Source organism: Nicotiana tabacum, chromosome 3 (assembly GCF_000715075.1).
Source record: "Nicotiana tabacum cultivar K326 chromosome 3, ASM71507v2, whole genome shotgun sequence".
Classification (NCBI taxonomy): Eukaryota; Viridiplantae; Streptophyta; class Magnoliopsida; order Solanales; family Solanaceae; genus Nicotiana; species Nicotiana tabacum.
In genome coordinates, this window is record NC_134082.1 from 64,492,791 (window position 1) to 64,564,879 (window position 72,089).

At 39.5% G+C, this 72,089-nt stretch overlaps 1 protein-coding gene across 1 annotated transcript; it reads left to right on the top strand.

The window, feature by feature from the left end:
• The first annotated feature begins 28,267 nt into the window (after positions 1-28,267).
• LOC107766265 (protein EXPRESSION OF TERPENOIDS 1-like) lies at positions 28,268-31,501 on the top strand. The gene is made up of 3 exons (XM_075249505.1): positions 28,268-28,992; positions 29,556-29,900; positions 31,011-31,501. The coding sequence occupies exons 1-3, from the start codon at positions 28,671-28,673 to the stop codon at positions 31,406-31,408; spliced, it is 1,065 nt and encodes a 354-aa protein (XP_075105606.1). The 5' UTR covers positions 28,268-28,670; the 3' UTR covers positions 31,409-31,501.
• The last annotated feature ends 40,588 nt before the right edge of the window (positions 31,502-72,089 follow it).

Below are 72,089 nucleotides of genomic sequence, written 5' to 3' on the forward strand. Positions count from 1 at the left end.
GGATGAGAAGTTCCCGTACCGTGTTCGGTCTTAGACCACCTGGCAAAGGAGCGTTGGGTGACCAAGAATCACGATGAGGTTCCTTTACCGCCTGTGCTTCGCATTTTGTGTTTCCTTCCATGCCCTTAGTGAAAATATATTGCAGTTATTGTGCTGGTGCAGGTCTTGGCGAGAATATGTAGATGAGGCCGCCCCTTGACGGTGAATCAGAGGCCTTGGAGCTTGATATGAATAAGAAAAGGAAGAGCAAGGCAGCCGTTGCCCGACCCGATAGGACTGTTGCTCTAACCTCCGGGTCGAATCCTATAATCGAAGGGGAGGACAATGATGGAAGTCCGTTGAGGAGGAGAACAAGGTCCAGTGCGAGAGATTTGCAGGCGCCCCGATCGGAGGCTGCTGAATCTGGAATGGCTAGCTCCGGTCGGGCTGGTGAGCAGAGGGTCCTTGAAGAGGACGCTGATTTAGCTTCGAATCGTATGGCTGGATTCGGTGTAGCTTCTGCTAGGAGGACCGTTGGCATTGATACTGAGGAACTGGAGCTCGGGTCCTTCCAGGAGCCTGGGTAGCTATTTTGAGAGATCGGTGAACCGAACGACCTCATTTTGAGCTTTCCGGTTTCATCAGGGGAGCTAAGGGATGCGAAAAGGTTGGTCGGTGTCATAGCCGGGACTCCTCCCAAAGGAGGAGATTTTATTGCCAACATTTTTGATGGCGTAATTGACAGGGCTGATGTCGATATTTCTGGCGCCTTTACAGCGGCGGAGAAGTCTATGCAATAGGTGATAGTTTTCCCTTGCATATCTCTTTTTGCTCTCGGGCATTATTCACCATCTTTCTTAACTTTCCCATTGTTCTGTGGTGTAAGGAGATGCATGACCATGCCTTTCTTCGGCTCCGCGGGGAACTTTTTTGCCACGAGAAGGAGCGTAATAACGTTGCTTCGAAGCTGCAGGACTCAGAGGCTCGTTGTGCCTAGGGAGACAAAGAGTTGGGAGAACTTCAGACCACTTTGGAGGCAGCGCTCCAGGAGAAGACCGCTCTTGCTGCTCAGGTACTCTACCTCGCTCATAATCGCCCTTTCACCCCGTATCCACACATATTCTGGATTCATGTATTCATCGACCTGCCCTTCTTCGTAGGTCGAGCAGAGTAACTCACGGATTAGTCAGTTGAAAGTGGAGATCTCCGGGCGAAAGAGCGAAATGAGATTGTGGCCGGGGAATTGATTACATCCCACGATCTTCTCACGGACGCTTGCAGGGAGATTGTTACTTTGGCTGCGGCCAAGTCTGAGTCCGAACAAGATGCTGCCACTTATAAGGAGGATGCGATCACAACACATACAATAGTTTGTGACATATCCATGGAAGCCGAGCAGAGACTAATTCGAGCTGTCGAGTACACCAAAGCAAAGGCGAAGATGGAGACCCTGGAAAAACTAGAGAACAGAGGCTTCGAGCTGTCTGCCGATCTGAAGGAGGCTCGTGCGGTGGAAGGAAGACTGGCGCTCTTGATTGCCCTTGATAGGGGTGAATATGATAGTGGTGAGGAGTAGTCTTTGATCCTTTTTTGTATGCCTTTCTTTTTGCTTCATGTGTCCCCCCTTAGGAAACAAATAGTGTAAAGATATTTTTTCTCTTAATGTATAAAATGAGCTTTTATCCTGTCAGCCCTTTTCCTTGCTTCTTTGTTTTTGTCTTCCGGCATTGGCCCTTCGGGGCCTTTTTGTGGGACAGACCGGGGGCCCCGAGACTAGCCACGTCCCAAGATTGAATCAATAGTTCCTCCCGAACCGATATTTATAACGTCGGGGATCTCCCGAGGTCCCTCGATTTTATGAGTTATGTGGGATCGTGGAATGATTCTTCCAGTGCACTCCCCAAGGAGAAGGTGACGTTAACACAACCAAAATTAATTGGCCCTTTTGGGCAAACGAGCAGTTGTCGCTTAGCCTCTATATATTTGCTTATCCGCCCTTCAAGCGACAATTTTGTAGTTTTTGATAAGCCTATCTCCTCTGCAGAGCCTAGCGCTTTGTGTGAGTCCTTCCGTTCTCCTGCTTCAGTAGGTTTTTGCCTGGATCCTCATCTTCTTCCCTTTATTCTATTGTAATCATGGCCGCTGCTTCGACGACTGATCCTCAGATGGAGGGGAGTCCATGTTGTGCTCCGTCTTTGGTTGGTACCAGCGGCTCGCCCCCGATATCGGGAGAGCGAGATTCGGGTCGCACTGCCTCGAAGAAGGATGTCACACCGGGGAGACCTCCCAATACTCCAGGCTATCGAGAGAATGTGTCGAGGATTATTTCATCGGTGAGGGAGGAAAACCTCGAGATGATCAGGAAGGAATGCGGATGAGGGGAAGGCATGATTTTGCGAGCACCTTCCCCCGAGGAGAGTATCATGACATACGTTGAGGGGTTCTTGAGCGGTATATTCACGTTCTCGCGCCGGGTTCCCCAAACCGGGTCGTGCTTGATTTCTGTAGAAGATATCAAGTAACGTTGGCGTAGGTTCATCCCTTTCTTTGGAGAATAGTGCAGTCGATGAGATATTTTGCTGACAAGGCCGGGATAGAATTCACCCTCAGCCACCTATCGGGGCCTGATTGCTCTTCAGCGTAGATCCACCCAAGCTCCTATGATCGGCGGTGAGGAGGATGAGGATCACAGATGGATGAATCGGTTCATTCGAATCCGGACGACCGATGTTATCCCTGGAGAATTTTTGTCGTTCCCTGAGAGATGGAACCTCACACGTAAGTTCTTCGTTTGAGTTGTATTTTAACTCAGCATGGGGTTGGCCCCGTAACGGTATCTTTCTATTCTTTGTTTATAGCAACTCATTGGTTTCCCGACAAAATCCCTAATTTAGCCGAATGGTCCCATGAGCTAGCAGCTTGCTCGGCCTACGATAGGCTCTAGTGGCGAGATCTATCAAAAGAGAGATGGGAGGCAAAACATCACGGTAGGTGTCTGGCGTTCTGCCCTCCTAAGAGGTGGCTTCCTTCTTGCTGGCTCATCTGATTTATCTACTGTAGGTGCTAAGAGTCCTTTTAAAGTGAGGTCGAATCCCCCGAAGGAGGAGGAGAGATTTATGGCCCTAGGGTCAAGGAACACCGGAAAAAGGAAAGATGCCCCGGGGTACGAGAAAGCCTGTAGTGAGGCACCTTCTTCGCAGCGGTTAAGGGGAAGCGATTCGGCCAACCGGCAACCTCTCGGGGTTGGTGCATCATCGAACGTAGCTTCGGCCTTTGGCGAGGCTCAGCGCTTTGGCCTTATGGTGAGTTTCATCCGCTGTAAGGATGTTCTGACCCTACGCTCCTGTCTTTTCTTTTTGTTTACCTGGATTTCTTTCTCAGGCTTTCAACAGGCTTAAGGCCGAACTACTTCATTATGAGGCCCCTTTGCGGGATGCTCGAGATAGAGAGAAATCCCTCCGACTTCTTTGTGCGGCAAAGGAAAACAAGCTCGTCTTTTTACAGCGTGAGGTGGACCAGAGTTGGGCCCGGGAGGCCCTCTTTGAGTAAATAGGTATCTTTCATCTCGTGCTGGCCTGTACTCCTTTTTTGTTTCGCCGTCTTGACGTGTTGCTGTTTCAGTTCAAAGATAAGGTGGATAAGCTGGAACAACTCTGGGGCAAGGTTGGCAAAGCCAAACGTGAATTCATCGAGCCACATGCACATGTGAATGCCCATTCTGCGGCTAAAGAGAGGGCTCAGGCCAGGGCTTCCGTTCTTGAGGCGCAAATTCAGGCCGCCCGTACGAATGATTCTGCTCGGGCGAAGATGATCGTGAGACTCTCATCCAAGCTATCAAGGGCGAAAACTGAGGAGGTGAAGGTCCGGGCCGAGGTTGTGATGGATAATACCAGGGCGGGACAGAAAATGGTGGCATATTCGAGAAGCGCTACTGCTGCTAAAGCTAAGATAAAGAAGACCCTCGATCGTGTAAACAACAGCAAGGAGTACGTGAGGTGTAGATCCCGAAGGGAAATCCTTGAGGAGATTCACGCCAGGGGTTTGATCTCTCGGGGGAGATCGAGCAAGCCAAAGGAGAGGAGTACGATGCCAAGTTGCTACTGTCCAATGCTGAGGACGATGAGGAGGAGATCGCCGGGCTATAACTACTGGAGAAAAAATGGAATGACCATTTCCTGCCTTCTTTGTTGTCTATATATAGCTTTCATTATATGACATAGGCTGAGATTGTGCTTCATTATCAATATATAGCAATAAGAGGGGGAACCTCGCAACTTATATCTTCTGTATTTCTGCTCGTTGGCATTTCAATTGGGTCGATTCGATCCCGGATTTACCCTTAGGCTTGCGTGATTTAACCGTCTTCCGGTTCAGTCTCTGATTCGGGATCCAACTCAAGCTTAATTTACCCTCGAGTTTTGCATTTGCTTGGGCTGGTGATGATGGTTTTTATTTCTTGCCCTTGGGCGTTTGGTTGTTTCAACTATTTTGGGTCCAATCTCAGAGTCGTTTTCGACTCGAGCTTTAATTGACCCAAAAGTTCTTTTTTGCCTGCATGGGCGGGCAACGATGGCCTTTTGTGCTTTGGGTGGAAGTGACCTTATAGGTGCGTGGCCCAGAGGCTCACTCGGCTGGTTGACAATGGCAGTTATGCCGTGCCCTTAGGCATGTTGCAGTTTAACTATTTTGGGTCCAGTCTCCGAGTCGCGTTGCGATTCGAGCTTTAATTGACCCTCAAGTATTTTCAGACCGGCGATAGTGCCTCTTACGCTGTTTTGGTCATTAAGACCTTTCAATATGTGGCCCGAAGGTTTGCATAGTTAACTATTTTGGATCCGATCTCTGAATCGGGTTACGATTCGAGCTCATTTTAATCCTCAAGTTGTCAATTTTTTAGATGGCGACAGTGGCTCTTACACTATTTGGTCGTAGAGACCTTTTAATATGTGGCTCGGAGGCTTGCATAGCTGGAGACAATGGCTCTTACGCTTTTTTTGCCTGTAGGCTTTTTGTAGGTTTGTTTTCTGCTCGTTAAGGTCTTTTGAAAGATTTTTGCCTGACCCGTCGTCAGTTCCGGAAGAACCTCGATTTCAAGTCATTATCGGCGATGTTTCGAGCACCTCGGAAGGTTCATAGCTCGTAGGCTGAGTAGGTCGAAGCCTTGTGATTTAGAGCTGACATGGTCGAAGCTCCTTTTTGCCTGTTGAGGGAAGCCTTCTTTCCAAAGTATATTCAAAGTAGTGGCCTGCGATTTTTTTTAGCAATGGCCGGGCATCCCCGAGTCGCATTAGTTTGGCTGTATCAGCCATTTTGACTGTAGTCATATGTGTTTGGACATAGCCATTTTTGATCCCGAGTGACAGTTTAGGCATCTACACCGAGGGTATGCCCTTTCGGGATTCTTATAAATGCGACGTATAGCCTAAACTTTAGGATTTTCATGCCTGTTAAGGTCTTACAGTTTGTCATGCCTGTTGAGGTCTTACAGTTTTTGTTGTAATGTAGAATGGATGTGGTTATGCTGAGTCTGCCCGCTCGCGGTCTTACAGTTTTGGGTTTCTCAGCGCATGGCGATTGGCGATGAATGATAGTCTCTGAGTCATTGAATTTGTTTAAGCTTGAAGACCGCTTTTCGTGAGCTCAGAGTTGCTTTATAGGGGCTTTATGAACCCGGAGTTCCTACCCTGGGGTCGTGCGGGTGCTGAATTGCTGATGCTATGTCTACGAGTATCTCAGGTGCTTGGCATAGACATATACTATAAATACATGTTGTTTTGTTATTGCGAGCTCGGCCCGCGCGGGCGAGGCTCCTTGGACTGTTCGATCTGTTGCATTATTCCCTATTGGGACTTCATTCATCATTTTCCGGAGTGGGGCCGGTTGTAATGAAAGTCCCTTAGGCTTGCTAGATCCTTCATGGGAAGTGTGTCGCCATTGCCTCGTTAAAAACCCCTGCCAGTAGAAAACCCATTTCGGGATAAAAAATCCGATCAAAGGAAAAGAGTGCAACAAACATTCTGAAGCCTTGGAATCTTCGAGCTGGGGTATCGTCCTGATTATCTTGGTTATTATCCTGTACAAGGGTAGCCATGAAGTAGAAGATGGGAAGGGGGTTGGGCGCTTATACCTCGGTGGTGATGGTGCTTCTCGAGTTCTGGCGCCGTTGCTAATTGGTCGTTTATTTGTAAGCGTTCGGTGCGATCATCAGAAGATCGTGTGGACAACGTGTTGAGGCTCGTCTATTTTGTTTCCTTTTGCCATTTCTCCTTCTTGCGATTGATTTTTAGTTCGGCTGTTGAGAAGTTCCTGAAGGTGCCCGTTGTCGAGCAATCGGGCCACTTCCTCTTGGAGCTGCCTGCAATCTTCGGTTCAGTTCCCGCGCGAGTTGTGAAACTCACAAATCAAATTGTAGTTTATATGGGAAGGATACAAATGTAACAGTCTGGGGGCGTCTCCGATCTTGCTATTGGCAAACACAATGTTTGGCACATCGACGCTGAAGTTGTATTCCGATAAGTGGGGCACGTTTGTTGGCGCTATACTTCAATCGAACCTGGTTCTGTTGACGAACCCTCGAGGGTCCTATCCTCGATCTATCCTCCGATCGTTGCGAGGTAGGTTGTGCCTTGGGGCATTCCTTCTGTCTTCGAGGCACGGCTGGTATCTTTGTTTATTTGGTTTCGATTATTTTACCAGGAGTCTGTTTGGGTACACTAAGCCCGAAAGGGCTCCCAGCTGGTCGTCCTCGGCTATGATCTTTGACTGGTACCGGTTGTGGACGTCCGACTAGATCACGACTGGATATTCGATCAGGTTCTGCTTCCGCTGTTTCGAGGCCACCGAGCTTCGTTTGTTTAGGCCTTGGGTGAAGGCCTGTACTTCCCAGTCATCGAAGACAGGAGGCAGCTCCATCCATTCCATCTGGAAGCGGGACATGAATTCCCGCAGCATCTCGTTCTCTCTTTGCTGGATTTTGAAAACATCAGACTTCCTCGTTGCTACCTTGATGGTTCCTGCGTGTGCTTTTATGAAGGAGTCTGCTAACATAGCGAATGAATCTTTGGAGTTGGGAGCCAAGTTGTGATACCACTTCATGGCCCCCTTCGAAAGCATTTCTCCGAATTTTTTCAGCAATATTGACTCGATCTCGTCATTCTTTATATCTTTGCCTTTTACTGTGTAGGTATAGGTAGTAACGTGTTTGTTGAGGTCGGTAGTACCATTGTACTTAGGGAGTTCCGATATTCTAAACTTTTTAGGAATGGACTTTGGGGCCGCTTCCTCGGGGAATGGCCTCTGTATGAACTTCTTCGAATCCAAACCATTTAGCACTGGGGTACTCCCAGGATCTGATCTACCCTAGAGTTGTAGGTCTCTATCTTTTTATCGTGGTTGCAATCATTTTCTCACCTGATTCGATCCTTTTGGTGAGTTCCTCGAGCATCTTCACTATGGAGGGGCCAACCAATGACCCGTTGTTTCTTGATCTTTCGGGTACTTGCTCCGCGGGGGGAGCTATCTCTGGTGCTGCTGTGCTGGGGGTTCTCGGATGGCTTTGTAACTGAGTAATGGCCAGTTGTGTGCCTGCAACATTTCAAAAATAACATGAAGACTAACTTCCTGTTCTTCCCGGGCCGGGGTTTTTTGAGCTTCCTGTTGGTCGCTGTGCAGTATGCTCCTGTTGGTGTGAGAAGTTTCGTCTACTTGCTATGCGCCTTGTGAGTCTGTGTCCGCTAGAATCGGTCCGAGCACGTTATCGGGATTCTATAGTGGTGCTCCGGTGGCTGGGACAGCCACGCCATTTTCCCCGTGATTTTCGAGGTTGTTGTTCTCGACTCCGTTTACCGAGCCAGACATTTTGACCTGAAATCAAAGGATCTTGGACAATAAAAAGTGTGAAAGATAATGTGTGTTTGTGCAATGAGACTAGCATGAAAATAATCTTTATTAATTTTAGGCCCACGGTGGGCACCAAACTGTTTACCATAAAAATGGTAAGAACAATTAAATTTGTAGATGGGATTCTAAAAATACGTGATCTATTCCTGAGCTAGTTGTTAGAGAAGTTGATGCTGATAATAAGGAGTTTAATGATTAAATGCAAGCTAAAACGAGATAGTAATCGAACGAAGGGGCCTGCTGCCCGGGTATAGGTCTGATTAATGGGGGACCTCGAGGTCGACGTCAGGGTCGAGCTCAAGCTATCGGGGATAGTCGGGAATGGGATAATAGTTGAGGATATAATTAAACAAGGCTCTTTTTGGCTAATACTAAATAATACGATGAAGAACTAGTAAGAAAGTAATGAATATCAAGGTGACTTCGGGACAGTGAGAACGAAGGAGTTAGAAAGAAAAGAGAGAGAGAGAGAGAGAGACAGAGAAAGAGAGAGAGAGAGAGAGAGATTATTGCACTTGTGGAGAAATGGAGCAACATCACTCCTTTACAAAGTGACATGGATTCCCCTTATATAAGAGAGGGAATACCATATAGTACAAATTGTATTGAATATAAAGACATGGGGATGGGACAGCTAGGCATGGTACTAGTGCCTATTGACTCTAGCCTCTTGCCTCGGGCGTCCCCCATCTTCGTAACCTTCGTTGGGTCGCGGACAGATTCCTTATCTTAGAAGTCTCTGCAGGGTCGCAGACGCTCCTCGAGGGAGGGAGCTCGATCGTGATCCTACAGCCTCGAGATGTTGGCATGACTTTCCGAATGTACTTTAATGGCGGGAAATAGATGCCCCTAATTTCACCGCATACATCTCCTCCTTTGAACTCTAGTGGATGCCTGTTTCGATCAACATATTTTTTCATTTGTTTTTGTGCCTTGTTCAAACTATTTGTTGCTTCTTCCATCATGACTTATCGATCCCAACCATAGCGATATGCAGTTGGACATTTACCTCCATTTTTTTGTTGCGCAATCGCCATTGGTACTTCAAGCTGCTTCCCCAAAACAATCTCAAATGGACTGTTCTCTATTGCTGAAGACTATGCAAATTATAAGAGAATTGTGCACCTTAGGAAATCTTTTGATAAAAGTCATAGAATCAGATTGCCACGTTTCTTCCGGAATAGGCAGAGGTTTTAGCAAACACGCATCCCTCTTCCGCTAGGTTTTGTCAAGTTGACACACAAGGCAACTCTTCACATAAGCTTCCACATCATGCTCCATCTTTGGCAAAAAATAATATCGAGATAGTAGAGCCATCATCCTTCCAATTCCTAGATGACCAACCCAAAGTGTATTATGCATCTCCTTCAGCAATTAACGACGCATCCCATCATTAAGTGGTACCACGATTCTCCCCCTTTGAAATAGAGAAGATCGTCCTCGGTTCAGTACCTCCTCACTGTCCCTTCTCGCACATGATTCATTGTTTTTATGTACAATGGATCATTTGCAGCAGCCAACTTGATTTTATCAAAGAAATTAGACTTAAGTCGTGTTATGGAATAAATAGCAGCAAACACTTCATTCCGACTCAATGCATCCGCAACTTGGCTATGTCTTCCCGGCTTGTGCTCCCACACAAAATCATATTCTGCTAAAAATTCCTGCCAACGTGCTTGCTTTGGACTCACATTTTTTGTGTTTTGAAAAATGTATCAGCCATATTATCCGCCTCACGACAAATTTTGTTCCCAGCAAATAAACACGCCAAATTTGCAAGAAATGAATAACAACCACCATTTCTTTTTCATGAGCCAAAAACCTCTGCTCCGTTTCATTCAATTTTCTGCTTTCAAAGGCCACACGATGTCCTTCTTGAACTAGCACACCTCTAACATCCTTGTCGGAAGCATCAGTATGGACTGCAAAGGGTAGTTCAAAATGGAAGCCGCAAGATAGGTTCTGAGGAAATAGCTTCTTTCAGCACATCAAGCGAAGCACTGCATTTTTCAGATCATGCCTAACTAACAATCTTCTTTAACAAATCTGTCAAAGGAGCAGCCTTCTTAGAATAGCCAGTAATGAACTTCTGATAATAATTAGCTAACCCAAGAAAATACCTCAACTCTTTCACTAAATTGGGCGCCTGCCATTTCACAATGACCTGCACTTTATTCGAGTCCATTCGGACCATATTTTGGCTCACCAAGTGCCCAAGAAACTTTATCTCCTATCTTGCAAACTCACATTTCTCCATCATCACATAAACTTGGTACTCCCTAAAATGATATAACACCTTAATCAAATGCTACATATGTTCATCCAAGTTCCTACTATAGATGACTATGTCGTCTAAATAGACAACGACAAAATCATCTAGGTACTTATGTAGAACATCATTCATCAGGTTGCAGAACGTAGCAGGGGCATTCGCCAACCCAAAAGACATAACAAGGAATTCACATGAGCCATACCTTGTGACACAAGTTCTTTTAGACTCATCACCTTCAGCTCTTCCAATAACCAAACCGTAAATCAAGCTTCGTGAACCAGCAAGCCTTGCTCAATCTGTACATCAAGTCTTGCACCAATGGAACTGGGTACTTGTTCTTTACCGTCACCTTGTTCAATGCGCGATAATCAACACACATCATAAGCGTCCCGTCTTGATTCTTTTGAAATAAAATAGGTGCACCAAATAGAGTTTTTGAAGGCTGAATCAGTCCCGCATCAATCAAATCATTCAATTATTTCCTCAATTCAGCCAAATCGTTTGGCACCATCTGATAAAGAGGTTGAGTAGGAGGCATTGAACCTAGAAGCAACTCTATTTTGTGATCAATAGTCCTCCGTGGCGGCAAGTTTTTAGGAAATTCCAGCGGCATCACATCAGCAAACTCACTCAATATTTGAGAGATGCAGTCAGTACTTCAACCTGCCCATCGGGCTTCACCTCAACTATATCAGCAAGGAAAGTATCATCTCCCCTTTTCAAACCTTTTTCAACTATCATGACAGAAATTAATGAAGCCCTCCATTGAGTCTCTTCTTTTCCAGAAGGATGAACAACCTTTACAAAACCAGGAGCCGTTTGATTCATGATCATTACTCCGTCCAAGTGGGGCATTGGAACGAAGCATTTTTTCCACATGAAGTCAATTCCAAGGATCACTTTGAAATTTTCTAGGGGAATCACCATTTGTATATGGTAAAAATAAGTGGTCCGATTTTACGATCATCAAGGTGCCTCGTAAAGACCTCCCCCAGAAGGCTTGAAGCTCAGCTCAGGATCTCAACCCCATGTGTCCTCAGTGACCGACCTCGCATCAGCGTAAATAATGATCGGCTTCAAGGCAATGTAAAATCAGCGGCTATAGTGGATCGATGTGAGTTTCCCAAGGCACGTGACTAGAGCTGACAAAGCCCAAAAGGCTAGTTCAAACCCGTATCATGGCATTAAATGGCTGTACCAGCCCCACATCTTTGTAATAAATGCATTTGTACTATTTTGGGATTCCCCCTGATATATAAAGGGGATCGTTGTCATTTTGTAGAGACATCTGATACTCAATATTGAATATACAAGAACATTCTCCATGCTTTCTAACTTAACATATTCTCTTGATCTTATTACTTACATTTATTGCTTATATACATTGTGTTCTATTTATTGTTCTTCATTTATTGCTCAATCTTGATCATAAAGAGCCACCATCGCAGCTCTCATAACTGTGAATCCTCCCTCGATTTTCCTTAGCGGATCATCCGGCTCGACCTCGAGGCCCATATACGCCAGCTCGAGGCCCCGATTTCCAGCCATTCGGTTTGGTTGTTATACTATCTACAAGCTCTTATCTCATTTTTCAATCTCTTACTTAGTATCTATTGCCTAAACAACTAGCATAAAAATAGATCACGTATTTTTAGAACCACAAAATCAAATCTAATAGTAATTACAATTTTCAAGGTAAAAAATTTGGCGCCCACCGTGGGGCTAAAATAATAGTGATTATTTTCTTGCTATTTCACTCCATAACACTAGTTACCTTTCACACTTTTTCTTGTCCAAGATCTTTGATTTCAGGTCAAAATGTCTAACTTAGTAAATGCACGTGAAAACAACAATATTTAGGACCATGGAGAGAATGGTGTGGATGTTCCAAGTGTTGATATACCACCACGAAACCTTGAGAATGCACCAAAACCAATCCTCGTGGACACGGTCTCGTGGGACACTCAACAAGTCGAAATAAGCTCCCACACCAAGAGGAGCATACACCAAGGAGATTAAGAAGAAGCTCAAAAAACCCGGCTCAGGAAGAACAAGGGGTTAGCCTTCACGTCATCTTTGAAATATTACAGGTACAACAGCTGGCAATTGCTCAGCTACAAAGTGACCAGATAACTCTCAGCATGGTAGCACCGGGAATGGCTCCCCTAGCCGAGCAGGTACTAGAAAGATCAAGTAACAACGTGTCGGTAGCCGAACCGCCCTCATAAAGATGCTCGACGACCTCACAAAGAGGATCGAGTTGGGCGAGAAAAAGATAGAAGCCAATGATAAGATGGTAGGGACCTACTATTATAGGGTCGATCAAATTCCGGCGCACCCCCGGTCCTGAAGGATGTATATTCGAAGAAGTTTGTGCAAAAGCCATTCCTGCAGGAAACCGCTCCAAAACCTATTCCAAAGAAGTTCAGAATGACTGGCCTTTCGAAGTACAACAGAACCTCGGACCCTATGAGCACGTCACCGCTTACACTTGTGCGGTGAAGGGCAACGACCAGAGGGACGATGAGATCGAATGTGTCCTACTAAAGAATTTCGGGGAGACACTCTCGAAAGGGGCCATGATGTGGTATCACAACCTAGCTCCTAACTATATAGATTCATTTGCCATGCTGGCGGATTATTTCATAAAGGCACATGATGATGCCATCAAGGTAGCTACAAGGAAATCCGACGTCTTCAAAATCAAGCAAAGGGAGAACAAGATGCTGCGAGAGTTTCGTATCTCGCTTTAAATTAGAACAAATGTAACTACCACCGGTCTCTGACAATTGGGCGGTGCAGGCCTTCACTCAAGGTTTGAACGAGCGAAGCTCGGTAGCTTTGAAGCAACTGAAGCAAAACTTAGTCGAGTATCCCGATGTGACTCGGTCGGACGTCCACAACCGATACCAGTCAAAGATCAGGGTTGAAGAAGACCAACTAGAATCCCCTTCGGGCTCGGTATATCCTAGCAGTCTTCAGGAAAAGAAGCCAAAGCAAACAAGGAAAGATACCAACCATACACTGAAGATAGAAGAAACGCCCCGAAGCGTAACATACACCGCAATGACCGATGCAGGCCTTCACTCAAGGTTTGAACGAGCGAAGCTCGGTAGCTTTGAAGCAACTGAAGCAAAACTTAGTCGAGTATCCCGATGTGACTCAGTCGGACGTCCACAACCGATACCAGTCAAAGATCAGGGTTGAAGAAGACCAACTAGAATCCCCTTCGGGCTCGGTATATCCTAGCAGTCTTCAGGAAAAGAAGCCAAAGCAAACAAGGAAAGATACCAACCATACACTGAAGATAGATGAAACGCCCCGAAGCGTAACATACACCGCAATGACCGAAGGACGGATCGAGGTCGGAATCCTTGGGGACTTGTTAGCAGAGCTAGATTCGATAGGCACACAGGGCCGACGAAGGCACCCCGCTTGTCAGAATACAACTTCAATGTTGATGTTTCAGACATCGTATTCGCCATCAGTAAAATCAGAGACACCAGATGGCCAAAGCCTTTACAATCAGATCCTTCACAAAGGAACCATAACTTAGTGTGTGAATTTCACAACACGCACAATCACAGGAGCGAAGATTGCCAACAACTCCTGAAAGAAGTAGCTCGACTACTTAGCAAAGGTCACCTCCGATAATTCCTCAGCGACCGAGCCAGAAATCAGTTCTAGGAAAGAGAGGCGACCAAAAAGAGTGAAACAGATGAGCCAAAACATTTCATCCACATGATCTTAGGAGGCACCAATGCTCCACAAGAACCCATGATTAGAAGAACAAAAATATCCATCACCAGAGAAAAGCGAACTCGAGGTTACATACCCAAGGATGCTCTCTGATGGGTTTTCAATGTCTTTGCCTTATGCTTCTTATGTTTTGATGATCTAACAAACTTATTATTAAGAACTAGATAGAAAACCTGACTCACTTGTTACACATCTCAAATGAACAGAGTCTAGTCTAATCTCCAGCAAATGAACTACTACAAAGAGGAACACAACAAGGACCTGATCCCTTGGTGTTCTCTGAGAGAAGTACAAGTCAACAACAACTGGAACACAAATGCAAGAAGTGACTATCTGCATACTGTACACGCGACAGTGCAGTAGGCAGTGCGATAATCACTTCTCATTGGGAAGAAGTGTGTATCAAGAATTAACATTACCATTGTGATGTCTTTTGTAGTAGAACAACCTGGTGCAAGGCACAAGATATTCATTTGAGAATTTAGTGATATTCTCTCAAGCAGCAAAGTGTTCGTTTAGCATTAAAGTCACAAGTGTGTCAAGAACAATAAGACAACTCCACTAAAGGATCTGTTTCTCATTGAGTCTATGTATATCCGTAGTTGAGTTGTAATCTTGTTATTTGTTCTTTATTGTAACTCCTATCTTGCTTTCTTAGAAGCTGTGTTTTAGGAAACCCAAAAACCACAAACCCTCTAAGTTTGTGTTATGACTAGAGTTAGTCATAAGTTAAAGTTTTTGTAACTAGAAAGTAACAATGTGGCGTGTGGTAAGAGTATCACAAGTTAGTTAAGTTGAAGTCTTTGTAATAGAGTCATTACAAAGTGTCTTGTAATAGTGAGATTATAAGTAAGTGAAGTTGAAAGCCTACAAGTGTAGGCCGTGGTTTTTGTCCCCTTGAGTGTGATTTTTCCATGTAAAAATCCCGTATCTCTTTTACTTACTGCTTCATAAGTATTCTCAACAGAAACTCATAGAGGATCAGGTGCTCTATAGTTTGGTGGACTCATATAAGCTATCAATTGGTATTAGAGTGGGTTCTAAAAGGTTAACACCTAGAAAGGATCTCAATGGCTGCTCCACCCAACTTTGAGGAAGGACAATCAACCTACAGACCTCCTAGATTCAATGGTCAGTACTACGGATGGTGGAAGACTCATATGCAAGATTTTATAATGGCTGAAGATTCAGAACTATGGGACATCATCTGTGATGGCCCACATGTTCCTATGAAGAAGCTTGGAGAAACTGGACAAATGGTGCCGAAATACAGAAATGAGTACAATGATATTGACAGAAAAGCTGTAGAAAAGAATTATCGCGCCAAGAAAATCTTGGTATGTGGTATAGTACCGATGAGTACAATAGAGTCTCAGCTTGTGATTCTTCCAAAGAAATATAGGAAGCATTGCAAACTGCACACGAAGGAACTACTCAGGTTAAACAGTCCAAGATTGACATGCTCACCACTGCGTATGAGCTCTTCAGGATGAAGGATGATGTGTCTATACAGGATATGCACACTAGATTCACATCCATCATAAATGAGCTTCATTCACTTGGAGATGTTATTCCCAGAAACAAGCTTGTAAAGAAAATTCTCAGTGTTCTACCTGGTTCTTGGGAAAGTAAGGTAAATGCCATCACTGAAGCTAAAGATCTACACACTCTAACCATGGATGAGCTGATTGATAATCTGAAGATATACGAGATAAAAAGAAAGAAAGACAGTGAAAGGAGAGAGCTAAAGAAGGAAAAAAAATCTGGTACTCAAGGCTAAAAGTGTAGATTAAAGAACTTGGAAATAAAAGCTTCAAAGAAAACGTTGGAACAAGTGTATATTAAATTCATTTCTATTTCTTAGTACACCAAAAATGTTAAAGAGCAGGATAAAAAAAAAAGTTTCGTCCAAATTTCGTTTCAATATTTCAAGCAGCAATTTCGCCCATATTTCGCAGAAGCAGAGTCGATCAAATAATTCTAGGAACATGTATGTTAATTCCGTCCCTTATTTCTTTTGGCATGGTCTAAATTATATTGAAGAAATGAGCAAATACAAAGTTTTTATAAATTACTCTATTCGTAGAGTTATTAGTAGTGTCTATATTCTTGATTCCCCATGAGAATTATTATTATCTTCTGTTCATGGGTCTCAGAATAATACGCAGTTGGAAAAGTTTATCAGGAAGGAATATCGAGATTATTATGTATTTTTCATGCATTTTACTCATTTATACATGTGCATTGACCCATGACCAGATGGCGTTATATACGTGTATATATGTAAATATATGTATATGGGATATGAGAAAAGGTTACGGCGTTATATACGCATCACCACCTGATCAGCTGGTATATGATGATGATGTTGCCAACAGTGGCTGAAATATGATTCAAACGGCATTATATACGCATATATATGTATGTACTCAAATGGCGTTATATACACGTATACATGTAAATATACGCACCACCACCTGATCAGCTGGTATATGTTGATGATATCGCCCACAGTGGCCGAGATGATATGATGGGATGCCCTCAGTGGCTTGATGATATTATGTATGCCCATACCTATGCATGGCATGACATTTACACAAACGTGCATGATGTTATAAACGTTTCAGAATTTACAAAGTTATTCAGATTTAAAAGAGATGATGAGAAATGGAGAAGTTTATAGGCGGTAGAATTGGTGGTCATCATTACCTAGGAAACATGCGAAGTTATTTACCGAATCACGGGATAACACGTGTTCGGCTCATTAAATGCAAGGAGACGTACGTCCTTCCAAGTATTTGAAACCGTTAAGGAATTTTTTCGCTAAGAAAATAAGTCTTATCTACTTCCCTATAACATAAAATTTTGTCATCAAAAAGTAGGGGGACTATTTGTATGAGGTATAATTAATGAACGACAGGTGGATGCTCGACGAGTTGACACGTAGAAGTAAAGACAAGCAAGATATGAGTCATCAAATAGCTAGCACCAGTTACGAACATGTGACCAGTGCTGAATAATTTTAGAAGGCACTGGATCCGAAGATAAAGATCTGAAAGAAAGATATCTGTTGGAAAAAACAACATTCAATGAGCAATCGTTACGAAGAAACTTTGCATTAATACTCAACCGTTATATAACCATCAAGAGGGGTTTTATTCGTATTAAAGAAGAGCTTGATTTGGGGATCTTGTCTCCCTGAATTGAACTATAAAGAACAGAAATTGTATTCATTGTTGGACACGAAAACATCTGTACACAAAAATGCTAATAATTTTATTTAACTACATTCTTTCTTTCTATTCGACACATTATTCTTATTCTTGCTTTCGGAGAAGCTCATCACACGGTTAGACTTGTATTTTCTTCAAGTTTATTTAATCAACTTATTTCTATTCTTAGTTATTTTATATTTTTAGATCAAATTAATTCATGCATCTATAAACCAAATTACAAATTCAACTATACCGTTTTACGGGTAAACATATATATAGCGCTTTAAATGAGAAGTGGGGGATAATAACATTTTTGGTCCCTCAATTATTAATAAATTTTGATTTTAGTCAATTTAGTATGATAATTAAGCATATTTAACCTTCAATTAGTTGAAAAATATTTGGGTCACTTTACGTAGAAAGTACATTATATTTGTGTCACGACCCGGATTTTCCACCCTCAGGAGTCGTGATGCCGCCTACTCGTAGAAGCTAGGCAAGCCATGAACATAGAAATTATTAACTCCTTTATTTTAAAACTTCCTACCAATTAGATTAACAAGGAACTAAACAGTTAAATAACAGCAGAATATGAAATTTAGCGGAAATCTTAAATAAATATATTTTCAACTACTAAGAGGTTTGAAACCAAAATGTTTCGAAAGTCAATACATGCCTCTACCCAGAACCTGGTGTCACAACATTCACGGACTACTAAGAGTACTAAATACAACCGTTTTAAAGAAATATAACACTGTTTGTCCCGAATACTTGAGATAACAGAATATAAATAAGAAAGAGGAGACGCCGGGCCTACGGAATTGCAAGGCTACCTCGGTGTCTCGGTGGACTGAAGGCTAGATCCCCTACTGATACTGATCAAGTGCAGCTCTGGTATCTGCACAGAGTGCAAAGTGTAGTATCAGTACAACCGACCCCATGTGCTGGTAAGTGTCTGGCCTAACCCCGACGAGGAAGTGACGAGGCTAGGACCAGACTCAAGATAAACCTGTGCAGTTACATAATATACAACAGAAATATAAACAGGTAATAACAGTTTTAAAGGGGAGGGGGAAACATGCTTCGGGGAAACATATCAATTCTATCAGAAATTTAATAAAGTATGAAAGAAAACTCGATGTCTACAATCAATACAATGACAATACGGCGTGCAACCCGATCCACATATATAATTATTGCGGCGTGCAACCCGATCCAATATAATATCTGTTGCGGCGCGCAACCCGACCCCCTTATCATTTAACATTGTTGCGGCGTGCAACCCGATCCACATATATAATTGTTGCGGCGTGCAACCCGATCCAATATAATATCTGTTGCGGCGTGCAATCCGATCCACATATATAACTGTTGCGGTGTGCAACCTGATCCACATATATAACTGTTGCAACGTGTAACCTGATCCAATATAATATCCAATAGTATTGCGGCGCAATCCGTTCCAAATATACATTCATCAATAATCATAGTTAACTGTCCCGGCAAGGGATCAACAAAAGACTACACTATCCCGGCAAGGTATCAACAATAGACTACACTATCCCGGCAAAGGAACTCAACAATACAAGTATATACATATCGGCAAGGGAGAAACAGCCATAACCAAACTTGTTCCAATATCTATCTATCTCAACTATAACTCAACTAGTTTCAACATCTAACTACCTCGGCTATAACTAAACTTGGTACAACACCTAACTACCCAGCTATAACCAAACTTGTTACAACACCTAACACGAAGAATCATCAACCTAAGCGTCCGTAGTATCAATTAAGAACACAGTGCAAGGGAACCACAATTCAATAATAGCCCGACAAGGGGTCAGCATAATGGTCTCTTCTTTTCCTCACTCTTACTTCACAATTCACTTCACAACTTGAGCCAATGCTCTAGAGTTTTAATTTTCACGTATACTTTCACAACTCATTTCACAACTCGAGCTAATGCTCTAAAAGTTCAATTGTCACTTATACTTTCATAATTTCACTATACAACTTGAGCCAACGCTCTTCAATGTTCATAGGTCTCAATTCTTTCCATAAACTTTATACAACAATTAGAAATCTTCACCAAGGCATGAAAAATACAACGAAATCATGAAAATCACAATATAAGACTCACGGTCATGCTTGACACCAACGTATAGATACTCGTCACCATGCCAATACGTCGTACTCAACAAGAAGCAAATAGCAAATAGGACACAACTCCTAATCCCTCAAGATAAGGTTAGACCAAACACTTACTTCGATGCCTCGAACACAACTCAAGCTTCAATTATAGCTTTACCCCTTGATTCCACCGCCAATTCGCTCGTATCTAGACACAAATTACTTAATTACATCAATAAACGCTAAATGAATCAACCCCAATGCATGAGAATGAGTTTTCTAAAGTTTTACCCAAAAGTCAAAAATTGCCCCCGGGCCTACATGGTCAAAACCCAAGGTTTGAACCAAAACCCGATTACCCATTCCCCCACGAACCCGAATATATGATTTGTTTTGAAATCGGACCTCAAATTGAGGTCCAAATCCCTATTTTTTGAAAAACCTAGGTTCTACCCAAAACACCCAATTTTCCCCATGAAAATCATTGATTTGAAGTTGAAATTATGTTAAAAGATGTTAATGATTGAAGAAAACTAGTTAAAAATGACTTGCAATTGATTTGGGAAGAAATGTTGTTTGAAAAATCGCCTCTAATGTTTTTGGCGTTTTAAAAAAAGAAAAATGACTGAAAATCCCGTCTATTTATACCCCTCTAAAACCCCTTGTGCGGACCGCACAAAATGGACTGCGGTCGCACAAGCCTTCTTGAAGTGTTGCGGTCCAGCGCCCTGTGCGGACCGCACAAAGCCGACCGCGGCCGCACAAGTCTCCACCGTGCTCCGCAAGAGACCGACCGCGGACCGCACTGCAGCGCCCTGTGCGGACCGCACAAGCCGACCGCGGCCGCACAGCCTTCACCGCGCACCACACAAGGTCGACCACAGACCGCACTGGTGGGGTTTAGAAACCTGCAATTTTTCTGGTTTTAAGCCTAAAACATCCCGAAGCCTACCCGAAACTCACCCGAGCCCTCGGAACTCCAAACCAAGCACACGTACTAACTCAACAACATTATACGAACTTATCCGTGCGATCAAATTGACAAAATAACCTCAATAACAATGAATCAAACCTCAAAATCAAAAACTTTTTCTCAAACTTCATCAAGTATTAAATTTATTAATTTAGGTCTGAATCACGTTAAACGACGTCCGTTTTCAACCAAACTTTACAGAAATGACTTAAACCATATATAAGACCTGTACCGGGCGCCGGAACCAAAATACGGGCCCGATACCATCATGTTCTAATCAAATTTCATTTCAAATTTCTTTAAACAATTTCAGAAAACAATTTTCTTTGAAAATTTATTTCTCGTGCTCGGGACCTCGGAATTCAATTCCGGGCATACGCCCAAGTCCCATATTTTCCTACGGAGCCTCCGGGACTGTCAAATCACAGGTTCGGGTCCGTTTACCCAAAACGTTGACCGAAATCAAATTGGCTCATTCTATAATCAAAACTTTTCATTTTTTTCATAGATTATCATATTTAAGCTTTCTGGTTATGCGCCCGGACTACGCACGCAAGTCAAGGTGACTCTAAATGAGGTTTTCAAGGCCTCAGAACACGGAGTTTCATTTTAAAAGGGTCATCACATTCTCCACCTCTAAAACAACCGTTCGTCCTCGAAAGGACAGAAGAAGGAAGCACCCGAGTCAGGGAAAATACGGGGATAACGGCTCCGCATATCGGAATCGGACTCCCAAGTCGATGCCTCAGGAGGCTGACATCTCCACTGAACACAAACAGAAGGAAAACTCTTTGACCTCAACTGGCGAACCTGCCGGTCTAGAATAGCTACCGGCTCTTCCTCATAAGACAAGTCCTTGTCCAGCTGGACAGTGCTGAAATATAACATGTGGGATGGATCGCCGTGATACTTCCGAAGCATGGACACATGAAACACTGGATGCACGGCTGATAAGCTCAGTGGTAATGCAAGTCCATAAGCCACCTCTCCCACTCGATCAAGAATCTCAAACGGGCCAATAAACCTAGGGCTAAGCTTACCCTTTTTCCCAAATTTCATCACACCCTTCATAGGCGACACTCGGAGCAATACCCGCTTTTCCACCATAAAAGCCACATCTCGAACATTGCGGTCTGCATAACTCTGTTGCCTGGACTAAGCTACACGAAGCCTATCCTAAATAATCCTGACCTTGTCCAAAGCCTCCTGAACTAGATCCATACCCAACAATCGAGCCTCTCCCGGCTCAAACCATCCAACCGGAGATCGACACCACCTACCATATAAAGCCTCATAAGGAGCCATCTAGATACTCGACTGGTAGCTATTGTTGTAGGAAAACTCTGCCAAAGGCAAGAACTGATCCTACGAGCCTCCAAAGTCAATAACACAAGCTCGGAGCATATCCTCCAAAATCTGAATAGTCCGGTCGGACTGCCCGTCCGTCTGAGGATGAAATGTTGTGCTCAACTCAACTTGGGTGCCTAACTCTCGCTGAACTGCTCTCCAAAACGCGAGGTAAACTGCGTACCTCGGTCCGAAATGATAGATGCAGGCACACCATGAAGGCGAACAATCTCCCTAATATAGATCTCAGCTAACCTCTCAGATGAATAGGAGACTGCCACAGGAATGAAATGCGCTAACTTGGTTAGCCTATCAACAATGACCTACACTGCGTCGAACTTCCTCCGAGTCTGCGGGAGTCCAACAACGAAATCCATAGTGATCTGCTCCCACTTCCACTCGGGAAGCTCTATCCTCTGAAATAAACCACCAGACCTCTGATGCTTGTACTTAACCTGCTGACAATTCAAACACCGAGCTACATATGCAATGATATCCTTATTCATTCTCCGCCACCAGTAATGCTGCCGCAAATCCTGATACATCTTCGTGGCGCCCGGATGAATAAAGTATCAGGAGCTATAGGCCTCCTCTAAAATCAACTCTCGGAGCCCATCCACATTAGGCACACAAACTCGACCCTGCAATCTCAAAAATCCATCATCATCTAGGGTAACCTGCTTGGCACCTCCGCATTGCACCATGTCTCTAAGGACACACAAATGGGGATCATCATACTGCCGATCACGAATACGCTCAATAAAGAAGAACGAGCGACCGTGCAGGCCAATACACGATTAGGCTCAGAAATATCCAACCTCATAAACTGATTGGCCAAAGCCTGAATGTCCAAAGCAAGCGGTCTCTTACCGATCGGAATATAAGCAAGACTGCCCATACTGGCTGACTTCCTACTCAACGCATCGGCCACCACATTGGCCTTTCGCAGATGATACAAGATAGTGATATCATAATCTTTAAGCAACTCCAACCACCTCTTCTATATCAAATTCAACTCCTTTTGCTTGAACAAATACTGAAGACTCTTGTGATCCGTGAACACCTCACATGACACGGCATACAGATAATGCCTCCAAATCTTCAATGCGTGAACAATGGCTGCCAACTCCAAATCATGAACCGGATAGTTCTTCTCATGAATCTTCAACTGTCATGAAGCATAGGCAATGACCTTGCCATCCTGCATCAACACTGCACCAAGCCCAATACGAGATGCATCACAATAAACTGTATGAGGCCCTGAACCTGTGGGCAAAACCAATACCGGTGCCATAGTCAGAGCTGTCTTGAGCTTCTGGAAGCTTGCCTCACACTCGTCTGACCATCTGAACTGGGCACCCTTCTGGGTTAACCATAACCAAACTTGTTCAAACATCTATCTATCTCAATTATAAGTCAACTAGTTTCAATATCTAACTACCTCAGCTATAACTAAACTTGTTACAACACCTAACTACCCATCTCTAACCAAACTTGTTACAACACCTAACACGAAGAATCATCAACCTAAGCGTCTGTAGTATCAATTAAGAACACAATTCAAGGGAACCACAATTCAACAATAGCCCGGCAAGGGGGCAACATAATGGTCTCTTCTTTTCCTCACTCTTACTTCACAATTCACTTCACAACTTGAGCCAATGCTCTAGAGTTTTAATTTTCACGTATACTTTCACAACTCATTTCACAACTCGAGCCAATGCTCTAAAAGTTCAATTGTCACTTATACTTTCATAATTTCACTATACAACTTGAGCCAAAGCTCTTCAATATTCATAGGTCTCAATTCTTTCCATAAACTTTATACAACAATTAGAAATCTTCACCAAGGCATGAATAATACAACGAAATCATGAAAATCACAATATAAGACTCACGGTCATGCTTGACACCAACGTATAGATGCTCGTCACCATGCCTATACGTCGTACTCAACAAGAAGCAAATAGCAAATAGGACACAACTCCTAATCCCTCAAGCTAAGGTTAGACCAAACACTTACTTCGATGCCTCGAACACAACTCAAGCTTCAATTATAGCTTTACCCCTTGATTCCACCGCCAATTCGCTCGTATCTAGACACAAATTACTTAATTACATCAATAAACGCTAAATGAATCAACTCCAATGCATGAAAATGAGTTTTCCAAAGTTTTACCCAAAAGTCAAAAATTGCCCCCGGGCCCACATGGTCAAAACCCGAGGTTTGAACCAAAATCCGATTACCCATTCCCCCACGAACCCAAATATATGATTTGTTTTGAAATCGGACCTCAAATCGAGGTCCAAATCCCCAAATTTTGAAAAACCTAGGTTCTACCCAAAACACCCAATTTCCCCCATGAAAATCATTGATTTGAAGTTGAAATAATGTTAAAAGATATTAATGATTGAAGAAAACTAGTTAAAAATGACTTACAGTTGATTTGGAGAAGAAATGTTGTTTGAAAAATCGCTTCTTATGTTTTTGGGGTTTTGAAAAATGAAAAATGACTGAAAATCCCGTCTATTTATACCCCTCTAAGACCCCCTGTGCGGACCGCACAAAATGGACTGCGGCCGCACAGGCCTTCCTGAAGTGCTGCGGTCCAGCGCCCTGTGCAGACCGCACAAAGCCGACTGTGGCCACACAGGTCTCCACCGCACTCCGCACTAGACCGACCGCGGACCGCACTGCAGAGCCCTGTGCGGACTGCACAAAGCTGGCCGCAGCCGCATAGCCTTTACCGCGCACCGCACAAGGTCGACCGCGAACCGCACTGGTGGGGTTCAGAGACCTGCAATTTTTCTGGTTTTAAGCCTAAAACATCCCGAAGCCTACCCGAAACTCACTCAAGCCCTCGGAACTCAAAACCAAGCACACGTACTAACTCAACAACATCATACGAACTTATCCGTGCGATCAAATCGCCAAAATAACCTCAATAACAATGAATCAAACCTCAAAATCAAGAACTTTTCATCAAACTTCATCAAGTATCAAATTTAGTAATTTAGGTCCGAATCACGTCAAACGACATCCGTTTTCAACCAAACTTTACAGAAATGACTTAAACCATATATAAGACCTGTACGGGGCACCAGAACCAAAATACGGGCCCGATACCATCATGTTCTAATCAAATTTCATTTCAAATTTCTTTAAACAATTTCAGAAATCAATTTTCTTTGAAAATTCATTTCTTGGGCTCGGGACCTAGGAATTCGATTTCGGGCATACGCCTAAGTCCCATATTTTCCTACGGACCCTTCGGGACCGTCAAATCACGGGTCCGGATCCGTTTACCTAAAACGTTGACTAAAGTCAAATTTGCTCATTCTATAATCAAAACTTATCGTCTTTTTCACAAATTATCATATTTAAGCTTTTCGGCTACACGCTCAGACTGTGCACGCAAATCGAAGTGACTCTAAATGTGGTTTTCAGCAACCTCAGAACACGGAGTTTCGTTTTAAAACAAGTGATGACCTTTTGGTAGAACTAAATTATCATCAAATGTGAAGTAATAATACACGTTTAACATAACATATGTGTTGTTAAGTGGTGGAACAGTTGATAATTATGATGAATTTATAAATATTCACAAGCAAAGGAATCAAAAGTGCACGTTTCAATTAATTGAAGGTTAATGCGTTTAGTCGAACGTAACACGAGCCAAAATTGGAGTTTACCAACAAATGAGGAACCAAAAGTGATATTAACCCTGAGAAGTATTTTATATTATCGAAAAGAGTAGAAAACTGGAATATCTCACGAGTTTTTTCCTTTTCCATTTTTAAACAAGTACTGGGCTACTGATAAACAAAAAGTCGTGCTACTGATGCTAAAACCTCTCCGAAGGTTGAATATAATTAGAGGCGTAGTCAGAATTTAATGTTTATAAGTTTGAGATTCTAATTCTTTTAAGTTATGAGTTCGATTAAACCTACGGAGGAACATGATGACTCCGCCCCGAATATAATAGGGTAAATAAGTTAATGGAAGAACGAAGAAAGCAAGTAACGCACGTAAGGGATTACTAGTAAGCTCTAGGTTTGAAGTTTCAACTTTTTAGCTGTCTGAAAATATAATCCAAGATTGTAGCCTCTCAAATCCTTCTAAGTTTTATATAACTCATTTCAATTGTAGAACTAGTGGTTATCTTATTCTTAAATTTTGAAATCGTCGCTGGCAGCAGAATTTCTTTTATTTCAGCAGTCCACAACCTCTTAAGAACAACAGCGTAATTTTCACTCATTTTGTTAGGGTTGTTTAGTTTGAAGACAAGTTTTACTGAGATTAGTTATGTTGAGATTAGTTAAATTGAGATTAATAATGGTAAAATTTTGTTTGGTATATGTCGTATTAATCTTGAGATCGTTAGTTTTACTACTTTATTTTGGGATTACTGCTTTACTAGTACTACCTCCATTCCAGTTTACGTGAAAATATTTTTTTTTTCGTTCATTCCAAAAAGAATTATCCCTTTCTAAATTTGGCAACAATTTAACTTAAACTTCTCATTCTATCCTTAATGATATGTTTTTATAACCACACAAATACTCTGAGCCCTTTTTTTAACTTGCTTAGGATCACGAATTCCAAAAGTCTTCAATTTTTCTTAAACTTCATGCCTAGTCAAACAAGTTCACATAAATTATTGGAACAGAGGGAGTATAAGTTATCTCGATACTATTTTAATTATGTGATAACTTATGACAAAATTAGTAACCAAACAAGGATACGGCGTTACTAAATTATCCCATAATTATTTTTACGTATCCATATACCAAACAACCCCTTAAAATTTAACATTTAGTATGTATTTTGAAAAATATTCACAGAATCAGGGTCTTTATAAGGTAAGTAATGTAAATCTTTATAACAAAGCATCAATTGATAACTTGAATTGTAATTAAGTTGCTATAATAAGTTAAACTATATTAACAATATAAGAAATTTGTGAGATGTCTGTTTATATAAGCTAAATCAGGTATGTTGAATTATTCTACATTGACAAGTTTAGTGTGTATATACTGATACTTGGTTAAATAAACAAAGTTCATTTGACTAAAAAAAAAAAGTTTAATAGAATATGGATTTTCTTCAAAGTCAATTTTCTAGGTCTCCACTACAATTTCAAAGTCATTTGAAATTGATACCCTTCCTTTCTTATCTATAGTTAGAACTAGGGCATATATACATAGGTTTGATTTATTTTTTATGAAGGAATTACTTTGACGTTTTATTTTAGATATTCTTAAATATTTTAGTCGGTTAAAAAAGAATGATATAATTTTTTTTTTCTTAGAGATTATTTAACTTTAAATTTTTTATTATTTTATCTTAAATGACAAAGCTGTTATATATCATGGCATGTTTTTTTTTTCAAGGCATGTTTAAGATCAAGTTCTAATGGTATTTTTAATAAGGACAAAAATCTTTGCCTTTTTCTTAAACTTTTTACCTGATTAAAATAAAATGAAAGAGAGGAAATATAACATTATAGCAACTAGGAATAATTGGTTTTCGGTTGTCACCCTTCCGCGTACAAGTTGGGGCATCAAAAGTTACAAATATATTAGGGTATAGGAGTACAACATGGGAAAAATCTAAATGCCCGTTACTGTAAAGTCAACTCTCATATTCCTTTCAACCAATTTATAAATAAAACGGAAGGTAAATAATAATCTGTATTTCCTTATACTCCAAAATCAAAGTTAGATATTGTAGACTAAAATGAAAAGATAAAATTATATGTAGAAAATCTTAAAGTGTCAATTCTGTCTTTTAATCAGCTACTCCCGGAATCTTAAGTTATCAAATTAGGATTAACAACAGTTACTATCTTTTATTTAAAGTTATTTTAATGGTGTAAAAAACTCTGCGAATTGATTTGAATCTCGTGAACTTAAAAATTAGTGGTTTGTGTATCTTGTGATATTGTGTAATTAAGGATAAAATAGAACGTTAGTTATTAAAAACTTAGCAGATAAAAATATAGAAAAGTTATACATAGTTTTAAGTTTTAACAGATAAAAAAGGAAAGTAAAAAAAAATAATATATGAAACAGCATCCATTAGAAGCTCAGCTTTTCAGTCGTTCCAAACAAATTAAATGCTCGCTCTGATTGTGGTAATTTTTTTTCTTTTTTCATGGCAAGTGCATATAACTTAGACAAAGCTGATAGCTTACCTGGAATTTTGATTAAGTCGGCTTAGTACTTAAAGCCCGTTTGGTTGGTCGAAGGAGTGATTTAATCACCACATTCAACTCTTCTGTATAACTATATAAAACAATTTGGTTATACCTTTTGTTTCCCGCAGAAAATAATACCTTATGTGAAATAAGAATATCGAATTAGTAATACATGGATAAAAAAAAAATAACAAAAATGCTCTCGCATTCTTTAAATTTATTTCTTTGTTTACCTTGAAAATATCAAACAAAAAATAATTCACACTATATAATTATTGCATTACTAATTTTTAAGTTATATATTTTGTATTGCTAATTCTTACATTATTAATTTAATTCTTATATTATAATATTTGCATTAATTATTGCATGTAAGACTTGAGTTAGCGTCACCGTAGTAGTAGAGAGAAGACATGAAGTTTTTTTTTTGGCCATGGCGGCGTTTGCAGAGCTGTAATATATATAATTCTACCTTTATTTTAATGTTTCCCACACAAGCCACAACATAGAAACATAAGGAAAGTAAAGGCCCCTCCCTCATTTCCTCTTCGATTAATCTCTATCCTCAAAAATCTTCAATACTTTGTCTCTCCAAGAAATTAAAAAGAGCTGCACCTTTTTAATTATCTTCACAAAAGTTGCAGCTACTAAATACTCCTCCCTTTTATTTTCCAGCCTCTAAATTTATTCATCACTTTCACACGCTCATATGTAGTAGTACAGAAAAGAAGCGTACTTCTTCATTTCTAATTATGAAGAAAATCCCACAGAAATCTAAGGGGTACAAACATCATTATTGGGTTATAATCAAGCTGCCAGTGATCGTGCATTTCTGCTATGGATTGTCATGAGTCACAATTGAACTACGAGGAAAAAGGATTAAAGTTGGAAAAATGGCTAATTTCTTTTCACTAGACGGAAGAGGAAGTAGCAGCCAAGATCAACAGCAAGAAATTAGCAGCAGTCACCACCGTATCAATAACCGGCCAGTACCCACGGAAATCAGCTCAGAGAGTTGGTTCTTGTACAGAAATGATCATAATCAAGAAATGCCCACTTACAAAGGCTTCGAGTTATGGCAAAATACAACTCCTCAGCATCAACCTGAACAACAACAACAGTTTCGTCACCCAGTTTATCCTTTGCAAGATCTTTATTCCACTGCTGTTGGATTAGGTGTTGGGCCCAGCCAAAGTGGCTTTGACATATTTGGAGGTTAGACTGTCACATGCGAATTCAAAATTTAAACTTGACGGGATATTCAATTTTTAAAGTAACCATACTTCAAAATTATGTTTCAAATGTAATATTCTTTGAAATTATATTATTCATATGTATATTTATATTCCATGTAGAAGAGATCTATAATTTAAATTTGAGGGGCTCAATATTTTAGCTATCATTACAGAATCATTGCACTTTACCAAATAAGGGGTAAAAAATTAGGGTTTTTCAATTGTGAAATTTTAGTGATATTTCTACATTTGTATCTTGCTCCAATGGCGAAGCTACTTTTCTAGAAAATTACACAATATAGATGGATTCATTTTTTTTTGAATTATATGTATATTATATGATAATTTCCCTTGAATTCTCTTTGTATTTACTTTTTACATTTTAATACTCCTTAATGAAATTTTTTGCCTGACTTGCTCTACCTAAAAAATAAGTATTAGGTTAAGTCGAATCTGGTAGGATATACAGCATCACTTTATGTCGAAAATATTAGATTCAGTTGAATCCATTTCTCAAATTAAGGCCGCATCCGTTTTTCGCAGGCGATCAAGAGGCATCAAGATCAGGGTTTGTGATGATGAGGAGTGGAGGAGCTGGAATTAGCTGCCAAGATTGTGGGAACCAAGCTAAGAAAGATTGTCAACACATGAGATGTAGGACTTGCTGCAAGAGTAGAGGGTTTCAGTGCCAAACTCATGTCAAAAGCACTTGGGTTCCAGCCGCTAAACGTAGAGAAAGGCAACAACAACTTTCTGCTCTACAGCAGCAGCAAAAGGAACGACATGATCAGTTACACTTAGATCATAATAATAATAAACCTAAAAGGCAAAGAGAGGATCCAAGTGCTTCCTCTCTTGTTTGTACTCGTTTACCTTCAAATACTAGTGGTAAAGTTCCTATTCCCTCTTTTTAAACTTTATATTTCTAAATTTTGTTAATGAGATAGATTTATATCACAGAAATATTTATAACATATTCTAGTCTTTTCTTTTTCTTTATAAATTTTGTGTCCTGTCATACAAGTTCATGAATTCGAATTGAGGGAGTATCTTTCTTCCTTTGTTTGTACACAGAAAAAACATAGAATCTCGAGATTCATCATGTAAAGGAGCTAAGGTTGTTTGCCTTAGAAGAATTCTACAAAAGGTAGGTCTAGAAAGAGAAGCCCATAACCATAGCATTTGATGAAAGTCAAGGGAGACGCTACTATTTTAGCAGTAGTAAAATCGTCAGCTTTTCCTTCTTCTAGCTCTTTGTCATTCTTTTCTCATCACAGTTTTTTTTTTTTTTTTTTTGGGGGGGGGGGGGGGGGGGGGAGGGGGGGGGTTTTCCCGACAAAAGATTGACAAAGAATACGCTATTATATATCACCCTTCTGATCTCCCCATTTCTCTCTCGTTGCATTGGTATCTATGTATGCACACTCTCTTTTCTCTAGACCTACATAAATTTATCTCGAGCCCTCCAATTTATGTATGATAATTCACGGTATCCATTGTTGATTAATATTAGACGTAATTATTTACACTGATACTAGTACGTTACATTCAGTGGTAGAGCTAGCTTGAAGAGAGGGGATTGAATTATTGAAATCCCTTCATTAAAAATCATACCGTGTAAATGGCCAAAAAATTATCCTTTTTTTTTTATATATATATATATATATATATATATATATATATATATATATATATATATATATATATATATATATATATATATGTGTGTGTGTGTGTGTGTGTGTGTGTGTGTGTGTGTGTGTGTGTGTGTGTGTGTGTGTGTGTGTGTGTGTGTGTGTGTGTGTGTGTGTGTGTGTGTGTGTGTGTGTGTGTGTGTGTGTGAGGTTGTACTATTTTTGTCAAGTTACTATTAATTAATGCTGGCCATAAAAATTTACTTGTGATGATTGTTTCAATGATCTAATTTTGTAAATATTTCTTTTTTACATGGAACATAATCTCTTGCTTATTTAAATGTAGCATCTTTGATGTTTATAGGGTTAGAAGTGGGAAAATTTCCAGCAAAAGTAAGTTCAGCTGCGGTATTTCAGTGCATCCAAATGAGCTCAATTGAGGACGCTGAGGATCAGTTAGCATATCAGGCCGCTGTGAATATTGGGGGCCACGTGTTCAAAGGAATTCTATGTGATCAAGGTCCTGAAAGTGAGTATAATAATAATATGGCTGCAGCCGGTGATACTTCTTCTGGTGGTGGAAGTGGTAGCGCTGGAGTTCAACACCACCATAACTCCGCTGCCACCGCCATCATCGCAAGCGGCGGTGCTGCAGCGGCAGCGGAAGCCTCAAATTTTCTTGACCCTTCTTTATTTCCAGCTCCCCTTAGTACTTTCATGTCAGCTGGTACGCAATTCTTTCCACCTCCCAGATCTCCTTGATAAAAAAAAAAAAAAAAAAAAAGTCTCATGACCCAATTGACATTGACTTTGATTACTGTATTAATGTGACATATATAGTTATGTTAGTTGTAATTAGATGAGGATCCAAAATTTGAATGTTGTCGGTTCATGTTTCGAATTCTACTACCATTTGATTTACTGAGTTTAACATTAAAGCACCACATCCACCTCTTTGTAGCGAAATACTATATAATAGTAGTAGTTTAGAACAATGAAGAGATTCTACGGAGAATATATAGGAGCATGATATAGGAAAAACTAACGGGAGAAAAATGAGGGCGTGATGTCTGAGTTTTAGTTAAAAATATGGATGCAGAGTTGAGTTGTTTACATGAACTGTCTTTGTTGCTTATGTTTTTTTATTTTATATGGTGGTATTTGACGGGATAAAAGAGTTTTGGCCGGAAGAGTTAAGAAAGAAATAAAGTTTTTTGTCACGTACTATATATCTTTAGAACTAGTACCGGTCTAAACCATGTCATAATATTCTTGTGCCTATAAGAACATCTCGTTATGGATAAAAGACGAAGTTTAAAGTTAATTTTATTTTTGAATACAGAAATATGTAAAAAAAATTTAACATACTAAAAGAAAAGAGGTTACTTCTTTGTTTTGAAATTGTGCAACGTAAATCATCTTAAATTTACCCTTTCTTTCACTGTCTTGTACCAAAATGCATAAGTATTCATACAGCATATATGGCAATACCTTTTTCTGTTGCCATGTTATGTGGATGGTATTTTAACTTTTGAATAATCTTTTGCATATGGGAGATGTGACTTGTATGTAATAAGAGATACTATATGAAATGGCTTTTTATTTGATTAAATGCATTGCCTGCGGGTGGGCCTACTAAGTAAAACATAATGTGCCAAAAGATAACAAAATTAAACGACATTTAAGAGTATTCACACAAGATGCATCAAAGTGTTCTCTATTATTGTTATTAATTAATAATGTCTACTTGTGTAGTAACTGCGGGAAAAACATTGTGTACTTTAATTTTGCTTTTTATCCAATTTTTCTGACCTAATGCATGCTATTCTCTGATTCGAATTGAAGGCGTTATAACTTCTTCTGAGAATATTTGCTCAAAATTTTTTCTCAAAGTTGAATCACATGTGTACTTGGTGTATAACCTCAATAATATTTTCCATAAGAATCTCAAACCGGCAACGAATATGATGTCTTTTAAGTTTTATATTTACATATTAGTAGGAGTAACTTAATATTTTGTTCATCATCTTTCATTGTCCTGATGCATGAAGAACGATTTAGTGCAATATGTCGTATGTACAACAACAACAACAACAAAAAACTTCAGTAAAATTTGACAAGTGGGGTATGGGGAGATAGTGTATAGGCAGATCTTATCCCTGCCTAGAGAGTAGAGAGGAATAATATTTTAGGCCTTCATGATTTGCTTATTATGGGTTTGATAGTTACTCAATCATTTTTATTTTTGGTTTGAAATAAAACACTCCAACATTCTTTCTGCAGATTATAAGCAGATTTGGAGTTTGTTTAAACCTCTTAGTGTTATGAAAAATAGAGGATACAGAAAGTAGAAATGTAGATTATTGTAATTATAGTTGATGATATGTAGCATGAGAAAAGTATCATGCAGGTTGAGAACACAACGACGTCTAGAAAAATGACTAGAGCATGTTACTGATGGGGGAAACAAGAAATTTTTGTGGCGACCATCTGTTTAACCAAAAATATGAATTTCGGTCAAAGCTTTATTTTAGAAAAACTCGGATTACTGATAATTAAAAAATAAAATGAATAAAGGAAATTGATTTTGATAATAATAAGATGAACAGAAGAAAGCAAAGTAAATCAGTATATTCTGATGATATTTCCTATCCTTACAAATGATCAGTTTTCTCCTTTTATAACTATTTCAAGGTAATATGTTTTGTTTCTACCATAATTGAGCCATTATTGTCTATGAATGACATTTAATGATATTTAATGTAACGTTATAATCAACAATCATATTTGATTCAATACAGATTCCTTAACGTTTCTATATTTAATGCCCAATAGTACGTATCTATACCTTATTTACTATCAGATTCATTCCCTTCCATCATCAAAAGGCTCAAGTAACTATCTTCTTTGTTTTTTCTCTGAACATCTGCCCGTGCCTTCTTTGATTATTTTTCATCACTTATTCTTGTTTGATTGGTCCACGTGTCATGACGTATCATCTTATATACATAAACATAATTTTTCCCCAATACAGATAGTCCCCCCACTTGCCATTTATTCATCAATAAAATATTTGGGAAGTGGACCTCATTAAAGCGGTAATATTTGCCGCCATTAATTCTTCTCTGGAACTGATACTTCATCTATCTCTTCCATTTAATGTCCATGACATGTGGCGTTTCCTGATTGGCTCTGCAACCTTTCATCGCCTTTTAAGGCTTTTTTACGGCTTCATCAATTACAAAGCGATAGTTCTCATTATGACATTTCCATCATTGCGCCTTTTTCTTTGACGGCTGCTTCTGATTATAAATTTAACTTTTTACCTTTGTCTTTTTCACAAAAGTTCAGAATATTCAATTTAATGTTTCTTCTTCCTCGTACTATTATGTCTTCTTCAAACCCTAACCCTCGGAGATTCCCCATTATTGACAACCTATCTCTTGCTCCTATTAGAAGTAGGAGAAGAGGAATGCTTCGTAGTTTAGGGTCTTCTTCATCACGAGTTCCCTCTGTTCCTTCATCGAGTTCTACTCCTCCATCTAGAACCAGAGGTTCTCTTTCTCAAAGGTCTTCATCAAGAGGTAAAGAACCCACTGAACCTCTTCGTGAACCTTTAGTGGATGAAATTGTTCCTGCGGAACTATCTTTCTATAATGATAGAGAATCCCTTAAAAATCAACTATCTTCATTAGTTGAGGCTTGTGTTGTGGTATCCTTAACTGGATTCTGTAACTGCTATTTTTCTTCCTTTCTCATATTTGAATCTGCTACGGAGTTGATGTTCCTGGATGTCTGTTGATCCCCATGGAATTGACATATTCCCCATGGTGATGGAAATTTAATAACTTGATGTAAGGTATACGGAACGACAACCATCTCGTGGATCCACGGTCTCCCGAGAATCATATTGTAAGCCATTTCCATCTCTACCACCTGAAATTTTGTATCTTTGACAACCCCTTCTGCGAATATAGTAAGTGTTACCTCCCCTTTCGTCACACGCTTGAATTGTCGAATCCAGACAAAGTATGCACCTTTGGTACTAGTTTATTTTCAGCTTGCATCTCATTTAGTACTCTTAACAGAATAATGTTCACCAAACTACCTGGATTAATCAAAACTCGTTTCACATTAATATTATATACAAGTAGAGATATTACCAGTGCATCGTTATATGGAGTTAACACGCCATCCACATCTACATCATCAAATATAATACTTTCTTCCTCCAACACATGTCGTATCCGCTTCCCGTGGGTGATTATAACTTTAGAGACCTTATTAGCTGCGGTATACGCCACGCCATTGATTTCCTCGCCCCCGCTTATAACATTGACAGTCCTTTTTGGAGAAGGAGGTTTAGGGGGCTCCTGCCTGTTCTTCATGTATGTTTGCTTACCTTTCTCACTAAATAATTCGGTCAGATACCCTTACTTTAATAGATGGTCAACTTCACCTTATAATAATCTACAACTTGTCGTTTTATGACCATGATCGTTGTGAAATTTGCACCAGTGATCAGGATTGCGCCTGTTTGGATTCGATCTTATTTCTTTTGGCCACCGTACCTTATCTCCCATGCCTCTTAATACTGCTACTAACTCTGAAGTGCTGACATTAAAATTATATCCACCAAATCTTGCCTTCAAGTTTCTATCGTCATCTTGGGTTTCTCGTGTGTTTCGATCGTTTCCAAACCTTGATGATGAACCCGACTCTTTATTTCTGGATCTGTGATCGTACCTTGAATTATCTTGCCTTGATTTTACTGACCTTTTTTTGGTTTTTGAACGTCTCGAACTTACCTTTTCCTCTTTCTGAGATCGGGAGATAGTGCCTTCTTCTATCCTCAGCTTCGTGCTGTATCTATCGTAAACATCATTCCAGGTTGTTGCTGGAAATTCATGCAGACTTTCCTTGAGTCGTCTCATAGCTTTTGAGCTTTTCTCATTCAAATTACTGGCAAAGGCCATAGCCGCCCAGTAATCAGGTATGCGTGGTAACGTCATTATTTCACGCTGGAACCTATCCACGAACTCTCTAAGCAGCTCTGAATCTCCTTGCTTGATTTTGAAAATATCTTCCATTCTTTTTTTCAACTTTTTGAGCTCCCAAATTCTCTTTGATAAAAGAATCTGCAAGCTCAGCAAAATAATTTATAGAATTTTCGGGTAAAAGGGAATACCATGTTAATGCTCCCTTGGTGAGTGTTTCACCAAATCTCTTGACCAATACTGATTCAATTTCTTGTTTGGTTAAATCGTTGTCTTTCACACCAGTTGTGAATGCAGTCACGTGGTCTCGTGGATTAGTTGTGCCATCATACTTTGGAATATCAGGCATTTTGAACTTCTTCGGGATCGGCACCGGAGCAGCACTAGGCTTCCATGGTTGTTGCGAGTACTTATCCATGTCTATTCCTTTGATTACGGATGACACTCCAAGTATTTTCTCTATGCGATCGCTTTGCTCCTTGAGCTGTCTCTGCAAGGTTAGAACTAAATTTTGTAAATCAGAATTAATTATGTTACCTGATTCGCCATCGCGAGATTCGCTTGGAGTTCCACCAGTGCCTGAGTTAACAAGCCCAGAATGTGGGTTTTCCAAAGTATTCTGATTCGGAGTCGGTGTTGGTGGTGCAATTGGCAATTGGCTGGTAAAAGCTCGGAGAGCATTGCTAACTTGTTGAGCAATGATACTTTTTAAGGCATCATCGAGTGCTTGTTTGTTTGCAACTCCAGCATTTTGGTTTGCCTCGAATCTATTTTGATTTGCAACCCCATTATTTGTTTCATAGCCATCTGGAGTTCCTTCTTGTGACTGACGTTGTGAATCACGCGGTGAGGGAAGTGGTGTCCTATCACCCGCATCATTCTGCTGATGTTGAGGATCTTGTTGGTTGTTGTCGTCATTATTCAACATGGTAAGTTTTTTGATGAAAGAATTGATTAAGAAGGTAAGTGATTATCAGATTCCCGGTAACGGAACCAATTTGTTTAACCAAAAATATGAATTTCGGTCAAAGCTTTATTTTAGAAGAACTCAGGTTACTGATAATCAAAAAATAAAATGACTAAAGGAAATTAATTTTGATAATAATATGATGAGCAGAAGAAAGCAAAGTAAATCATTATATTCTGATGATATTTCGTATCCTTACAAATGATCAGTCTTCTCCTTTTATAACTATTTCAAGGTAATACGTTTTGTTTCTACCATAATTGAGTCATTATTGTCTATGAATGACATTTAATGTAACGTTATAATCAGCAATCATATTTGATTCAATACAGATTCCTTAACGTTTCTGTATTTAATGCCCAATAGTACGTATCTATATCTTATTTACTATCAGATTCATTCCCTTCCATCACAAAAGGCTCAAGTATCTATTTTCCTTGTTTTTTCTCTGAACATCTACCCATGCCTGTTGAAGCTCGTGTCTGTTGAAGCTCGTGCCTTCTTTGATTATTTTTCATCACTTATTCTTCTTCGTCTGGTCCACGTGTCATGACGTGTCATCTTATATGCATAAACTTAATTTTTCCCAATACACCATCCCATTTGATTGACCTTGTATTTTTGGGCAAAAGATAACTCAATAACTTAAGATGAAAAAGTTCATTCCCTTTTTAATTGCACTGGTGTGGCAAAGTTAAACTGTGGTAGAAGAACTACTAATATGTGAAAGGATACATGCGTGTCTTAAGGAAGTACTTAGTTTAGTGGTCCAAACATAAATGCTCTGATTTTTTTTTTTTTTTTTTTTGGGGGTGATGGCGAAGTAAAAATTAAGTGTTTTCCGTTTTAATTTATGTGACCTATTTCCTTATTCGTCCTTTCAAAAAATAATATACTTTTATATTTGAAAACATTTAACTTTATATTTCTCATTTTATCCTTAATGTGGAGCTTTTGAAATGAAAGAAATATTATAGCATGTTTAATAGCCACTTTAATACTATGATATATTTAAGATAATAAATTTTAAAACTATTTATTTATTTCTTAAGCTTGTGTCAATTTAAACTATGTCATATAAATTGAAATGTAGGAATTTATCAATTATGGCCTTGTTTTCCAGACGAGAAAAACCTAAAATATGCATGTCCAAGGCTGTAATGAATTTTAGTACGTACTAATATAGTACTGAAGATCCAATAAGAGGATATTTTCTGAGAAAACCTGAAAAATAACTTGGTAACTAGTTGACATTATATTTAGAAGATAACTAACAACTTGCAAGGAAAATGTGCTTTATGTTGTTTAACTTATTTTAGATGGCATTGTTATCGATTCGTTGAACTATATTAGACCTAGAACAGAAAGAACTCAGGATTGTTTGCATATCTTCCATATTGTGGCCGAAGTTAGTGGTCCAATATCACTCACATTATTTGATATCAATGAAATCCCTATTGGCTTGGTCCTGTATTGAACTTATATTGCTAGATACAAGTGAAGAACCCTTTTAACTGTAAGTTGCCATTTTTGTCATGACATTTCCATACGAGTGTAATGAACTATCATAGTATAGTCGTCGTTTATATTTTCAACAACTTGGAGAATGATATGCTTTTTATCTATGTTTCATGCATGTGAGTACGCGTGCTTTGTAGTATTTGAGTTTCAAATTTAGGAAGGAGTCATTGGACTTTTTAGGTCTTCTTGATAGCATATATTCCCTCCATCTCATTTTGTCACAATCCAAAAATTCCTCCGAAGGAGTCGTGATGATACCTAGTCTCTAAACTAGGTAAACCTAACATTAACTGAAGTACCATTGATATTTACTAACTTTAAATTAAATTACTCTGAACAAATTACAATTTTCAAAACTGGTGGTACAAGTCATAAGCCTTTCTAAGAGTAGTTATACAAAAATAATTACATCTCTGTTCCGAAACAAAAGGAACATATGAAATAAGTACAATTGAAGGTGACTCTAAGACCTACGAACGCTGCAACAGGTTTACCTTGAGTCTCCACCACGACGATTCACACAACCACTATCGGCCAATACCTGGATCTGTACACAAAAATGTACAGAAGTGTAGTATGAGCACATCACGGCGGTGCCCAGTAAGTATCAAGACTAACCTCGGTGGGGTAGTGACGAGGAACAGTCCAGATACCTACTGGTCAATTAAATTGAACAGAATTTGATAATAAACTATCAACCTAAAAATGATAAGTAATATCAACAACAGGGAAAGAACAAACTACAATCACAAGAAACAATAAAGAGAAACACGGATAGAAACGAAAGATAACCAATTAAATTAATATCAACATAGTTGGAACACAGACAAGTAAAAATGTACTCAAACAAGGAAGGCAATGTCAGCTCAATAAATTATATCATTCCTGATCCACAATTCCAGCCATCTCAACTCGATGTCTCATATCATAACCTCAATTACCAAACTTTTAGTACACCCGGCACCTTGTGCCCACATATTTCTATCTCTCTTTACACAACATTGTTCTCATGTTACTCGGTACATAGGGTCCATAATCAATGCAATTAAGATGTTCAAGGAGTCTCATTTACATAACATAAAGTAGAGTACAACTTCTAAGCTAATTAGGAACTCAACAAGAAAAGATGAAATTATTTTTAGAAATCATTTGAATAAAGAAAGTACCATTTTCAATTAAAATACAACATCGAAAGAATTATTACCTTTATCATGGGATTTAAGAAATTAACTTAGTAGAAATTCCTTTTTAAGTAAAATACAACCTCAAATGGTTTAAGAAAATTTAATTAAGTAACTAATTGAATTTAAAAAAATGAAACAATTATAAATAAAACAATTATTGAAATTTTAAGTATTGAAATATATATATAAATACGGCGAAGTATTGAAAACTTTATGGGGTTCCATCACAAGGGTCACGACAGTAAAGAAATCTGAACAATTAAAGCAGTTGAATTGATAACTATAAAGAAACACAACAAACAACAAGTGCACGACATCACCCTTCGTGCTTTATCACTCTTCCTCACAATATACATAAATAGAAATGTGCACGGTATCACCCTTCGTGCTTTACGCTCTTCCTCACAATATCATGCACGACATCACCCTTCGTGCTTTTACTCTCTCTCACAATGTCATGCACGTCATCACCCTTTGTGCTTTACACTCTTCCTCTCCCAAACAATAGAAACAATAACATCACGGCAAGGAAGTCAATAATATGAACAATAACATCCCGACAAGGGAGTCAACAATAGAAACAATAACATCCCGGCAAGGGAATCAATAATAGAAATAATAACATTCCGGCAAGGGAATCAACAATAGAAATAATAACATCCTGGCAAGGAAATCAACAATAGAAACAATAACCTCCCGACAAGACAATCAACAATAACCAATCTTATTTCAACAGTTAGCTTCGCAATATAGATCTCAACTCGAGTCAATACTCAACTATGGACAATTACCAAGAGAATGTCATAAAGTCTTGTTCGACATGAATAATCATCAATTTAAACAAGAATAGTACATAATAAGGATCATGAAAAAACCAAGAAGCACGATAACCTCAACAAAACAACCAGACATAATTAGCACGTGATAACTACACTGGTAACTACAACAATTGGACATGTAGCATGTTTACACGAAGTCATAAAGGAAACTCACAATCAATAAGTATCAAAACAATAAGGAATGCAATCACTTCAATTAAGACAATTAAGGGTCAGGTAACATGTACGAATTAGAGGAAAGCTAATAACATCATATGGAGCATATAGAGGCAATTTAAGCAATTAGGAAACCCAACCATAATAGGATACTTTCTACATAATGAAAATAAGAACCTAAGAACCCTAAAGGAAAATTTCCCACAAATAAGTCCGAGCACACACTCGTCACCTCGCATGCACGAACTAAAATTGTCATAGAAGACTCAAATCCTAAAGGGAAGTTCCCCACAAAAGGTTAGGCAAGATACTTACCTCAATCCGGCCAATTCAATACTCAGTTTAGCTTTTCCTTACCAATTCATCAACTCTCGGCTCAATCTAGCCAAAGATGACTTGAATACATCAAACAATGCAAGAGAAAATAATTTCAATTAACAAAACTATGATTCTTATACAATTTTCAAAAAGTCAACAAAAGTCAACTCCCCGGGCCTGCACCTTGGAAGCCGATAAAATTTACAAAAATTGAACACCCATTCTGCTACAAGTTCACCCATACAAATATTATCTAATTTCGATACCATTTGGTCATTCAAATCATCATTTTACATTTTTTGAAAGATTTCACAATTTTCCCCAAATTTTCCTTTAGATTCTCATGAATTTGATGTTAAATATAATATATAATCACAAAATATAGTTGGAAATTGATTAGAGGCACTTAACCAATAATTTGGAGAAGTTTGGATCAATGGAAAATCGCCCATGGAGGTTTAGGGTTTGAGAAAATTGAAAAATGGGTGAAAATCTCGTCAAAAACCTCACTTAACAGGCCTCAAATATCGCATTTGCGACCCAAGGCTCGCAATTGCGAACCCTCGCAAATTGCTGGCAGAAGTCGCATTTGATCGCAAATGCGATGAAAAAGTTCGAATTTTCGAACACACCAGAAACTAGCAATTTTTCCTGACACGAAAATGAGCATAACTTCCTCATACGATGTCCAAATTCGATGATTCTTTTTCCTATGGCTCCGTAATTTTGATACGGATCTAATGGTTCGAACAAAACTGAATTTGGATCTCATTTGCTCAATGTGATATTATTTTTGCTTGAAGAAACGACGATGAAGCATCCAAAACAAGCGCAACCTAGCCTAAACCTATCCGAAACTCACCCAAACCCTCGGGGCTCCAAACCAAACATGCACGCAAGTCTAAAAATATTATACGGACTTGCTCGTGTGATCAAATCATAAAAATAACATCAAAAACTACGAATGTAACCTCAAAAATCATGATTTTCTCAAGGACACTCAAATTTTCTAATTTTTTTCAACTGAATGTCCAAATCACGTCAAATCAATTCCGGTTCTCACCAAATTTTACAGATAGGATCTAAATATCATAACAAACTTTTACCGGGCTCCGAAATCAAAATATGGGCCCGATACCAACGAGTTCAAACATTAATTCATTTCTTTATTTCCTTTAAAAACCAGCACAATAATTTTCTTCAAAAATTATTTTCTAAAGCTAGGGACCTCGGAATTCAATTCTGGGGATACGCCCAAGTCCCATATTTTACCACGGACCTCCGCAGATTATCGGGACACTAATCCGGGTCTATTTACCAAAAATGTTGACCAAAATAAACTAAAACCAAATTTTAACTCTAGAAATTACTATATTTTTCATATTTTCAAATAAAAAGTTTCCAATTTCACGCCCGGGATGCGCACGCAAGTCGATACACATAATATGAAGCTGCTCGTGACCTCAAACTGCCGAACCGGACGCAATTGCTCGAAATGACCAGTTGGGTCGTTACATCCTCCTCCACTTAAACATATGTTTATCCTCGAACGTGCCCGGAGTCATTCCAAAGCCATCGAATCACTGCATGAGCTCCTCATACATACACCCGGGGGTGATTCCCCATCATCCAACCTATGCAGAACTGACAATGCAACTTAACTAAAGGTCTCATCTTGTCACGACCCCAAATGCCCGGTCGTGATGGCGCCTATCACGTTACTAGGCAAGCCAACCTACCAATATAACCACAACAAATATCCTTTCGGAAAATCATTTTTCTAACACGGGTTTGAATACCAATTTTCATAAGAATTGTTTAAAACAACTGAAATATGTGGAAGTCAATAAAACATTAGACAACACAGCCCAAACATCTAGTGTCACAAGTCTAGAGCCTCTAAATACATAACCGACTGTCTAATATATCATAAGTCTAAAAATGCGGAAAAGAACAGGATAAGAAGGAGGAAAGTAGGGTTGCGGACACCATGCAGCTACCTTGCAATCTCTGAAAATGTTGAGGACTCTCACTCCGCCCCTCGGGCACCTGGATCTGCACACAAGGTGCAAAGAGTAATGTGAGTATGCCAATTCAATAAGTAACTAAAGTAAATAAGGTCTGAAAGTAGTGACGAGCAGTTAAAAATCATATAATTGAATAGTAATAGGATAAAAGATAAAACTCCACAGTTTAAAACCAGTTTCGTCATAAAATCATCAATTTCAGTTTACATACTTCAAATCATACCCTTAGCAATTTTCAACAGAGGCTTATTTTAAAAGAAGAGTGAAATCAGTGGAAACTATCACAAATGGGCCCCTCGGGCAAGATATCACTCAGAACATGGCCTCTCGGGCAGCCTCTTAGTCACTCGTGACTCAGATCTCGTCACTCGGTACTCACCCTCAGCACTCAAGCTCATTAATATCTCATAATAATAATAATCATAGTAACCGCTGCGGCGTGTAGCCCGATCCGTAATTTATAGTTGACTACGCTCACTGGGGGTGTATAGACTCCGGAGGGGCTCCTTCAGCCCAAATGTCATATCGCTGTAGCACGCAACTCGATCCAATATATATATCGCTGCGGCGTGCAGCCCGATAAATAATTTATACATATATAAATATCCTCACCATTAGGTTCTCAACCTCTCTCAGTCATTAACCTCATTGCTTCTCGGGCACAACAGTGGAAATTAGGGAACTCAGTCCAAACAATCCTCATATTTGAGAATTAGAGTGATAAAACCAGTTTTAAACAAATAAACAGGTAAAACATGACTAAGGATATGCTTTCAAACAAGTAGGGTGAGGAAAAATAGTAAAAAAGCCCCTAAGAGTCTCAACAGGTCGGCACAAGGTCCTAAACATGCCATACGACCCATAATACAGTATAAATGACTAAAGTACGGAATATCATATGGTTCCAAATCAAATACGCGGCTTAATAGTCGCTACGGGACGGACCAAGTCACAATCCCTACTGGTGTACGCCTACACGCTCATCACCTAGCATGTGCGTCACCGCATTTATCAAAACAAGTCAAATACCAGGGTTTTGTACCCTCAGTTCCAGATTTACAATGGTTACATACCTCAAACCGGTGAAAATACTACTCCACAATGCCTTTGCCCTTCAAGTTGGCCCCCACTCACGTCAAATCCTTCCAAAATCAGAATCACAACGTCAAAATATGCTAAGGGAACGAAGCCCAAGCAAAAATAATCAAATAATACCAAAAATCTCGAAATTAGCCAAACCCGACCCCCGGGCCCACGTCCTGAAACTCGATAAAAATCACATCAACGAAATCCTTATCTTCCCACGAGTTCATTCATACCAAAAGCATCAAAATTCAACCACAAACGACCCCTAAAATCCCAAATTTCTAGGTCTCCAATTTCAAGCCCTAGTTCTTTAATTTTAGGCTTAGATTCCATGATTAATTAGGTAGATTTCACATTAGAATCGAGTTTTAGGTCCATAAATCTTACCTCCAAGTGATTCCCCTTGAATCCCTCTTCAATCCTCTTCAAAAATCTCCAAAAATGATCAAAAATGGTGAAAATAAACCCCAAAATCGCGGACAAGACGACTATTTAAACATTCTGCCCAGACCTAAAATCCTTCTTCGTGAATGCGGTCAATGCCTCGCGTTCACAAAGCACAATTCAACTTTGACCAAAATTTCCTCTTTCGCGATCGCGACTTTCCCATCGTGAACGCGATGCTTTCCTCAGACCACTCTTCGCGTTCGCACCCCTTCATACGCGAATGCGATGAACAATTTGACCTTGAACCCAGCTGATCACTTTCCTCTACGCGAACGCGATCCCCTTCACGCGAACGCGATGAACAAACACTCAGCCCTTCACGAACGCGAAGGCTTAACTCCCAGCCTTCATAAACTGACCCTTCGCGAACGCGAAGGTCAAAATCTTCTGCAACACACAACAGTTTTCTGCAATTCCAAACAACATGAAATGGTCCGATTGACCATCCGAAACTCACCCGAGGCCCCTGGGACCTCAACAAAACAAGCCAACATATCCCATAACCTCATCCAAACTTGTTCCAACCTTCTGAACACTCAAAACAACATCAAAACACCCAATCGCATTGGATTCAAGCCTATGAATTCCAAAATCTTCTAAATTACGCTTTTGATAAAAAACCCAACCAAACCACATCTGAATGACCTAAAATTTTACACACACACCCCAAATGACACAACGGAACTACTGCAACTCTCGGAATTCCATTATGACCCTATAACAAAATTTCACTTGTCAACCGGAAATCGCCAAAAATCCAATTTCACCAATTCAAGCCTAAATCTATTCCGGACCTCCAAAACTCATTCCGATCATGCTCCTAAGTCCAAAATCACCTCCCGAAGCTATCCCAACCATCAGAACTCACATCCGAGCCCTCTAATACATAATTCAACATGCAATTGACTTTTCCAACTTAATACATAATTCTTTCCGAACCAGAGCCAACTACCCCGATCACATATAGAATCGATAGACAAAGCAATAAAAAGCAGAAATGGGAAAAACAGAGCAGTAACTCATAAGACGTCTGGCCGGGTCATCACATCAAACCTTACCAAATCCTTTCCGAAACCAAGCCAACCAACCCGATCATATATATAACCGATAGACGAAGCAATAAGAAGCATAAATGGGGAAAACGGAGCAGTAACTCATGAGACGACTAGCCTAGTCATCACATCCTCCCTAACTTAAACAAACGTTCGTCCTCGAACGGGTCAAGAAACATACCTGAAGCCTCAAATAGGTGAGGATATCTGCTCCGCATCTCCCACTCGATCTCCCAAGTAACCTCCTCAACGGGTTGACCTCTCCACTGCACTTTCACTGAAGCTATATCCTTTGACCTCAACTTTCTAACCTGACGACCCAAAATAGCTATTGGCTCCACATCATAAGTCAAATAATCATCCAAATGAACCGTGCTGAGATCCGAAACATGAGACGGATCCCCAATATACTTTTAGAGCATAGAAACATGAAGTACCGGATGCACACTCGACAAGCTAGGTGGCAAAGTAAGCTTATAATCCACTTCCCCAATCCTCCGAAGCACCTCAAAAGGCCCAATGAACCGATGGCTAAATTTACCCTTCTTCCCAAATCTCACAACACCCTTCATGGGTGAAACCTTCAACAGACCTTCTCACCAACCATGTAGGACACTTCTCGAACCTTCCTGTCAGCATAACTCTTTTGCCTTGACTGTGCTATACGAAGTGTCTCCTGAATTACCTTTACCTTTTCGAAGGCATCGTGCACCAAGTCTGTCCCCAATAGCCTAGCCTCATCCGGCTCGAACCAACCAACTGGAGATCTACACCGCCTCCCATACAAATCCTCGTATGGAGCCATCTGAATACTCGACAGGTAGCTGTTGTTATAAGCAAACTCTGCAAGCGGTAGAAACTGATCCCATGACCCTCTGAAATCAATGACACAAACACGCAACATGTCCTCCAATATCTGAATAGTGCGCTCGGACTGCACGTCCATTTAAGGGTGCAAAGTTATACTCAACTCAACCTGAGTACCCAACTCTCGCTGCACAAACCTCCAAAACTCATACCAATCACGCTCCTAAGTCCCAAATCAACTCCCAAAGCTATCCGAACCATCGGAACTAACATCCGAGTCCTCTAACACATAAGTCAACATCCGGTTGACTTTTCTAACTTAAGCTTCCTCAAAAAAGACTAAGTGTCTCAAACCTTACCAAATCCTTTCCGAACCCGATCACATATAGAACCGATAGACAAAGCAATAAGAACCAGAAATGGGAAAAACGGAGCGGTAACTCATGAGACGACTGGTCGGGTCGTCACATCAAACCTTACCAAATCCTTTCCGAACCCGATCCAACCAACCCAATCACATATAGAACCGATAGACAAAGTAATAAAAAGCATAAATGGGGAAAATAGAGTGGTAACTCATGACATGACTGGACGGGTCATCACATCCTCCCCAACTTAAATAAACGTTCATCTTTGAACGAGTGAAGAAACATACCTAAAGTCTCAAACAGGTGAGGATATCAGCTCCGCATCTCCCACTCGGTCTCCCAAGTAGCCTCCTCCATGGGCCGACCTCTCCACTGCACTTTCACTGAAGCTATATCCTTTGACCTCAACTTTCGAACCTGACGACCCAAACTAGCTACTGGATCCACATCGTAAATCAAATCATCATCCAAATGAACTGTGCTGAAATCCAGAACATGAGACGGATCCCCAATACACCTCCAAAGCATAGAAACATGAATACCGGATGCACACTCGAGAAGCTGGGTGGCAAAGCAAGCTCATAAGCCACCTCCCCAATCCTCCGAAGCACCTCAAAAGGCCCAATGAATCGAGAACTCAATTTACCCTTCTTCCCAAATCTCATAACAACCTTCATAGGCAAAACCTTCAACAGAACCTTCTCGCCAACCATGTAGGACACTTCTGGAACCTTCCTGTCAACATAACTCTTTTGACTTGACTGTGCTATATGAAGTTTCTCCTATATTACCTTCACCTTTTCCAAGGCATCCTGTACCAAGTTTTTCCCCAATAGCCTAGCCTCACCCGGCTCGAACCAACCAACTGGAGATCTACAACGCCTCCCATACAAATCCTCATATGGAGCCATCTGAATACTCGACTAGTAGCTGTAGTTATAAGCAAACTATGCAAGCTATTGAAACTGATCCCATGACCCTCCAAAATCAATGACACAAGCATGCAACATGTCCTCTAATATCTGAATAGTGCGCTTGGACTGCCCGTCCGTCTAAGGGTGAAAAGTTGTACTCAACTGAACCTGAGTACCCAACCCTCGCTTCACAAACCTCCAAAACTCATTCCGATCACGCTCCTAAGTCCCAAATCACCTCCCGAAACTATCCGAACCACCGGAACTCACATCCGACCCCTCTAATACATAAGTCAACATATGGTTGACTTTTCCAACTTAAGCTTCCTCAAAAGAGACTAAGTGTCTCAAACCTTACCAAATCCTTTCTGAACCCGAGCCAACCAACTCGATCATATATAGAACTGATAGACAAAGCAAGAAGAAGCAGAAATGGGGAAAACTGAGTGGTAACTCATTAGAGAACTGGCCGGGTCGTCACATCAAAACTTACCAAATCCTTTCCGAACCCGAGCCAACCAACCCGATCACATATAGAACCGATAGATGAAGCAATAAGAAGCATAAATGGAGAAAATGGAGCGGTAACACATGAGGCGACTGGCCGGGTCGTCACATCCTCCCCAAATTAAACAAACGTTCATCCTCAAACGAGTCAAGAAATATACCTGAAGCCTCAAACAGGTGAGGATAGCTGCTCTGCATCTCCCTCTCGGGGTCCTAAGTAGCCTCCTCCATGGGCAGACCTCTCCATTGCACTTTCACTGAAGCTATATCCTTTGACCTCAACTTTTGAACCTGACAAACCAAAATAGCTATTGTCTCCACATCATAATTCAAATCATCATCCAACTGAACCGTGCTGAAATCCAGAACATGAGACAGATCCCTAATATACTTTCGGAGCATAGAAACATGAAATACCGGATGCACACTCAACAAGCTGGGTGGCAAAGCAAGCTCATAAGCCATCTCCCCAATCCTCCGAAGCACCTCAAAAGGCCAAATAAACCGAGGACTCAATTTACCCTTCTTCCCAAATCTCATAACACCTTTCATGGGCAAAACCTTCAACAGAACCTTCTCGTCAACCATGTAGGACACTTCTCGAACCTTCCTGTCTGCATAACTCTTTTGCCTTGACTGTGCTATACGAAGAATCTCCTGTATTACCTTTACCTTTTTCAAGGCATCCTGCACCAAGTCTATCCTCAATAGCCTAGCCTTACCGGGCTCGAACCAACCAACTGGAGATCTACAACGCCTCTCATACAAATCCTCATATGGAGCTATCTGAATACTTGACTGTAGCTATTGTTATAAGCAAACTCTACAAACAGTAGAAACTGATCACATGACCCTCTAAAATCAATGACACAAGCACGCAACATGTCCTCCAATATCTGAATAGTGCGCTCGGACTGCCCGTCTATCTAAGGGTGAAAAGATGTGCTCAACTCAACCTGAGTACCCAACTCTCGCTGCACACACCTCCAAAACTCATTCTGATCACGCTCCTAAGTCCCAAATCACCTCCCGAAGCTATACGAACCATCAGAACTCATATCCGAGCCCTCTAACACATAAGTCAATATTCGGTTGACTTTTCCAACTTAATTTTCCTCAAAAGAGACTAAATATCTCAAACCTTACCAAATCCTTTCCGAACCAGAGCCAACCAACCTGATCATATATAGAACTGATAGACTAAGCAATACGAAGTAGAAATGAGGAAAACGGAGTAGTAACTCATGAGACAACTGGCCGGGTCATCATATTAAACCTTACTAAATCCTTTCCGAACCCGAGCCAACCAACCCAATCACATATAGAACCGATAAACAAAGCAGTAAGAAGCATAACTAGGGAAAATGGAGAGGTAACTCATGAGACGACTGGCCGGGTCGTCACATCCTCCCCAACTTAAACAAACATTAGTCCTCGAATGAGTCAAGAAACATACCTAAAGCCTCAAACAGGTGAGGATATCTGCTCCGCATCTCCCGCTCGGTCTCCCAGGTAGCCTCCTCCATAGGTCGAGCTCTCCACTGCACTTTCACTGAAGCTATATCCTTTGACCTCAACTTTTGAACCTGACGACCCAAAATAGCTACTGGCTCCATATCGTAAGTCAAATCATCATCCAACTAAACCGTGCTGAAATCCAGAACATGAGACGGATCCCCAATATACTTCCGGAGCATAGAAACATGAAATATCGGATGCACACTCGACAAGCTGGGTGGCAAAGCAAGCTCATAAGCCACCTCTCCAATCCTCCAAAGCACCTCAAAAGGCCCAATGAACCGGGGACTCAATTTACCCTTCTTCCCAAATCTTATAACACCCTTCATGGGCAAAACCTTCAATAGAACCTTCTCGCCAACCATGTAGGACACTTCTCGAACCTTCCTGTCAGCATAACGCTTTTGCCTTGAGTGTGCTATACGAAGTGTCTCCTAAATTACCTTCACCTTTTCCAAGGCATCCTGCACCAAGTCTATCCCAATACCCTAGCCTCACCCGGCTCCAGCCAACCAACTGGAGATCTACACCGCCTCCCATACAAATGCTCGTATAGAGCCATCTGAATACTCGATTGGTAGCTGTTGTTATAAGCAAACTCTGAAAGCGATAGAAACTGATCCCATAACCCTCCAAAATCAATGACACAAGTACGAAACATGTCCTCCAATATATAAGTAGTGCGCTCGGACTGCTCGTCCGTCTGAGGGTGAAAAGTTGTGCTGAACTCAACCTGAGTACCCAACTCTCGCTGCACAGACCTCCAAAACTCATTCTGATCACGCTCCTAAGTCCCAAATCACCTCCCAAAGCTATCCTAACCATCGAGACTCACATCCGAGCCCTCTAACACATAAGTCAACATCCAGTTGACTTTTCCAACTTAAGCTTCCTCAAAAGAGACTAAGTGTCTCAAACATTACCAAATCCTTTCCGAACCCGAGCCAACCAACCCGATCACATATTGAACCAATAGACAAAGCAATAAGAACCAGAAATGGGGAAAACAGAGTGGTAACTCATGAGACGACTGGCCGAGTCGTCACACATCTCCTCCTTAGTCCATAACCTTATAACAGGACCCAAACCTCAATATCTGAAATTCATCATAGGACCCGAATTCCACATCATCACACTGAACACACCCAAACCAGGTGAGTCGAGCAAAAAATTCCAATCCAGAATACAATCACATGATGTTCCACACAACTCGCATACTCGAAACAATAACCTCTGACCATCATAGCTGCTCAAATAACATCTTGGATGCTGACAATATACTTCACATTGAATACAACCTTGTTCCGAACTTCCACAATATTGCCCATGATAAAGAAACATACGAAAACTCATAGCCGCCCATGAAGACAACAAGTCAAGAAGCTCTCTCGCCCTCCAAGGGCCATTACCCAAGTCTTAGCAGAAACACACTCATACTTCCAAACACTCCTCACCTCCAATACCATGGTATAAATATCAGGTCTAAGAAACTCATATCAGCCAATACAAGCAGCCAAACTAACAACTCATCACAGAACCACACGGATTCTCACACTACACAGTTTGTACACCAAACTAGCAATAACTCAATTATGCAGCACAAATAAAAGAAAGCAAAGTATAAGAATTATCTAACAAGTACAACATGTGTAACAACAAAAGTATAATTTTTCATCAAATTGTCCCACAGAGGGAAAACACAACACTAGATAAACGTAAGGAAAATGGTATCCCACATAACATCTGCTGCGACGTGTAGCCCGCTCCTAAATACTCATCGAGCCAAAATGCTCGGGCTCACCGATCATATGAATACTAATATCAAGTACATTAGAGTGCACAAATAAAACTATGGGAAAAAGTGAATAGAAGTAATAAGACATAAAAGATACAAGCACAGCTGAAGTGCAATGAGCAATTAACATCACACTCATGTTGCCATAAAGCCTGAACAGAATTACAACATGCATGGAGAATAATCATACAACCTCATAGCTCATCACAACATAAGAGAGAAGCACATAACATAGGCCAGAGGCATAAATAATATCCATTCTGCCTGATAACATAACCAAAATGGCAGTCTCACAGGAGCACACAAACATAACCTAATACAAGATACATATTCTCATTGAGCTTTCACATTGTCTCAACCAAATCTTGATCCTTCCCAATTAGGTAAATATGCTTCAAAAGATCCACAACAACTTATCGATAATACATGCTATTAATTATCTCATTCTCAATATTTCTTCACAATATGCAATCAGAAAATAGTCCACACATGAGGGCATCTAACTCCAAACCTCAGGAATGCCAAAATTTCCATACCCAACTCAACTACGCAAATCAAATGGCTAATATATCTCTCACACCCTATCATTCTGTTGAAGCACCCATATAGGGGTTCTGGTCACGTAACAAAACATGAAGCTCAAAAGCCCAGTAATCACCATGCCACTAGCCACGCACCCGCAAACCAAAACTCAAGGGTCTTTCCCAAACTGCCCGCTCTTCACATGTGATAGCAACAATGCCAACACTCTATTAATTTCTGATACCGATTCAGGAGAAAAACACAATGTACCACATATTGCTTATGCTGTAGTAGACAGCCAACTCAAGCCGTTGCCAAACCATCGAGAATCCTCCGAGATCCGCCAGCACACAACTAGGCCATCAGGACTGCACCTTCTCAACTCAACCGAGTCACACAAACCATCCAATTCAAGAGTGCTACCACAAATGCCAGTAGAGAATTCCCATTCAAAAGGACCAATTACTTCCATTGCCATGCTGACCCCATCACTACTGAACTGACCCATTTCTTTAGATAGTCGATAAGCAATATCCCCCCTCAAAGCCCCAATATCATCCCTTGCAAGATCTTAGTCTCTGGTTATATACAAATTTCAGAAACCTTTCAATACCACTTATATACATACCTCAGGCCAAAATTGATGTAAATCTGACTCTGCAATTCGAACGCCGCTAGTGGACTCCTCTATTTAATGCGAAGCCATAGAAAATAATGTCTAATGATCCTCAAAGCTAACCTTCACGGCTCGCACAACACAAATCACAAGGTACTCCAATACCACCAGCTATCCTCAATCTACATCCACCTCACGACCTTGCCACGATCTCGATGACTAGCCAATCAATTAAACCTTCCTAAGCTCACACTCACCAACCAGATGCCAAAAACCGTTGCGCCTCCATATGAACAATTGAATAACATCTCAATACCTCTGTATCTTTAGTCTAGACATCCCATTGAGACAATGTCTGAGCATCCCTGACTCTTTCGTAGTCCGTTTGTAGCATCATGAACCACTAGCGTATAACGGTCACTGAGAGCATAATATTATCCACGAGTGGATGTAAAGGAACATAAGTTATACACTTTGAGCTGAATCAATGTCGTAAGATAATGAATGAAAGAAGTGGAATTTCCTAACAGTTCCGTAGCCTCTCGAAGATAAGTACAGACGTCTCCGTACCGATCCGCAAGACTCTACTAAACCTGCTTATGACTCATAACACCTATGAACCTAGAGCTTTGATACCAACTGTCACGACCTAAAAATCCCTCTGAAGGAGTCGTGATGACACCTAGTCTCTAAACTAGGTAAGCCTAACATTAAATGAAGTAACATTGATATTTACTAACTTTAAATTAAATTACTCTGAACAAATTCCAATTCCCAAAACCGGTGGTAGAGGTCATAAGCCTTTCTAGGAGAAGTTATACAAAAATAATTACATCACTATTCCGAAACTAAAGGAACATATGGAAATAAGTACAATTGAAGGTGACGTCGAGACCTGCAAACGATGCAACAGGTTTACCTTGAGTCTCCACCGTAACGATTCACACAACTACTATCGATCAATACCTATATCTGTACATAAAAATGTACATAAGTGTAGTATGAGCACACCACGGCGGTGCCCAGTAAGTATCAAGACTAACCTCGGTAGGGTAGTAACGAAGAACAGTCCAGACACCTATTGATCAATTAAATTGAACAGAATTTGATAATAAACTATCAACCTAAAAATGACAAGTAATATCAACAACAGGGAAAGAACAAACTATAATCACAAGAAACAATAAAGAGAAACACGGATGGAAAAGAAAGATAACCAATTAAATTAATATCAACATAGTTGGAACATAGACAAGTAAAAATGTGCTCAAACAAGGAAGGCAATGTCAGCTCAATAAATTATATCGTTCCTGATGCACATTTCTAGCCATCTCAACTCGATGTTTCATATCATAACCTCAATTTCTAAACTTTTAGCACACCTGACACCTTGTGCCCACATATTTTTATCTCTCTTTGCACAACAACGTTCTCATGTTACTCGGTACATAGGGTCCATACTCAATGCAATTAAGATGTTCAAGGAGTCTCATTTACATAACATAAAGTAGAGTACAACTTCTAAGCTAATTAGGAACTCAGCAAGAAAAGATGAAATTATTTTTAGAAATCATTTGAATAAAGAAAGTACCATTTTCAATTAAAATACAACATCGAAAGAATTATTACCTTTATCATGGGATTTAAGAAATTAACTTAGTAGAAATTCCTTTTTAAGTAAAATACAACCTCAAATGGTTTAAGGGAATTTAATTGAGTAACTAACTGAATAAAAAAATGAAACAATTATTGAAATTTGAAGTATTAAAATATATATATATATATATATATATATATATATATATATATATATATATATATATATATATATATATATATATATATATATATATAAATACGGTGAAGTATTGAAAACTCTATGAGGTTCCATCACAAGGGTCACGGCAGTAAAGAAATCTGAACAATTAAAACACTTGAATTGATAACTACAAAGAAACACAACAAACAGAAAGTGCACGACATCACCCTTCATGCTTTATCACTTTTCCTCACAATATGCATAAATAGAAATGTGCACGGCATCACCCTTCGTGCTTTACGCTCTTCCTCACAATATCATGCACGACATCAACCTTCATGCTTTTACTCTCTCTCACAATGCCGTGCACGGCATCACCCTTCGTGCTTTACACTCTTCCTCACCCAACAATAGAAACAATAACATCACGGCAAGAAAGTCAATAATATGAACAATAACATCCCGGCAAGGGAGTCAACAATAGAAACAATAACATCCCGGCAAGGGAATCAACAATAGAAATAATAAAATCCCGGCAAGGAAATCAACAATAGAAACAATAACATCCCGGCAAGGGAATCAACAATAGAAACAATAACCTCTCAGCAAGGGAATCAACAATAACCAATCTTATTTCAATAGTTAGCTTCGCAATATAGATCTCAACTCGAGTCAATATTCAACAATGGACAATTACCAATAGAATGTCATAAGTCTTGTTCGACATGAATAATCGTCAATTTAAACGAGAATAGTACATAATAAGGATCACGAAAACACCAAGAAGCCCGATAACCTCAACAAAATAATCAGACATAATAAGCACATGATAACTACACCGGTAACCACAACAATTGGACATGTAGCATGTTTACACGAAGTCATATAGGAAACTCACATTCAAGAAGTATCAAAATAATAAGGAAGACAATCACTTCAATTAAGGTAATTATGGGTCAAGTAACACGTACGAATTAGAGGAAAGCTAATAACATCATATGGAGCATATAGAGGCAATTTAAGCAATTAGGAAATCCAACCATAACGGGATACTTTCCACATAATGAACATAAGGACCTAAGAACCCTAGAGGCAAATTTCCCACAAATAAGTCCGAGCACGCACTCGTCACCTCGTATGCACATACTACAATTAGCATAGAAGACTCAAATCCTAAGGGGAAGTCCCCCACACAAGGTTAGGCAAGATACTTACCTCAATCCGGCCAATTCAATACTCGATTTAGTTTTTCTTTACCAATTCATCAACGCTCGGTTCAATCTAGCCAAAAATGACTTGAATACATCAAGCAAGAAAAAATAATTTCAATTAACAAAACTATGATTCTTATACAATTTGCAAAAAGTCAACAAAAGTCATCTCCCCGGGCCCACACCTCAGAACCCGACAAAATTTACAAAAATTGAACATCCATTCGCTACGAGTTCACCCATATAAAAATTATCTAATTTCGATACAATTTGGTCATTCAAATCATCATTTTACATTTCTGAAAGATATTAAATCTAAGATATAATCACAAAATATAGTTGGAAATTGATTAGAGACACTTACCCAATGATTTGGAGAAGTTTGGATCTTTGGAAAATCGCCCAGGAGGTTTAGGGTTTGAGAAAATTAAAAAATGGGTGAAAATCTCGTCAAAAACCTCACTTAACAGGCCTCAGATGTCGCATTTGCGACCCAGGGTTCGCTATTGCGAAACCCTCGCAAATTGCGAACAAAGCAGGGCTGACAGAAGTCTCATTTGTGATAGAAAGTTCGCATTTGCGAACTGGACATCGCAAATGCGATGAAAAAGTTCGCATTTGCGAACACAACAGAAACCAACAATTTTTCCCGACATGAAAATGAGCATAACTTCCTTATACGATGTCCAAATTTAATGATTCTTTTTCCTATAACTCCATAATTTCAATACGGATCTAATGATTCAAATAAAATTGAATTTGGATCTCATTTTCTCAATGTGGTACTATTTATGCTTGAAGAAACAATGATGAAGCATCCAAAAACAAGCACAACATAGCCTAAACCTATCTGAAACTCACCCAAGCCCTCAGGGCTCCAAACCAAACATGCACGCAAGTTTAAAAATATCATACAGACTTGCTTGTATGATCAAATCATCAAAATAACATAAAACCTACTAATTTATCCTCATAAATCATGATTTTCTCAAGGACACTCAAATTTTCTAATTTTTTCCAACCAGATGTCCAAATCACGTCAAATCAATTCTGGTTCTCACCAAATTTTACAGATAGGACTTTAATATCATAATAAACTTGTACGGGGCTCTAAAACCAAAATACGGGGCCCGATACCAATGAGTTCAAATATTAATTCATTTCTTTATTTCCTTTAAAAACCAGCACAACAATTTTCTTCAAAATTGTTTTCTAAGGCTATGGACCTCGGAATTCAATTCCGGGCATACGTCCAAGTCCCATATTTTATCGCGGACCTTTAAAAATTATCGGGACACAGATCCAGGTCAGTTTACCAAAAATGTTGACCAAAGTCAACTAAAAACTAAATTTTAACTCTAGAAATTAATATATTTTTCATATTTTGACATAAAAGCTTTCCGGTTTCATGCCCGGACTGTGCACTCAAGTCGATAGACTTAATATGAAGCTACTCCTGACCTCAAACTGTCGAACCGGATGCAATTGCTCAAAACGAGCAGTTGGGTTGTTACACATTTTATATGAGATGCACTAGAAATACAATTTAACAAAGAATGAAACTTGAAATTTAAAATGAATAAGTCATATATATTAGTGTGATTTTAAATCATCTCATTAAAGATAAAAGAAAAAATTAAAATTAAATTATTTTTGAATATAAAAAAATATCATTCTTTTAAAATAGAGTAAAAGGAAAGTGTATCACATCTCTCTCTCTCTCTCTCTCTCTCTCTCTCTCTCTCTCTCTCTCTATATATATATATATATATATATATATATATATATATATTATAAGCATAAAGTTAGCATATATAATTGACATTATGGTTAAGTCAAGTGACAAGTTAATAAATATCAATAGTATATGGTAACTTTATTTTATATTTGACTATTTTAATTAAATAAAAATATAATATAATATATATACGAAATTTGAATTAAAGATAATTTTGAATTTATAGATAAAGTTCTAAAATTCGAATTTAAATTAAAAATAATTTTTTATCATGTTATCATACTTAACTCGATTAATTATAATATGCAATCATGTTAGGAACTTTTGCTATTTTTTCTAATTATTTAAATACTATTTCGCCTCTAGCAAAAAAAAAACTACTCCATATAACTATAAAGCTCTTTCACATTTAAAATTCTATAAGTATAGTTCTTTGAAACACCGTAGCTAGATTTGAATAAAATGAAATTCTTTTAAAATAAATGTAATATATATAGGCTACATGTCTATGTTTATCTAAATAACAAAAAAGTGTTCACAAAACCAAATGAAAGTTTACTTACATATATAATAAAGTAAACATACATATTGGAGAAAGAAACATCACAAAATCAGTATATATTAAAAAAAGTTGTTTCTTTTTTCTTCTTGAAGAATATTTGTTTGAAGAGTCAATTTGCATAAATAGACATTAAATAAATAATAAAACTTTGGATATACAATTGCTATCATTAATTCCAATTTAGCACATTCAAGGAATTGAAGGGTATAAGCTGAAACCCTTTCATTTAGCATAAATAGGTCATCACTTGTTCTAAAAGTGAATTCTGCATTTCAAGGCCTTAAAAACCTCTTTTAGCATCACCTCGATTTGCATGCACAGTCCGGGCGCAAAGCCGGAAAGCCTATACGTAAAAATCTGTGAAAAATAATAAATTTTGACTATAAAATGAATTAATTTGACTTCGGTCAACTTTTTGAGTAAACGGACCCGGACCCGTAATTTGACGGTTCCGGAGGGTCCGTAGGAAAATATGGGACTTGGGCGTATGCCCGGAATCGAATTCGGAGGTCCCAAGCCCGAGAAATAAATTTTAAAGAAACTTATTTTCTGAAATTAATTATGAGGTTTGGAAATGAATTTTGATTAAAACTTGATAGTATCGGGCACATATTTTGGTTCTAGCACCCGGTACAGGTTCAATATAATATATATGTGTTGTTGGGGAAGTTTGGTAAGAAACAGAATCCATTTGATGTGATTCAGGCATTAAATGCAAAATTTGATGTTTAAAGAAATTTTTGAGAAATTTCATTGGTTTTGAGGTTTAATTAGATGTTCATGATGTTATTTTGGTGATTTGATTACACAAATAAGTTCGTAGAATATTTTTGAGGTGGTGTGTATATTTGGTTTGAAGCCCCGAGGGCTCAGGTGAGTTTTGGAAAGGCCACAGAGTGTATTTTGGACTTAGAAAATTGCAGGTTTTATTGCTGGTGTGATCAGGCCTACAGGCTTCGCATCGCAAATGCGAAGCAACCCAGGCATGTCCTTGCTCGCAAATGCGATTACCCCTATTTCAGCCTTGAGTCGCAAATGCGACTCTGTAGTCGCAATTCCCAACTCGCAAATGCGAGAGGTGCTTCACAATTCCCAAGCTAGCAGAGGTTGGGGTTCGAAATTGCGGACCCCTATTCGCATTTCCCACATCTGCAACCTGCAACTTTTATAAGACGAATTTTCAACCCATTTTCACATCTTTTCAAATACAAACTCCCTAGGGTGATTTTTCCAGAACAACTCTTCTTCCAAATCGATTGTAAGTTAATTTTAACTCATTTCCTTCAATCATTAACATCTTTTAACATGATTTCAGCTCAAAATCAATGATTTTCATGGGGGAAATTGGATGTTTTGGGTAGAACCTATGATTTTCAAAAACATTGGGGATTTGGACCTTGATTTGTGGTCCGATTTCAAAACAAAGTATATATTTGGGTTCGTGGGGGAATGAGTAATCGGGTTTTGACCATGTGGGCCTGGGGGCGATTTTTGACTTTTTGGGTAAAACTTTGGAAAACTCATTTGCATGCATTAGAATTGATTCATTTAGCATTTATTGATGTAATTAAGTCAGTTGTGACTAGATAAGCGAATTGGTGGCGGAATCAAGGGGTAAAGCTATAATTGAATCGTGAATTGTGTTCATGCCATCGAGGTAAGTGTTTGGTCTAACATTAGTTTGAGGGATTAGGAGTCGAGTCCTATTTGCTATGTGGAAATTGTGGAGTACGACGTATAGGAATGGTGACGAGTATCTATACGTTAGTATCTAGCATGCCCTTGAGTCTTATATTGTGATTTTCATGACTTCGTTCTATTATTCATGCCTTGGTGAAGATTTCTATTTGTTGTGTAAAGTTTGTGGAAGGAATTATGACCTATGAACATTGAGGAGCATTGGCTCGAGTTGTGAAGTGAATTGAGAAATTACAAGTGATAATTGAACTTCTAGAGCATTGGCTCGAGTTGTGAAGTGAATTGTGAAGTAAAAGTGAAAAAGAGAAGAGATCATTATATTGCCCCCTTGCCGGGCTATTGTTGCTTCATTTGTTATCTTTCTTGCCGAGATTTAGTTGTTGTTTTGATGTTGTCCCTTGTCAGGACTTGTTGTTGAATTATTGCTCCTTTGCCGGGATTATTATTACAATTTCATTTATTTTCCTTGCCCTATCGTTTGTGATTGTTGTTTGGGTGAGGAAGAGAGTTAAAGCACGAAGGGTGATACTGTGCATTATTTTTGTGAGGAAAGAGTGTAAAGCACGAAGGGCGATGTCGTGTATGATTTGTGAGGAAAGAGTGTAAAGCACGAAGGGTGATGTCGTGCCACATAATATACCATTCCGTACCGATTATATAGATTATATGGTGAGGAAACAAAGTAAAAGCACGAAGGTTGATGTTGTGCACATTTTCATTACTTGATTGCTTTGGTGAGGACGAGAGTAAAAACACGAAGGGTGATGCCGTGCATTTATTGATTTCTGGTTCTTTTGTTGATATCCATATATTGTTTCTTTCATTTACCTGTTGTCTTTCTATTCGGAAATTGATATCTCCCCCGCAGCATGCTCCCCCTCCCATACTTGACTGTTTATTTATGTATTTATTTTCCGCTATATATATTTGAATAGCATAGGTTATTTGGTAGTCTGATCCTAGCCTCGTCACTACTTCGCCGAGGTTAGGCTAGACACTTACCAGCATATGGGGTCGGTTGTGCTGATACTACACTCTGCACTATGTGCAGATTCGGAGCAGCTCTTGGACCGTAGTTTGGAGGCTACCTTCAGTCCACGCAGAGATCCAAGGTAGACCTGCAGGCGTCCGCAGGCCCTGGCGTCTCCTCTATCTTTTATTTCCTGTTTCATCTTTTGTTTCAGAAATAGTGTATCACTTATTTTATTCAGACTTTGTATGTAGTAAATCTTAGACCGTCTATGGTACTGTGACACCAGATTTTGGGTGATTAAGGCTTCAGTAGTTGTAATAGATACAGATTTCAGATATTTTATTGTTTTCTTCCGCTTAATTTAAATTTTCGCTGTTTATACATTATCGCCTTATGTTTGTTAACAAGAAATAAATAGATAATGAAGGAATTGGGTTAAAGGATTGGCTTGCTTAGCTCACATTAATAGGCGCCATCACGACTCCCAAGGGTGGGAAATCCGGGTCGTGACATAGCTATAGTCAAGCCAATATTGCAAGGGTATAATATTTTTTCATTGAAGAATATTAGTATTGAATTATTAGATTATGTGAAAGGTTTTTTTTTTCAAAATCAACAAGAGATAAATTGGTTTGTAATTGATAGTTTCTATAGCGACTTTTAAGTGTAACAAAGAGTATATATAAAGAAAAAATTTGTATGACGTGAAATATATTTTTTTAAAAGTAAAAAAATTATTTCGAAAAAACTCTTTACTTTTTTTAATTCAAAGATAACAAAAAGATAAGATATTTTTGAACATTATTAGAGAGTTGTAAATTATTATAATAGAAGTTATATAATGGATAAACTCAAAAAATCAAAATTTTATGGAATATTTATATAATATCCGGTCATATTGATCATTTTTTTTATAGATAATATAAATAGATGATATACCGACAACACACGATTATACACATATTATATATGGGTTATATCTAAATTACACATCATTCAATGTTTTAATTTAAGCGGTCGGGTGAGCACCTATTTAGGCTGATTAGATAAAGCCAAAAGAAAAATATGAAATAATTTCAACCAAAAATATAATTAAAGTTTATATGTAGACAATTGTTATTAAAACTCATCCTTTTATAGTGAAATAAATTAAGTTTTTGTAACAAAAGAAATAATGATATAAAAAATAAGATAAAAGAAAATATATATTGAAAAAATGTTAGAAAAATCTAAAAACGAGAAAAGATAACAACAAATTTCTTCTTATGTTTCATCTTTGTTGAGTATAAAAAATTTTGAAAGTTAATCTCATCGATTTCAAATATTTTTTTTCAACTCAAATATATAGATTATAAGATAAGGATATCTTAGAATATTTTTTTTAATTTACATTATGTGTCGTTTTTAAAAAATTACTATTACTAACAAACTGATATGATATTCGAATTTGAATTGGAATGCAATTTGAGTAGTTTGCATTGAGGTTAAGCCAAGTATGGTGTCGAAAAATAAACTACTTGACAATTTTAAGACAATATATGCAATATTTTATAATAATAATAATCAACTAATTTAACATTTAGTGATTCAAAGAATAAATTTTTGTATAAATAGGGTATTAAAAATTCAAATTCTAGGGCTACAAATATCGATAAACTTAAAGTGGAGTCATACTGAAATAAATCCAGCCAAAGAATCATTTAAATTTTTAGATAGCCGATTAAAGTAAATTTTAAATTAAGGATAATATCTTCACTTGCATCATTAAAAAGATAATCATTATTATAATATATATAAAGTTTTAGAAATTGAAATTTTAAAATAGAAATATTTTTTAAAAGATAAAATCATACCAAATAAGAGTTCAAGTCGTAGTATAAGAGTCACGTCGTAATCAAATAGTCGTTTACATCGTATCAACGTTTGTGCTTTGCCATAAATATGAGTTATTATTTCACTTTGTGGCTATTTTTAGGTTTCAATGACACATATGAGAATAGTGCAAAAATAAAATTATCACTACGAGAATTGAGAAAAATGTTAGTCTTTTTTCATATGGTGTTTCTTAATTAATATCTGACGATTATCTATAATTATTTAGAAGGTTTAAATGTTAAGGTTATTTACATATAATTCAAATAACTCAGATATTTAACATGGTTAATATCAAATATCAAAATGGAGTAAAAGAAATTCACTAGCTAACGATTGTTTTATATTTTTAGATAGCCAAATAAATAATTTTTGAATTAAGAATAATATTTTCAATTACATTATTATAAAATAAATATTACTGAAAAATAATATTTTAGAAACTAAAATTTTAAGAAAGAAATATATTTTAAGAGATTATTATTGCAATTTCATTTATTTTCCTTGCCCTATTGTTTGTGATTGATGTTTGGGTGAGGAAGAGAGTTAAAGCACGAAGGGTGATGCAGTGCATTGTTTTTGTGAGGAAAGAGTGTAAAGCACGAAGGGTGATGCCGTGTATGATTTGTGAAGAAAGAGTGTAAAGCACGAAGGGTGATGCCGTGCCGCACGATGTACTATTTCGTGCCGATTATATTGATTATATGGTGAGGACGAGAGTAAAAGCACGAAGGGTGATGCTGTGCACGTATTGAAATCTAATTCTTTGTTGATATCTGAGATATGTTGTTTCTTTCAATTACCTATTGTCTTTCTATTCTAAATTGATAGTTCCACCGCAACATGTTATCCCTCCCATATTTGACTGTATATTATTGTTCTTCTTTTCCGCTATATATAGTTAAATTACACAGGTTTATTTGGTAGTCTGGTCTTAGCCTCGTCACTACTTCGCCGAGGTTAGGCTAGGCATTTACCAGCACATGGGGTCGGTTGTGCTGATACTACACTCTGCACTCTGTGCAGATCTCGGAGCAGCAACTTTTGGACCGTAGATTGGGTGGCTGCCTTCAGTCCACGCGGAGATCCAAGGTAGTCCTGCAGGCGTCTGCAGGCCCTGGCATCTCCCTATATCCCTTTACTCCTGTTTCATTTACTTCGTTCAGAAACAATGTATCTTTTATCTTTCAGACCTTGTATGCAGTATTCTTAGATTGCCTGTGAAATTGTGACACCAGTGCTGGGTGGTCGAGGATCAAACAGTTGTATTAGAAAAAAATTTCAGATAGTTTACTGCATTTCTTCCACTCATTGTAATTTTCGTTGTCTACACGTTATTGCTTTTATAATTGTTAAAGTAAATAAAATTGATAAAAAGGTAATTTGTTCAAACAGTTGGCTTGCCTAGCTCATATTAGTAGGCGTCATCACGACTCTCGAGGGTGGGAATTCTAGGTCGTGACAACTAGTTACTTAGGAAAAACTTCACATTTATTCTTTCCTGTCGTGCGGTTTGGTTTCTCAAGGCTAATTGAATTTCTACTCTATTCTTTCGCAGATGGCGAGAACACGCACTTCCTCATCCACTGACCAGCAGCCTGAGCCCCCAGTAGTAGCTCCTACGAGGGGCAGAGGGCGAGGCCAAGGCCTTGCTAGAGGCTGAGGTAGGGGCAGAGCTCAGCCCAGAGCTGCAGCACTAGCGGCGGAACCTCAGGTTGACTTTGATCATGAGGTTCCGGCGCAGACAGTCCCGGTGGGCCCGGCTCAGGTCCTAGAGGTGTTTATTGCTACCCCGTACTCTAGGATGCTCTGGTCCATCTAGTGGGCCTTATTAAGTGTGTCACCCGGGAAGGCTTGCTTCCTGTAGCACCAGTCATCTCTCAGGCCGGAGGAGGAGCCCAGACTCCTGCTACTTGCACTCCGGAGAAGGTAGCTCCCCAGTTTTAGACTCCAGCAGTTCAGCCAGTTGGAGCAGTTCAGCCATGTGTGGTAGCTCAGACCGGTGATGGAGCAGCTATGTCTACTGATGCTTCGTGGAGATTGGACAGGTTCACCAAGCTCTTCACTACTACTTTCAGTGGTGCATCTTTTGAGGATCCCCAAGATTATCTAGACAGCTGTCATGAGGTTCTCAGGAACATGGGGATAGTGGAGACCAATGGGGTCGATTTTGCTATTTTTCGCTTGTCTGGATCTGCCAAAACTTATTGGAGAGATTATTGCTTGGCTAGACCAGCAAGATCACCAACTTTGACTTGGGAGCAGTTTACTCAGCTATTTCTGGAGAAGTTTCTCGCTATTACTTAGAGAGAGATTTATCGGAGGTAGTTTGAGCGTCTCCAGCAGGGTTCTATGACTGTTACTCAGTATGAGACCAGATTCATCGACTTGGCTCGTCATGCTCTTATCATACTTCCCACCGAGAGAGAGAGAGAGGGTGATGAGGTTCATTGAGGGACTTATTCAGCCGATTCGACTTTAGATGGCCAAGGAGACTGGGAGTGAGATTTCTTTCCAGGAGGCGGCCAATGTGGCCAGGAGAGTTGAGATGGTTCTATCGCAGGGAGGTGGTCAGGGGTACGACAAGAGGCCTCGTCATTCAGGCCGATTCAGTGGTACCTCGTCTGAAGGTAGAGATTCGTATGGTAGAGGCCATCCTCCTAGGCCTTTTCAGTCAGCCCTTCAGGTTTCTTACGGTGCTACAGGTGGTCGTGGTTCCCATATGCAGTATTTCGACCAGCAATCCTACAGTGAACCACTATCTCCTATCAGTGCAATGCCAGTTCAGAGTTTTCTGGGTGGTCATTCAGGTCGTTAGGGTTAGCAGTCTCAGCAGCCAAGGGCTTGTTACAATTGTGGTGATATGGGTCACATTGCTAGGTTTTACCCTCGAGCACCGAGTAGCTCTCAACATCAGGGTTCCCATGCCATGGTTCAGGCACTGAGTGTTCCACAGCCCGCCCAGCCAGTTAGAGGTGGGGGTAGAGGTGCTAGAGGTGGAGGTAGAGGTGTTAGAGGTGGAGATCAGGCCGCCAGAAGTGGAGTCCAGCCTGCCACAGCCATCCCAGAAATATAGTTCAGGGTGTTGAGGCCTAGCCCCAATGTTATGCTCTTCTAGCAAGGCCAGAGGCTGAAGCTTCCGATGTAGTTATCATAGGTACTATTCTGGTTTGTAGCAGAGATGCTTCAGTTTTATATGATCCGGGATCTACATACTCCTATGTGTCATCTTATTTTGCACCGTATCTGGTCATGCCCAGTGATTCTTTGAGTGCTCCTATTTATGTGTCTACACCGGTGGTGATTCTATTGTGGTAGATCGAGTCTATCATTCATGTACAGTTGTGATTACTTCTGAAACCATCAATACGATCAAAACCTCACACATATACTTTGAATTGAATAGACTAGATGTAGTAACCCATGCCTACAACCTCGAGAGCAATCCCATGATATACCATATAACTCTAACGCTCGCAGCAATAACTTCTATTCACAGCAGCTGCCCATAACAACCAAATACCGATAGAAAACCTCTTATCAGCTAAAGTCTCATTCCAACACTTTCATATACTGCCAACGATAAATGAAACACGCAATAAACCATAACCATTTCTCATATCAACCATTCATGAAGACATTTCTCCTCTGGCAATTACCATAGCAAATTTTATTTTGAATCGGACCTCGATGTTTACCCATCAAACATACTGAAATCGAATCCGTTTATTTTCATTGATGATCCCAACGATCTCCTCTGACCCAACACACTACCCTGGTGACATGTCACACCAATAGAGGCCTAAGCCACATCTAGCATAATACGTGCACCAATAAGCAACGGTCTGAACATACTCAAATCATGAAAATGACTCAAATGAAAGAGTTGTACCTCAAGCTCACCAGTACCACCACAACGCAGGGCTGAGAACCCGTCTCACATCATAGAATAGGACACACGAATCTAACCCGCAAGGTCATATCTCCACATAGCTTCGCTATAAGGCGCGATCCTATCCAAACACTGCTCCACATGGGACACCTCAAGTCACTATGCTCAAAATTGACAACCACGCACAATTTGACGTCTAGAACCAAAGCAAATCATTACACCAATGGTGAAACAAGTAACATATACCATGCATACCCGATAAGACGTAACCGATACACCATTCACCGAGTAACACCCGATTACTCTTCCCGCTCGACTTCCACTATGAACCCTATTAGAACCGCACCATATGTGCCCATAACCAATAAATCATAATGTCTCGCAACACAGAAAGGCAACTCATAGATCTCCCCAGATCACTAATAAACTCAATAACGGTCGAATCAACCATCCCTCAACAATACAATTCGGGGCCAACCAAGCCGACTCGAGCTAGAACATGCATCCACATTGGCCTGCCAATAAACACCTTACCAAGGAAGCCTAAAGCTTCTCCTTCAACTACTATAACTCCTGCCGGAGCCATACGATACGGTGCCCGGCATCACATAAATACTAAAATCCACAACCTTGCCCGACGACATGCCCGGCCACAAGAAATGCTTCCGGAAAGTCCCTCAACACCGGAACTGAATCAATGGTAGAAACCTCTGCACTGACATCCATCACGAAGGCCCAATTAAGAAAAGCAATCCTTCCCAGCCGTCCGCTGGGTCTATGAAATATAAACCACTCCACTAGAACATAACCCGACGCATATTGCCGCTCAACCTTTGGCATTTCCAACCTAGCCCATAACACAATAGTCCAGAATAACCCAACACTGAGACGATCAGTCTAAATCTCCAACATCACATCCAAAATCTAACATACCAAGCAAAGAAAGATCCACTCGGGCCTCCAAATCTCGGTAGTCATTACACAGTTCTGATACACACGATCTACAATCACAACATAGCCTGAATATGAGAACTTCCATCTCCACGTCCATACGGCATATGAATCACCATATCCTATCCCAATTTCGCCGTCCGAATATATGCCACACCTCTATTACCCAATCATTCCACTATAGATACTCTAAAATTTCCCTGCGCCACCAAGCAAACCCGAATATCAGTAGTCGATCTAAAAAGAAGGTGCCGCAATACTACCGAAGTGCTATCAACTTAATAACATTACCCTTTTACTATAACATAGACTCTCGTCAAATCATTTTCCAATTAGCAGTACCATTTCCTTAATCATCTGAGGCTACCCGCTGCCTAAGAGTTTTATGAACTTCCTTTCAGAACTGAACTGTAACTCATCTAGCCAAGAACTTATATTGATCCCATCTAGAAGAAAAATCATTACATATCCTATGCTTCTCACACTCGGAGAAATTACACCTCTCTAACCACGGTAGAAATCAATAAGAACTCTCCCAATTCCATTTGCACAAATTCAACTGCCAAGACTGAATCCTTCTAACTAGACCAAGCTAAGCAAGCCATCAAAACCCAAGAGCATTGTTGCAAAATAGCTGTAGGAACTCATTACCTTGAACACACACAAGGAATTAATCATATCCTTACCATACCGATTTGTTCTACTATCAAGATACCCCATCTATCTAAATTCCTTCTGATTCATCTTCAACTTGATATTCCTTCTTGCTGTAGCACCACAATTTCCTCAACCTAGGCTTATCATACGAAACCCAAGCATAAAGCTACACCGTCTAAGGCTCCTAAGCCGCTGAATACTCTTTAAGTGTTCCCCAAAGCCATTACCTTCACCTTCCCGATACTGATATATAGAATCCCATAATTAATATAAAAAATACCATAAGTCTTGCCATCTTCCACTGAAAACTCAGTTTCTATCCATAAGTACAACTTAGAAGCCTCCAATTATTGCATGTAGAGTTTTGAACACAATAGGACCATTCTCTAGAGTGATCCATACTACTCAAACCGTAGTTAGATTGATTAAACAAACCGAACAACCTGTGCTTCATTAGCACTCTGACACTGCAGAATGTGACCTTATTCCAATTTAACCAACCAACTTCTTGCCCTATGCACCGATCATTCCTTACATACTACAACTCAAGTCATTCCCTGATTCTCGTACACCCATAAAGCATAACATAGCCTTTATTGAAATTTCCTTTACTCGAGCCATAACTGATTCACAAATGCGCCTCGAACTGGGACCACTAGAGCACATAACCGTGCAATCAACTATTCAATAGCGGACTCCCCCATTTGGCTCAAAGCCATAGGTCAAACACGCACCATAACTCATAGCACATACGCTTTATTGCTGCCATAATACCATAGTGAGATTAACTCAATTCTTCATAAGCTCATGGAACACAGACCATCTGGTACTTCATATCTCCTACAAATCTCGTATTTACTCTCATAACAATTAAACCTACTCTCTTAAGCGACCCAAATTAAATTCATATATATATTTCACTTGTAAATGGGATCTTCTAACATACAACATAAAGATCACACAACTCCAGAACACTTTGCAGGAGATAACCCACCTGCTTCGCCTTAACTAACATTTATGTATACCTTCCACCATCATAAACTGTACGCAGTCACTTAGTCTTCCTGAGTCTGAACTCATACCGCAACATGAATTTTTTTACTTCACTCACAACTGGGAAACATGAAAAGATTCTTCACACGCCTATAACTCGGGGCTATACCTTGAATCAAGATGGAGTTCAAACACCTAATAGTTCTTCTATCCTCCAGCAGACCCTTCTTGTCGTTTCCAAATCATATGAATACATCTCGTAGTACTAACATACTCATCACATAGTTATTCAATCGTCACTTCCACTAATAGGGACAATACCGAACATATGATTTAATAATATAATTAACGGAAGCACAACCCAACACAGCCCTAACCGGGGTGTCACAAGTCACGAGCATCTACTAGGGTATAAATACAACTAAAGCCTGAAGTGTACAAATACAGACAAATGAAATGAGGAGAGAGAAAAGCAGTGCTGCGAACGCCGGCAGCTACCTTGCTAAACCCTGATGACTCTACCTCTGATCAGCCAAAACATACTTGAATCTGCACACAAGGTGCAGAGAGTAATGTGAGTACTCCGACTCAGTGAGTAATAATAATAAATAAAGACTGAAGACAAGAAATCACGCAAAAACACAAGGTATTCCATACTGAAGCAGTAAAATCACTTTAAATAGTAAAGCAGTGAAAATCAAGTGAAAATCTCCTTTTTTCCAACAAGTAAAGCAAGTAGTTTACAAGTGAGTAACAAAAATGATAGAAATGTAAACAGCCCCTCGGGCAAAAGATGTACAACTAACCACCCCTCGGGCATAATATCAACAGAACCAGCCCCTCGGGCTCAATATCAGAACAGTGCCAGCCCCTCGGGCTCAATATCAGAACAGTAACAGCCCCTCGGGCTCAATATCAGAACAGTAATAGCCCCTCGGGCTCAATATCAAATCAGTAACAGCCCCTCGGGCTCACTCTCAGAATAGTATCAGCCCCTCGGGCTACCTCACAATCACTTATATCAGCCCCTCGGGCATATTATCAATCACTCAGAACAATGGGTACCCGCGCTCACTGTGGGTGTGCAGACTCCGGAGGGGCCCCTTACGGCCCAAGCGCTATATCAAGCCACCTCGTGGCATCATCACTCAACATATCCTCACATCACTCAAGCCACCGCGTGGCATATAAAGTATCTCAGGCCCTCGGCCTCACATCACTCAAGCCACCGCGTGGCATAAATAATAACTCAGGCCATCGGCCTCATATCACTCAGCATATCCTCACTTATGGCCCTCGGCATCACTCAGTCCGGAAATCATCATAATCCCCTTGGGCATTAGTAAAACAGTAGTCCCTCGGCCTCACTCCAGTCCTGAAATCATCATAAGCCCCTCGGGCATTTGTAAAATAGTAGTTTTCAGCCCAAAATACCATTTAGAAATATCATTTGAGTTTTTAAATCTGCATGAAAGCGACTGAGTTTGTAAAACAATAATTATCAACAGGACTGAGTTTAAATATAAGTCAAAACAGTAAGGAAATAGTGATAAAAATTCCCAAAGAATTCAAATAATTGGCACGAAGCCCAAGTATGGAAATCAACTCAAATCATGATGATAACAAATACGTTTCAATCAAATATGCGGTAAAATCATCAATCGGGATGGAACAAGTCACAATCCCCGGTAGTAAAAGGCCCCGCGCTCATCATCCAGTGCGTGTCTCACCTCAATATAGCACTACGATGTGCAAATCTGGGGTTTCAAACCCTCAGGACATCATTTACAATCATTACTCACCTCGAACTGGCTAATCCTCTAGCTCGCGATGCCTTTGTCTCCCAAATCGACCTCTGAATGCCTCGAATCTAGCCACAATAATTTGATTCAGTTAATAAAAATGATAGGAATTAATCCCATATGAAATTCTACATTTTCCATTAAAAATCCGAAATTGCACTCAAAATTCGCCTGTGGGGCCCATGTCTCGGAACCCGACAAAAATTATGGAATATGAAACCTCATCCAACCATGAGTCCAACCATACCAATTTTACTAAAATCCAACATCAACTCGACCCTCAAATCTTCAAATTAAACCAAGAGGGTTTTCAAGATTTTCCCAACTAAAATCACTAATTAAATGCCAAAACTAGTAATAGATTCGGTAATCTAACCAAAATTAAGTTAAGAACACTTACCCCATAGTTTTCTCTGAAAATCTCCTGAAAATCGCCTCTCCCCGAGCTCCAATTTGGTAAAAATGGAAAATGGTACAGAACTCAACATTTTGTGCAGAATTTCACGATACTGTTCATGAGTACTGTATACTGGGTACTGTTCATATGACTGTACATGGGTACTGTAGACGAATACTGTTCATATTTACTGTACATGGTACTGTGCACGGATACTGTTCACGCAAGTGCGGTTACTGTGCACACGTGCGAAAAATGCAGAAACTGCCCAGAAAATTGCAGCAACTTTTCTTTTCACTAAAAGGCTCTAACTCCATCATACGAACTTGGAATTCGATGATTCTTGTTCCTATGAGTCACAAATAATAATACGAACATAGCCCTTCAGTCGAAACTCAATTCGGAGCTCATTTGCTCAGTTCAATACCCATTTCGCTCGTTAAACAATTAACTCATGTTTCATGTCAAAAACCCAATCGCGACTTGATGAAATTAGACCAAACTTTCAAGATCAGTCGTACAATTCATTATCAAAATTCCGGAAGTATTGAAATCAAATTTCGATCTCTAGAACTAAAATGGACCTTTGGATCATTACATGTTTATGCTCAAAACGGCAAAATCTTCCAAACACTCTTCTAAAACATATCCGAGCCTCATGGGACCCCGACCAAACATGACAACACACCCCATAACATAATTCAAACTTGTTCCAACCTTCGGAACGCTCAAACCAACATCAAAACATCAAATCACCCTCGGATTCAAGCCTAAGAGTTCCAAAACTTCCGAAATCCGAATTCGATAAAAAAGTCGATCAAACGACGTCCAAATGACCTGAAATTTTGCACACACATCAAAAATGACATCACAAAGCTGCAAAACACTCAGATTCCATTCTGACCATTGGATCAAAATCTCACCTATCAACCGGAATTCGCCAAAATATTAACTTTGCCAATTCAAGCCAAATCCTTCCACGGACTTCCAAAATGGATTCCGATCGTGCTCCTTAGTCATAAATCACCCAACGAAGCTATCCAAATCATAACATTTCCGATCTGAGCTCATATACAAATAAGTCAACTCTTAGTCAAACCTTTCAAATTCAAAGCTTTCAACTGAGGCTGTTCCTTCAAATTCATTCTGATTTTTCCTGAAAACCAAAACCAATGATCTACATCAGTTATAATATGTTACACGGGGAAATTCATGCCCGGGAACTAGTGTGCAAAAGTTCAAAATGACCTGTCGGGTCGTTACACTTTTGGACATGGTTGATTTCGATGTCATATTG

What these genes read in the sequence shown, in the direction of transcription:
- LOC107766265 (XM_075249505.1), top strand. Translation starts at nt 28,671, where the DNA reads ATGGCTAATTTCTTTTCACTAGACGGAAGAGGAAGTAGCAGCCAAGAT. An exon ending in TGGCTTTGACATATTTGGAG is followed by an intron (nt 28,993 to 29,555) that starts GTTAGACTGTCA and finishes CGTTTTTCGCAG; the next exon opens with GCGATCAAGAGGCATCAAGA. An exon ending in TTTACCTTCAAATACTAGTG is followed by an intron (nt 29,901 to 31,010) that starts GTAAAGTTCCTA and finishes TGATGTTTATAG; the next exon opens with GGTTAGAAGTGGGAAAATTT.